Source organism: Mobula birostris, chromosome 2 (assembly GCF_030028105.1).
Source record: "Mobula birostris isolate sMobBir1 chromosome 2, sMobBir1.hap1, whole genome shotgun sequence".
Taxonomy (NCBI): Eukaryota; Metazoa; Chordata; class Chondrichthyes; order Myliobatiformes; family Myliobatidae; genus Mobula; species Mobula birostris.
In genome coordinates this window covers 84353453-84425541 of record NC_092371.1, presented here as the reverse complement: position 1 = coordinate 84425541, position 72089 = coordinate 84353453, and positions in this window count along the sequence as shown.

The following is a 72089-nucleotide window of genomic DNA, read 5'->3' as shown; positions in this document are numbered from 1 at the left end:
CTTTACATTCTTAAAATTCTTTTCTACGTATTTTCAATATTTGCCTTTTGGCTCTAAAGGCATCCGTTAGTCTTGCGAGACCATGGATCTGCGTCTGGAAATTCTTCACTCTCCAGGGCGCAGGCCTGGGCAAGGTTGTATGGAAGACCAGCAGTTGCCCATGCTGCAAGTCTCCCCTCTCCATGACACCAATGTTGTCCAAGGGAAGGGCATTAGGACCCATACAACTTGGCACTAGAGTCGTTGCAGAGCAATGTGTGATTAAGTGCCTTGCTCAGGGACACAACACGTTCCCTCGGCTGGGGCTCAAACTCATGACCTTCAGGTAGCTAGTCCAATGCCTTAACCACTTGGCCACGTGCCCACACACTTTGGCTGTAGCTGTTTTTAATTGAGATGCAAGCAGTTTATTATTTTTATCTCCAAACATATAAAATTGACTCTTTAACTTAAGCAAATAGCCTTCAATAGGATGAGTTAATAATAGGTTATATTGTGATTGAAATTCCACCCTTTGTTTGAATAAATCTATATTAGGGGAAACTGCATAAATATTACCTAAGTCTTTAATTTGTTTTGAAATTTTATCTAATTCTACCTTAGTCTGTTTTTTAAGTTTAGCTGAATAAGAAATTATCTGATCACGTACAAATGCTTTAAGTGTATCCCATATAATTAACTTAGATGTACCCCTTATTTCATTAAAAAGAAAAAATTCTTTTATCTGATTTTCAATAAAACTGAGAAAGTCAGAATTTTGCAATAATGTCTGAGACATGCGCCATGGTGGACGAGTCAGAATGACATTATCAAATTCAAAAGACAAACTCAAAGGTGCATGATCAGATATAGCAATAGCATCATATTCACAATTTTTAACACTAGGCAAGAAGTATTTTTTATAAACATGTGAAAAGAAAGCATATTCTCTGTTATCAGGCTGTAGGTACCTCCATAATTTATTCAATCCAAAATTGGTCAAAGAGGAGTTGATAAGTGACGCAACATGATTTGGAAGTCGCTGATTGGTTAAGCTCTTATCCATCAAAGGATTTAAACAACAGTTAAAATCCCCACCCACTATCAACATATATTCATTTAAATCAGGCAGTAAAGTAAACACCTTTCTAAAAAAAGAAGGATCATCTAAATTAGGACCATACAAATTAACCAAAACAACTTTTCTGTTACAGATCACTCCTTTAACAATTAAAAATCTACCATTAGAATCTGACTCAATATTCTCTTGAGTAAATATATTAGATTTAATAAAGATGGACATGCCTTTAGTCTTACTCTGAGAAGTGGAGTTGAACTGCAAACCTTTCCACCATCCAAAAATCTATTTTGATCTCCCGCCCTGATATGTGTCTCTTGAGCAAAAATTATATCAGGTTGGAATCGGTTAATAATTTTAAAAGTCTTTTTTCGTTTGATGGGATGATTCCAACCACGTACATTTCAAATTATTACATTAATCCATTTAGATACCATGTTATAATTTTATTCTACTTTACACATGCGCAGAGCACATACCAATACAGGATGATCAAAAATAGCGATGACGAATACAACCACATAAAAAACACGCATGATCCAGAACCACCCAATGGGAAAAAAATCCTCACTCTAACCCCTCCCCCTACCAAAAGCCTGAAAAGGCAAGCAGATTAGATAGAAAACAAAGCTAAGCCCGGTCCGGATGGGTTTACAGTGGAATTTTTAAAATTTTTTTCCTCCATTCTTTCTTCTAAGTTGTCTAGAATATTCAAGGAAGCAATCAGTTTAGGTAAATTACCACAATTGTTTTACGAAGCCTCTATTTCCTTAATTCTTAAAAAGAATAAAGATCCTACCGATTGTGCATCATACAGACCAATATCTCTTCTGAATGTAGACTCTAAAATTTTTTCAAAAATTCTAGCAACTAGATTGGAGAAGGTGTTACCTCAAATTATTTCTATAGATCAAACCGGATTTATTAAAAATCGCTATTCATCCTTTAATATTAGGAGGTTAATGAATATTGTTTATACCCCCTCATTTACTACCCCGGAATGTATTATCTCTTTAGATGCTGAGAAAGCCTTTGACAGAGTTGAATAGCCTTATTTATTTAATGTTCTTGAGAAATTTAATTTAATTTGACATTTATATCTTCGATTAAATTGTTATATTACTCCCCGGTAGCCTCGGTTTGTACAAATAATTATAGATCTCCTTTTTTTCGTCTTTTTCGTGGCACTAGGCAAGGTTGCCCTCTTAGTCCTTTACTATTCAATATTGCTCTTGAACCTTTAGCAATTGCTATTCGTGACTCGCCAAATATTGTTGGTATTACCCGTGGAAATGAAATACATAAATTATCATTATATGCAGATGATTTGTTGTTATACATCTCTAACCTGGAGAAGTCAATTCCTGCTATCTTAGATCTGTTAGCTCAATTTAGTAACTTCTCTGGTTACAAATTGAATCTTAATAAGAGTGAATTATTCCCTTTAAATAAGCAGGTACCTATTTATGGACGTTTACCATTTAAATTGGTTACTGATTCATTTATATATTTAGGGATAACAATTACGAAAAAATATAAAGATTTATTTAAAGCTAATTTTTACCTTTAATTGATCAGATTAAACTTTTATTTACCAAATGGTCACCAATCTCTTTGTCTTTGATTGGTCAGATTAATGCTATTAACATGATCACTTTGCCCAAATTTTTGTATATATTCCAATCAGTTCCAATTTTCATCCCAAAATCTTTTTTTGATAACGTAGATTCAAAAATTTCCTCATATATTTGGCAGAATAAAAATCCTAGGTTAGGTAAAAGGTATCTACAGAAATCTAAAAAGGAGGGGGGGCTCGCCCTCCCGAATTTTAGATTCTATTATTGGGCAATTAATATTCGATATTTAAAATTTTGGTTTCAAGATTTGGACGCACCTTTAAACCCTCATTGGGTAAATCTTGAATCTAATTCATTACAAGGGTTTTCCTTGCGTTCGGTTTTAGGAACTTCACTTCCTTTTACTTCTTTTAAATTATATAAACAAATGAATAACCCAATAGTTAAGCATACTTTACGTATATGGTTTCAATTCCGAAGATTTTTTGAGTTTAATCAATTTATTCTAGCAAGTTCCATTATATCAAATTTTCTTTTTCAACCTTCCATGATGGATCAAGCTTACTTTGATTGGAAAACCAAAGGTATAATATCTTTTCGCGATTTATTTTTGGATAATTGTTTTATGTCTTTTGATCAACTCTCTAATAAATAAAATTTACCCAGATCTCACTTTTTTAGATATTTACAGATTAGAAACTTTTTAATTACTGTTTCCCCTAATATTCCACACCCATATCCAATGGACATTTTGGAAAAAATCTTAGATTTAAATCTCTCTCAGAAAAGTGTAGTAGCAATTATATATAATATAATTATGAATTTATGTCCTGATGCTTCTAATAAAATTAAAGCTGACTGGGAAAGAGAACTTGAGATTAATATACCGACTGAGAAATGGGAAAAAATTCTTCAGTTGGTGAATTCATCCTCTGTATGTGCTAAGCATAGGTTGATACAGTTTAAAGTAGTGCACAGGGCTCATATGTCCAAACATAATCTATCTCGTTATTACTCTTATATTAATCCAATATGTGACAGGTGTCATTTCAAGATAGCTTCTTTAACTCACATGTTTTGGTCATGTCCCTTGTTGGAGAAATATTGGAAAGATATTTTTGATATTATTTCAACGGTCCTAAACATAGACTTACAACCTCATCCAATTACTGCTATCTTTGGACTACAAATGATAGACTTAAATAATTTAACCTTTTCATCACGAAGGATGATTGCATTTCTTACTTTAATGGCTAGAAGGTCCATTTTGTTGAATTGGAAAGAGATTAACCCTCCTAAGGTATTTCATTGGTTTTCACAAACTATGTTGTGTCTGAATTTGGAGAAAATTAGAAGTGCAGTTTATGACCCTTCCATTAAGTTTGAAAAAACTTGGAGGCCATTCATTCAGCATTTTCACTTGATGTAATTTGATCATTTCCAAACTTGTTTTATCTCTCTGTACTGTTGTTGGAGCGGAACGGAGTCGTCGACACTAAGGTTTTCTTCTTTTCCATTTTTAAGTTGTTAGTTTTGCCCAAGTCTTTTAGTTTAGTTGATTAACTCTGTATTTCTTTGGGGATGGGGTTTGTTTTTTTGGGGGGGGGGGTTCTTTTTCATGATTTTTTTTTCAGTTTTTTTTTATTTGTATTATCCCTTGTCAGTTCTACATGATTGGGAATTTGTTAACTTACACTATTTGATTTTATAATTACTTTTCCTAAGTGTAACAATATTTCTCCTACTATTTGTATTATTGCTCTGTTTTGTTTCTATACTTCGAAATTAATAAAAAGATTGAAAAAGAAAAAGAAAACAAAGCTAAGGACTGCTCTGTCTGTTCAGGAGAAACAATTTTAAAGGATTCTCTCTCAGTTTAAAAAAAACAACTGACCTTGTGAAAGGAACAATAAAGTCTCAGGAAAGGAAAGTGTTTACATTCCAGCATACTAAGGTTATCTCTTAAAGAGAGAAACCAATGCCCTTTTTTAGGTTTAACATTACATCTCTAAAAAGAACTTTAAATTCAATTATAAGACGTTATAATAAAGTAGAAAAAAAATAATAGCATGTTAAACCATACTAAATTTCCAAAAATACCAATTAATAATGACATAAGTAATTAAACCCTCCCCTAAATATATGAAAAAGCCCCATTGGTAAGAAAAACTGCTAATTAATTAATTAAGAAAGAAACAAAAAAAAGACATGAAACCAAATATTAGGTTAAAGGGACAAGCCCCTTTATCTTTTTCTCAGTCGAATGTCTGAGTAACCATTTAAACAGTCATACTTGAACCATAAATCTTCTTTCAAAAAAAAACAATTATATGAAATAACAAACGACTCTCCTTATCTTCTTTCATTAGTCTCTCAATAAAATACCTAAGTCACCTTCATAAATCTTCTTTCCGAAATGCCAAGGATATACAAATAACCAATTTCAGACAATTCATTCGGTAACGGCGGCAGGTATAGTTTGAACGAATTCCAATGCAGCTTTTGGATCAAAAAATGTACGAGGAGGAGAGTTAGAAGGAAAAACTTTAATTCTTGTTGGGTAGCACAAAGAAGGAAACAGTTTCTTATCATATGCCTGTTTCATTACCAGAGCAAATCTTGATCTTTGTTCCATTACCTCCCTCGGGTAATCATCATAAAAACGGAGCTCGGGTTCTATAAATCAAAAAACTCTCTGTTTTCTTGCCTGTCGCATTATTTGATCTTTAATTTTAAAATGATGAAAACGGACCAAAACAGACCTTGGTCTATTTAAATCTTTAAATTTCGACATAAAGGCTCTGTGTGCTCTTTCTACAGTAGGAGGCTTTGATAATATAGTAGGAAATAAAGTATGAAAAAGCTTACCAAAGTAAGCAGTTAAATCTCCATCTTCAACTCCTTCTTGGAGTCCAACGATTCGTATATTTCTCCAGCGAGATCTCGTTTCCAGGTCTATAACCTTATTTTGATATCTTCCCAAATGAGTTGTAGCTTCAGACAATTTTTGCTTAGTTATCTTGAATTCCTCTTCATGTGTAACAACTTGAGTTTCCAAGTCTTTAAGTTTTCCCAGAAATGACTTTATTTCATTACTATTCTTTTCCAGTTGATCCTTAATTGATCCATTCTGATCTTTAATTGAATTCAGTGTCTGGACCATATCTTCAGCCCATGGTGGCATTTCATCAGATCTTTCCTTCGGCATCTTTCCATTTCCGTTACGTTTATCACTAGGTTCAGACAAGTTCTTCCCACTCCTTGTAGACGTAGACATATTGTTCCCCCTCAAGAATCAGCAATTAAAAAATTTAAATTTGAAGCTTAAACTAGGGGGAGAGAAACAAAACTAAGAGCAGCATGAAATTGCAGTTACTCCATTAACAGACTGGCACAGTCTCCAAAATGAATGTTAGCATCACATTTGCCTTCCTCACTATCAACTCAACCTGCAGATTAACCCTTAGGAAATCCTGCATGAGGACTCCCAAGTCCCTTTGCACCTCAGTTTTTTGTATTTTCTCTCCATTTAGAAAATAGTCAACCCTTTCATTTCTTCTACCAAAGTGCATGACCGTACATTTCCTAACACGGTATTCCAGCTGCCATTTCTTTGCCTATTCTCCTAATCTGTATAAGTCCTTCTGTAGCCTCCCTATTTCCTCAAAACTACCTGCCCCTCCAACTATCTTTGTATCGTCTGTAAACTTTGCATCAAAGCCATCAATTCCATCATCCACATCACTGACATATGACATAAAAGAATCTGTCCCAACACAGAACTCTGTGAACACCACTAGTCACTGGTAGCAAGCCAGAAAAGGCTTCCTTTATTCCCACTCTTTGCCTCCTGCCAATGAGCAACAGCTTTATCCATGTTGGAATCTTTCCTGGAATACCATGGGCTCATTGCTTGTTAAGCTGCCTCATGTGTGGTACTTTGTCAAATGCCTTCTGAAAAACCAAGTACACAACATCAACATATTCTCCTTTGTCTATCCTGCTTGTAATTTCTTCAAAAAATTCCAACAGATTTGTCAGGCGAGATTCTCCCTGGAGGAAACCATGCTGACTACAGCCTACTTTATCATGTACCTCCGAGTAGCCTGAGACCTCATCCTTAATAATGGACTCCAACGTCTTCCCAACCACTGAGGTCAGACTAACTGGCCTATGGTTTCCTTTCTTCTGCCTCTCTCCCTTCTTCAAGAGTGGAGTGATATTTGCAATTTTCCAGTTTTCTGGAACCATTCCAGAATCTATTGGTTCTTGACAGATCATTACTAATGCCTCCACAGCCTCTTCAGCCACCTATTTCAGAACCATGAGGTGTACACCATCTGGGCCAGGTTACTTATCTACCTTCAGACTTTTCAGTTTCCCAAGAACCTTCTCTCTAATAATGGTAAATTCACACACTTCATGACCCCTGATACCTTGAACTTCCACCATACTGCTGGTGTCATCCACAGTGAAGACTGATGCAAAATGCTTAGTCAGTTCGACCGCCATTTCCTTGTCCCCCATTACTACCTCTCCAGTGTCATTTTCCAGTGGTCTGATATCCAGTCTTGCCTCTCTTTTACACTTTATATATCTGAAGAAACTTTTGGTATCTGTTTTAATATTATTGGCCAACTTACTTTCATATTCCATCTTTACCTTCCTATTTTTTTTTAGTTCCCTTCTGTTGGTATTTAAAAGCTTCCCAATCCCCTAACAGCACTAATTTTTGCTCTATTATACACCCCCTCTTTGGCTTTTATGTTGGCTTTCACTTCTCTTGTTGAGCATGGTTGTGTCATCTTACCTTTAGAATACTTCTACCTCTTTGGGATGAATATGTCCTGTGTCTTCTGAATTACTTCCAGAAATTCCAGCCATTGCTGCTCTGCTATCAACCCTGTCAGCGTTCTTTTCCAATCAATTCTGGCCAACTCCTCTCTCATGCCTCTGTAATTTCCTTTACTCCACTGTAATACTGACACATCTGACCTTAGCTTCTTCTCAAGTGCTAGGGTGAATTTGATGATATTATGATCACTTGCCTCTAAGTTTTTTTTTACCTTAAGCTCTCTAATCAATTCTGGTTCATTGCACAACACCCATTCCATAATAGCTGATCCCCTAGTTGGCTCAGCCACGAGCTGCTCTAAAAAAGCATTCTCATAAGCATTCTAGAAAGTCCCCTCTTGGAAACCCACACCCAATCTACCTGCATATTGAAGTTCCCCTATTGTATCATTGCCCTTTTGGCATGCATTTTCTATCTCCTGTTTTAATTTGTAGGCCACGTCCTTACTACTGTTTGGGGGGTCTGTATACAACTCCCATCATGGTCTTTTTACCCTTGTGGTTCTTTAGCTCTATCCACAATGATCCAACGCCTTCCAACCTCTTCCTAATGATTTAATTTCATTTCTTACCAATAGAGCCACACCACCCTCTCTGCCTTCTTGCATGTGTTGCGATACAATGTGTACCCTTGCACATTAAGCTCCCAGCTATAATCTTCTTTCTACAATATCATACCTGCCAATATGTAACTGTGCTACAAGTTCATCAACCTTATTCCACATACTGTATGCATTCAAATATAACACCTTCAGTCCTGTATTCACCCTTGTCAATTTTGTCCCACTTTTGTTGTATCTCATCCTGTTGACTGTAATTTTGCTCTATCATCAGCCTCTCCTCACTACACATTTCCTCTGTTTGTAAACCAACTACCTCATCTTCAGCACTATCACTCCAGTTCCCATCCTGCTTCCAAATTAGTTTAAACCCACCTGAACAATGCTAGCCAACCTGCCTGCAAGGATATTGGACCCCCTCGGATTCAGGTGTAGCCCATCCCTTTTGTAGCGGTCATACATTCCCCAGAAGAGTTCCCAATGATTCATAAATTTGAACCCCTGCGCCCTGCACCAGTTCCTCAGCCACGTATTCACCTGTCAAATTATCCTATTCTTACCCTCACTGACATGTGGCACAGGCAGCAATCCAGAGATTACCACCTTGAAGGTCCTGTTTCTCAGCTTTCAACCTAGCTCCCTAAAATCTCTCTTTAGGACCTCCTCACCTTATCTACCTATGTGAGTGGTGCCAATATGTACCAAGACTTCCGGTGGCTCACCCTCACCCTTGAGAATGCCATGGACACGATCCAAGACATCCTTGATCCTGGCCCCAAGGAGGCAACGTACCATCTATAAACTGTGAACATCAGGAACTGTTAACTGTAAACAAATTATCCAATTGCAGATATACATAAATAACAATAAATGAGCATGAAATATGCCATAAGACCATACGACACAGGAGCAGAATTAGGCCATCTGGCTCATCGAGTCTGCTCCGCCATTCAATCATGGTTGGTCTTTTATTTTTCTCCTCCTTAACCCCAGTTCTCGGCCTTCTTCCTGCAACCTTTGATGCCATGTCCAATCAAGGACCTATCAATCTCTGCATTAAATTCACCCAACGGCCTGGCTTCCACAGCTGCATGTGGCAACAAATTCCACAAATTCACTACCCTTTGGTTAAAGAAATTTCTCCGCATCTCTGTTTTGAAAGGGTACCTCTCTATCCTGAGGCTGTGCCCTCTTGTCCTAGATTCCCCCACCATGGGAAACATCCTTTCCACATCTACTCTGTCTAGGCCTTTCAACTTTCAAAAGGTTTCAATGAGATCCCCCTTCATCCTTCTGAATTCCAGCAAATACAAACCCAGAGCCATCAAACGTTCCTCGTATGTTAACCCATTCATTCCTGGAATCATCCTTGTGAATCTCCTCTGGACCCTCTCCAATGCCAGCACATCTTTTCTAAGATAAGGGGCCCAAAACTGTTCATAATACTCAAGTTGAGGCTGCACCAGTGCCTTATAAAGCCTCAGCATCACATCCCTGCTCTTGTATTCTAGACCTCTTGAAATAAATGCTAACATTGCATTTGCCTTCTTCACCACTGACTCGACCTGCAAGTTAACCTTTAGGGTGGCACCTTGTCAAAGGCCTTCTGAAAGTCCAAATATACAACATCCACTGCATCCCCTTTACCTATAAATCACCCAGTTACCTATTTTCTGCAAGCTAGGGGTAACTACCTCTCTGTAGCTCCAGTCTATCATCTCCTCGGTGTCCCGTAAGAATCATAGGCCATTGAGCTGAAGCTCCAGTTTCTTAATACGTCCTCTCGGGAACAGCAGCTCGGTGTACCTGGTGCAAACTTACCACATCCCACACACAGTACAAGACACTGTCCCTGGAGCCATTCTCTCCGTAATATGCACTAATAGATGAAGAATGAACAAATAAGAATGCAGAGAGAGCGACTTTCAAAACTATTTACCTCACCCAAACTTGATCTTGCCTAAGCCTGATGAGCCAAAACCATTCTAAAGAATGGCTCTCTCCAAAATAATGACTGCTCCAAGAATGTTCACTCCACTTGCACTTGACGTGTCCCTATCACCTTAAAATTATGCTCCCTTGTTATACTGGGGAGATGTTAATAGCTAACTGAGACAGAGGTACCCCTGTGTGTATGTTGTTGGGAGCTGATAGGGAAAATCATGAAGGAACTAAAAACAGGATGGTGATTTGTGTGGAATGAGAGCACCACCAAGATCAAGGACAGCTTCTATCCTACACTTTATTCCTCTCCATAGATGCTGCCTGACCTGCTGAGTTCCTCCAGCATCTTCTGTCTGTTACAGCTTTTGCCCAACTGTTATTACTCATTTTACTTACTTGCATAGAGATATAGTGTGGAATAGGCTCTTGTGGCCCTAGTTAACTCTAACCTAATCACAGGACAATTTACAATGACCAATTAGCCTACTAACCCAAATGGCTTTGGACTGTGGGAGGAAACCAGAGCTCACAGAGAAAACCCATGCAGTCATGGGGAGAATTGTTCCCTAGTACAATAAGATGGACTGTTGACCTCTCAATCTACCTTGTTATGATTTTGCTCGTTATTGTCTACCTGTACTGCACTTTCTCTGTAACTGTAACACTTCTTCTGCATTCTGGTATTATGACCCTCTAGTAAGTTGTGTAATTACTCAAGTCAAGTATGATGTTCTCCTCAGGGGAAGTTCCCTTCAAGGCGAATGCCTGTGGGTGATTTTGTTTAATGTAGGGAGGCAGATATACGGGCAGCCAACACATGGTCTCTGACAGATTGGAGTCAGGGCCCAGTGCCATGGAATGTGTCATCATCTTCTGCCAGCTCCACTGCTGAGGTCTTGGTTGGGTCGCTCTTTGTCTGAAACCTACCTGTGACCTTACTTCCCTGCAAGACCCTACCAGGAGCTAAGCTCCAGATGGCATTCTCTTGGGATCTCGGGAACTCACAAGCTTCTCCAACACAACTAGATGATGATCCTCCGACAGGCTCGTTAGAGGGAACAGAGGAGAATTACAAGGATGTTGCCTGGATTGGGAAGCATGCCTTATGAGAATAGGTTGAGTGAACTTGGCCTTTTCTCCTTGGAGCGACGGAAGATGAGAGGTGACTTGATAGAGATGTATAAGACGGCGAGAGGCATTGATCGTATGGATAGCCAGAAGCTTTTTCACAAGGCTGAAGTGACTAACATGAGGGAGCATAGTTTTAAGGTGCTTAGAAGTAGGTACAAGGGGGATATCTTTCACACAGAGAGTGATGGGTGCATGGAATGCACTGCCAGCGACTGTGGTAGAGGTGGATACAACAAGGTCTTTTAAGAGAGTCTTAGATAGGCACAAGGAGCTTAAAAAATCGAGGGCTATGTGGTAGAGAAATTCTAGGCAGTTTCTAGAGTAGGTTACATGGTTGGCACAACATCATGGGCTGGAGGCCTGTAAAGTGCTGTAGATTTCTATGTTCTTGTACTATTTCAATGCACTATGTAATGATTTGATCCGTATGAACAGCATGCAAGACAAGCTTTTCACTGTATTTTGTACAGGAGACAATACTAAACCAATACCAATACCAATTGAGGATCGTTTGGATGAGGAGATGCTAGGTGTGCCTTTAAACTAGAGGAAGGTATTTTAGAAGCAATGCAGTTCTCTTGTAAAAGTGGCATGATAGTGTAGCTGTTACAGGTTCAATTCCCACCACTGTCTGTAAGGAGGCTGTATCTTCTCCTTGTGACCACGTGGGTTTCCTCCAGTATCCCAAAGACTTACGAGTTAGGGTTAGTAGGTTCTGGGCGTGCTATGTTGGTGCCAGAAGCGTGGTAACACTTGCGAGCTGCTCCCACCACATCCTCGGACTGTGTTAGTCTTTGATATAGGCATTGCATTTCACTGTGTCTTTCAATGTTTCAGTTGTGACGAGAGTACACATAGATTAAGATGTTAGCTGTCCTGTGCTGGCACCAGTGGGATCAGCAGTTGGTCTGCCACCTGTCTTCAGGAGAAAGAGAGATAAGGAAAACAATGGAGCAGCATTTGGAGATGTTAATGAAGGGACGGAAGGAGAGCTGTCAAGACCGGCTCCCCTTTGAACCCTGAACTGTTTGAAGTGATGGACAGGCGATACCCCAGCAGGGGGATAAAAAGGGACAGGTTCGCTAAGGCAGGACACACACACGACACCACGAGGTAACGAGACCCTGGAAGCGGTGCGCCTCCCACAAGTCGGTGGGAGTTTTGGAGGGTTGGTTGCGGGACCAAGCCATAGATGCACAGGGTGGAAAGGTACGATCGGCGGGAACCTGGTGTGTGTCCGCCTTTGCCTGGGCGCCAGGTTCACCGCAGAGAAACGATCGTATCTGGAAACGGAGGGGTCACGGTCAGTGACCTCAGAAGACATCACAAAGGGCTCGCCCGAAAGCTGACTGCGAAGAATATTGAAGGTCTGTGTGGAAGCCGTTTGAATATTCTTTCGTTTTTGCTCTCTCTCTCCTTCCCCCCACTGTCCATCGCCACGGCAGCGATTACTGTGAACTGAACTGAACTCAGTTGAACTGAACTTTGCATCACTTTGAAACTGGTCATTTACCCCTAGACAACGATAGAGTTTGATTGATCCTGTTATCCTAATTCTGTGTACATGTGTGTTTATCATTGCTGAACTGTTGCATTTATTATCCTTTTGATTAGAGTACTGTGTTGCTTGTTTCTTTAATAAAACTTTCTTAGTTCCAGTAATCCAGACTCCAACTGAGTGATCCATTTCTGCTGGTTTGGCAACCCAGTTACGGGGTACATAACACAGTGTACATGTGACAAATAAAGCTAGTCTTTAAAAATCTCTTTAAACAGAAGTTGTTGCGGTGATCGCTGGCAGGACTGAACCCAGGTGTGGAGGAACAGCAGACTGTGTCACAGTGAGTGTTGGTAATGACAGAACCCAGGTGCAGAGGAAAGACAGATTTTGTCACGGTGAGCGCCGGTAATGACTGAACCCAGGTGTGGAGGAACAGCAGACTGTGTCACGGTGAGTGTTGGTAATGACTGAACCCAGGTGCAGAGGAAAGACAGATTCTGTCACGGTGAGTGTTGGTAATGACTGAACCCAGGTGTGGAGAAACGGCAGATTCTGTCACAGTGAGCACTGGTAATGACTGAACCCAGGTGTGGAGGAAAGGCAGACGCTGTCATGGTAGGCGCTGGCCATGACACAACCCAGGTGTGGAGGAAAGCCAGACTCCCAGTCTAGAGAAGGAAACGAGAGGTTATATATAGGAATACGAACAGAACGTCAGAGGCCCGACCAAGCGACAGCACGAGACAAACCATTCTCTACAAAAGGATGACTGTATGTACTGCGAGCATCGCTAAAGGAGAGTCTGCTTTAAACAATCATAGAATGCAGGAAATCCGTGCCAGTTGCAATTAACGACAAAATTATACAGAAAGCACCAGGGCTTAATGACTCTCGTTAAGACAACAATGAGTAAGTACGGGTGCTTGAGAAACCTAGAATCTCAATGCTCTATGGGTTTCCGCAGAGACTCACAGGTCTCATGACAGAGGGCCACAGGTCCCCCAGGGTTGTTCAAGGGGGAGACTGGGGACTGTGACAAACTTTAATCTTGGGTTTTTTGTTTTTGTACATTTTTCCTTTGCTGTTTACATTATTTTTGTGTCCATACTCTGACTGAAATTAAGAAGTACCATTGGTATTTTCTGACCCTGTCTTCTATAGCGCTTACTGTAGGTCACTGAGGCTAGTACATAAGAAGCCAAAGAGACTTTCTGCTAAGCTCCATCCCTGTATTCACCAGAGACCTGCATCATGACCGTTATGTATAGTGATATTATTTTTGGACAGGGTTTTATCATCCATCAGAAACATCCTTCAAAGACAATTGTGTAATTTGCCTTCCTGTCCTTTTGAAACACTGATCTCACTTTTATTCTACAAATATATTATTTTCGGAATCATTTCCTTTCTTGGAAACTGCTGCTTTCTGTATTTCCTTTGGCACACGCACTTGACAAATATTACAGATACATGAGAGATGCAATTTTTTCTTAGGAGTTCTGCATCCTGCTTGAATAGCTCGACTGATGAGTTTTATCTTGTCTAAAGCCAACAACCTTAATTCTTTCTTCAGTGTCAAAGTTCATTTAAGGCAGAGGCAATGATTTTCTCCTACTTGGCTCCCACCTTGTGGTAGCCAGGAATGAGCGATGGATGGGTGGGCATGGTTCCAGGACAACATCCCAAGCACCATCAAACCTCAGGACATGCTACTTGGGGATGAGTACTGATATTATTTTTGTGACTGCACTGTGAGTGTATGTGTGCCTGTGTGACCGTATGTACTGGGTTTTGTGCCTTGGCCCCGGAGGAACACTGTTCCATTTAGCTGTATGTATGTGTATTGTTGAATGACCATAAACTTGAACTTGAACTTGAAAGGAAGGCCAAACTAAATGACAACTCACAGTCGAAACCCGCCCACAGTTTCCATTCATCCATAGTGTTGATGCTGGCCGGCACTCAACAGGATAAAGTCCATTGAATCAACTGCTGTCTATATTTTCTTTCAACACCGAAGGAGGCCATTTGCCTCATTGAATCAACACACATCAAAGTTGCTGGTGAACGCAGCAGGCCAGGCAGCATCTGTAGGAAGAGGTGCAGTTGACGTTTCAGGCCGAGACCCTTCGTCAGGACTAACTGAAGGAAGAGTGAGTAAGGAATTTGAAAGTTGGAGGGGGAGGGGGAGGGGGAGATCCAAAATGATAGGAGAAGACAGGAGGGGGAGGGATGGAGCCAAGAGCTGGACAGGTGATTGGCAAAAGGGGATACGAGAGGATCATGGGACAGGAGGTCCGGGGAGAAAGACAAGGGGGGGGGGGACCCAGAGGATGGGCAAGAGGTATATTCAGAGGGACAAAGGGAGAAAAAAGAGAGTGAGAGAAAGAATGTGTGCATAAAAATGAGTAACAGATGGGATACGAGGGGGAGGTGGGGCCTAGCGGAAGTTAGAGAAGTCGATGTTCATGCCATCAGGTTGGAGGCTACCCAGACGGAATATAAGGTGTTGTTCCTCCAACCTGAGTGTGGCTTCATCTTTACAGTAGAGGAGGCCGTGGATGGACATGTCAGAATGGGAATGGGATGTGGAATTAAAATGTGTGGCCACTGGGAGATCCTGCTTTCTCTGGCGGACAGAGCGTAGGTGTTCAGCAAAGCGCTCTCCCAGTCTGCGTCGGGTCTCGCCAATATATAAAAGGCCACATCGGGAGCACCGGACGCAGTATATCACCCCAGTCGACTCACAGGTGAAGTGTTGCCTCACCTGGAAGGACTGTTTGGGGCCCTGAATGGTGGTAAGGGAGGAAGTGTAAGGGCATGTGTAGCACTTGTTCTGCTTACACGGATAAGTGCCAGGAGGGAGATCAGTGGGGAGGGATGGGGGGGACGAATGGACAAGGGAGTTGTGTAGGGAGCGATCCCTGTGGAATGCAGAGAGAGGGAGGGAGGGAAAGATGTGCTTAGTGGTGGGATCCCGTTGGAGGTGGCGGAAGTTACGGAGAATAATATGTTGGACCCGGAGGCTGGTGGGGTGGTAGGTGAGGACCAGGGGAACCCTGTTCCTAGTGGGGTGGCGAGAGGATGGAGTGAGAGCTGATGTACGTGAAATGGGGGAGATGCGTTTAAGAGCAGAGTTGATAGTGGAGGAAGGGAAGCCCCTTTCTTTAAAAAAGGAAGACACCTCCCTCGTCCTAGAATGAAAAGCCTCATCCTGAGAGCAGATGCGGCGGAGATGGAGGAATTGCGAGAAGGGGATAGCGTTTTTGCAAGAGACAGGGTGAGAAGAGGAATAGTCCAGATAGCTGTGAGAGTCAGTAGGCTTATAGTAGACATCAGTGGATAAGCTGTCTCCAGAGACAGAGACAGAAAGATCTAGAAAGGGGAGGGAGGTGTCGGAAATGGACCAGGTAAACTTGAGGGCAGGGTGAAAGTTGGAGGCAAAGTTAATAAAGTCAACGAGTTCTGCATGCATGCAGGAAGCAGTGCCAATGCAGTCATCGATGTAGCGAAGGAAAAGTGGGGGACAGATACCAGAATAGGTACGGAACATAGATTGTTCCACAAACCCAACAAAAAGGCAGGCATAGCTAGGACCCATACGGGTGCCCATAGCTACACCTTTAGTTTGGAGGAAGTGGGAGGATCCAAAGGAGAAATTATTAAGAGTAAGGACTAATTCCGCTAGACGGAGCAGAGTGGTGGTAGAGGGGAACTGATTAGGTCTGGAATCCAAAAAGAAGCGTAGAGCTTTAAGACCTTCCTGATGGGAGATGGAAGTATATAAGGACTGGACATCCATAGTGAAAATAAAGCGGTGGGGGCCAGGGAACTTAAAATCATCGAAAAGTTTAAGAGCGTGAGAAGTATCACAAACATAGGTCGGAAGGGATTGAACAAGGGGTGATAAAACAGTGTCGAGGTATGCAGAGATGAGTTCGGTGGGGCAGGAGCAAGCTGAGACAATAGGTCGGCCGGGACAGGTAGGTTTGTGGATCTTGGGTAGGAGGTAGAAACGGGGTGCGGGGTGTGGGAACTATAAGGTTGGTAGCAGTGGATGGGAGATCCCCTGAGCGGATAAAGTCGGTGATGGTGTGGGAGACAATGGCCTGGTGCTCCTTAGTGGGGTCACGATCGAGGGGTAAATAAGAGGAGGTATCCGCGAGTTGTCGCTGTGCCTCGGCAAGGTAGAGGTCAGTACGCCAGACTACAACAGCACCCCCCTTATCGGTGGGTTTAATAATAAGGTTAGGATTAGTGCGGAGGGAGTGGAGAGCAGAGCGTTCCGAAGGAGTGAGGTTGGAATGGGGACAAGGTGCGGTGAAGTCGAGGCAGTTGATGTCCCGTCGGCAATTAGCGATAAAGAGATACAGAGCAGGCAGAAGACCAGAGCGGGGTGTCCATGAAGAAGAGGAAGGTTGAAGACGGGAGAAGGGGTCATCGGTGGGGGTGGAAGAGTCCTTGCCGAAGAAGTAGGCTCGGAGACGGAGACGACGGAAGAAAAGTTCCGCATCATGGCGAACACGGAACTCGCTGAGGTGTGGACGAAGGGAGACAAAGGTGAGGCATTGAATCCCTGCTGGTCCTCAGATTCTTATTCATCCAATTCATACACTTATTTCCTTGAACACATTCTTTCTCACATGCCCATTAACTCCACCCTGATTATCCTACCATTCCCACCCGCCCACACAAGTTCAAGTTTAACTGTCATTCACCCTTCCACATGTATGGTGGTTGTCCATCATGTCGGACGATGACAGGGGACCTCTGCCGGAGAGTTTTTAAAGTGGAAAAGTCGTTGCATTGGGGCAGTTCCACTCTCTCAACCCCAGAAGTCCTGGTCTAGTGGTACAAACAGGTGTCACAAACTGGGGACTTCCCTGGTTACAATGAATAACCATGATGCCTTGTCATGCCCTTCGCTCTCCATGGAGTGTTCCAGAACTGACTTCCTGGCCGCTGGATTTCACTGCAGATCTCATCTGCCCAGTCTGCTGGAGCTGGCTTTGCGTGCTGGGACAGGCATCTCCTTACCTCACTGGGTATAAGGCCGTCGGCCACCCTCACCTGGCTTAGCCCGCTTATTGAAGGGGTGTACCGGGATGTGGCAGGAGATGCATGCTAACAGCTACCTGGAACCGCAGGTGAGAGCTGAGTGTCCAGTAGGGATCAGAGTTGAGACAGCTGCCCCAGAATGGACAGCATAAGCCTCTTCACTGGAGGTGCTGCCCCTCCCTGGATATCACATACACCCACGTGAATTCCACAACCTGTAGACTCACTTTCAAGGACTCTTTACATTAAAGTTCAGGAACAACTATGCTCTCACTATTATTTTTTTAGTTCCACATTTTGTCTTCTTTTGCACATTGTTTGTCAGTCTACCCTTATGTACAGTTTTTCCCCAATTCTATGGTAATTCTTTACTTTCCCGTAAATGCCTGCAACAAATAGAATCTCCAGGCTGGATTTGGTAACATATATGCGTGCTTTGATAATTAATTTATTTTGAACTTTGAATTGGTGTGTCTGCCAAGAAACTGTGCTGCTGTTTCTGAGGTACGGATGATAGATATAGCTTTCTTTTGAATTTTTTCTCTTCATGTGTTGCCCCATCCCTTCTTCCAACTGGAACCCACTTTACTTTGCAAAATAACAACGCTGTCAAACTGGGGTTAAAGTGTCTTTGTTACATTTCATGTGTGAGACCTCAATGGCCACTTCTGAAGAGTTTGTCACATCACTGGAAAAGAAGGAATTCAAATAAGGTTGAAGGGAGAAAGTCAAGAGTGGGGAAGCACAGTAATGCTTGTGCTGCATGGGAATAGGAAACAGAAATGTTGATCTTCTAATTCTTATTTTTGGGTGGTGGAGTGGAGGTACTGTACGTCTCTACCAAAAGAGGTGTAAGGCACTCCTTCACTCTGCAAGCTGGCAAAATGTTGAACCCACTTAACCTCCCAATCAGGGCCACGTAAAGCCACGGGAGCAGGTGACGGATAGTCGTTTGAGCAGCTGGTGCACATCACAAGTACTGTTATGTGACCACTGACACCTGGCAGGCCATCTCTGAAGGATATTATTAATAGCTGGGGGGATCACCCATCTTGTAAAGACACCACCCAGAAGAAGATAATGGCAAACTACTTCTGTAAAAAAATTTGCCAAGAACAATCGTGGTCATGGAAAGACCATGATCGCCCACGCCATACGACATGGCTTATAATGAACAAATTCTTATGGCTGGTCCTTTGCAACTCTTGTCGTTTATGCCATCAAAAGCATGTACCACTAGGCTCCAGGACAGCTTCTATTCCACTTTTATAAGACTATTGAACAGATCACAAGTACAATAAGATGGACTCTTGATCTCACAGTCTACATGGCTATGATCCTGCACCCCTTCATCTACTGCACTGCACTTTCTCTGCAGCTGCTCGTTATTCTGTTATTGTCTTATCTTGTTGTACCTCAGTGCACTGTGTAATGATCTGATCTGTGTGAACAGATTGGAAGACATGCTTTTCACTGTATCACAATACAGCTATAAGACCATAAGATATAGAACTAGAATTAGGCCACTTGGCCCATCGAGTCTGCTCCACCATTTCATCATGGCTGATCCATTTTCCCTCTCAGTCCAAATCTCCTGCCTTCTCCCCATATTCCTTCAAGCGCTGACCAATCAAGAATCAATCAACCTCTGCTTTAAATATACCCAATGGCTTGGCCTCCACAGCCACCAGTGGCAATGAATTCCACAGATTCACCACTTTCTAGCTAAATAAATTCCTCCTCATATCAGTTCTAAAAGGACATCTCTCTATTCTAAGGCTGTGTCCTCTGGTCTTAGACTGTCCCACCATAGTTCATAGGAAACAACCTCTGTATATACACTCTTTCAATGTTTAATAGCTTTCAATGAGGTCACCTCTCATTCTTCTGAATTCCAGTGGAAGAGGCCCAGAGCCATCAAATGCTCCTCAGATGACAAGCCTTTCAATCCCAGAATAATTCTTGTGAACCCTCTCCAATGAGAGCATATTTTTTATTAGATAAGGGGCATAGAACTGCTCACAATACTCCAAATGAGGACTCACCAGGGCTTTATTCATACCAATTTTTACTAATGCTTTGTAATATACCAGTTCCAGTTCAATTTTCTGTCAAGGCCAATTATTGTTCTTCCTTAATTGCCCTTGGGAAAGTAGTAGTCAGCTGGCTTCTTATGGACAGGACAGAGGAGCAGATTATAAGCACTTCATGAAAGAGTTCAGTCCTAATCTCAGGCGCTGTCTGTATGGAAGTTTGACATTTTTCTTCTGATAGTATGCGCTTAAAAGGATTCAAAGTACGTTTATTATCAAAGTACCCATAAAGTATATAACCTTGAGATATAACCTTGAGATTTGTCTGCTTACGGGCAGCCACAAAGCAAGAAACCCAAAAGAACTCAAGTAAAAAAAAGAAAAAACATAAATCATGCAAATAAAAGCAAGCAACAGCATTCCGAACCAAATTGAGGCCATAGATCCAAATCCCCGGAGGATTTGCTCCTGAAAGATTTGGAACACAGATGGATCTAGTTATCACCATTTATGGCAACAGCATGTCAATGAGTGGGCTGACATTCCAGAGAATCTGGAGTAGGCCCAAAACCTCAGTCTCAGTTCATCATATTAGTGGGACAGATTGCTGCAAAGCTCACAGACAGGAAACACAGCTGGTGGAGCAGTCTCACAGCCTCAGTACCACGGGAAGAGGAGTGAATATCGCAGGAGACCCTTGCCTCTGGTCCCGATGCCCTGTCTTTCTAGTCTTTCTGGGTCAGTGTTTAAATTGTCCAAATACTGGATCATGCCTCACATTAGGACCCGGGTTCTGGTGCAGCAGTATGCTGTGGGCCGAGACCTCACCTGGGTTTCCTCTTATATAAGACATGCTGGTTGTTTGATAGTTTATTGTGAATTACTGTGCTTTGGAGTCGCCTGTTGCAGCTGCCCAGCTGAGGAGATGCTGGAGGCTGTGTGGGAGACAGCAGAGGCGCAGCAGGGCACACCAGAGTCTGCTCTGGGTCAGGGGCTGGCCCCTCCAAGTCAATGCTGCCCTTCAGTGTTTGCTTGGTGGAAGATGAGCTGGACTGTGTTCGCTTGTGGCTGCACTAGCGAGCGATGAGGAACTGCTGCGTACTTATTCTTGCAGAAAAGTAGCTCCAGAACAACGTCCCATGCACCATCACGGGCACTAGCCTCTGTAGTATCCAGGACACCTTCAAGAAGCAAAGACGGCAAAACAATGGCATCCATCATTAAGGACCCCCATCACCCATGACATATCCTCTTCTCATTGCTACCCTCAGGAAGGAGGTACAAGAGCCTAAACGATACACGCTCAATGATTCAGTAACAGCTTCTTCCCCTCTGCCATCTGATTTCTGAATGGACACTGAACCCATGAACACTACCTCACTGCTTTTTTAGTTTTTATTTTTGCACAGCTTATTTCATTTAACTATTTTATGTATACATACTCACTGTAATTCACAGTTTTGTCTTTTCTTATTATTATGCATTGCATTGTACTGCTGCCACAAAGACAACAAATTTCATGATATATGCTGTTGATATTGGACCTGATTCTGATTCTCAAATAACCTGACTCTCTGTGAAGCTTCGATGTTCTGTTAGCCGCCTAAGCAGGAACATTACACAACTGCAAATGATGTTAGCCCACTCATTCACACGCAGTTGCCGTACGTGGTGATAACTAGAGCCATCTGTGTTCTAAATCTTTCATGAGCAAATGTTATTGGAGGAAGAGTTGAATAATAAACCTGATATATTTGTTGCCAGTTTTCTTTTTCCCTTGAGTGATGAAACCTGTGACCATTTTCAAATTGCTATTTTCATTTGTAACTTAGGCTAACTGCTGGATATCGTTATCACTGTCCATCAGTCTGCAGCTGGCTAAACCGAATTCTGGGTGGATTTTGCTAAGTCATGAATGCTAGTTTCTGTGGATTGTGAAAACCAAACAGAAACAAAAATGGCAGAGGAGGTACTTATTCTGGTTTTATTAACAGAGAGGCACAGGGAAAGGCCAGCAAGATCAGAGTACCACACTCAAAATGCCAGAGGAACTCAGCAGCTCAGGCAGCATCTATGGAAATGAATAAACAGTCGACAATTCGGGCTGAGACCCATCAGTAGTTAATGCTGCTTCTCTCTGCAAAGATGTTGTCTGACTTGCCAAGTATTTTCAGCATCGTCTGCTTTTATTTCAGATTTTCAGTGAATTGCGTCATATCAATTGGGCCTCCCACACATGAGGACTTCTTTATTTCATGGGCTTTCGAGCGCACGTAGGTTTTTGTAACGGTGTGCCTGGTTTGTTGCTCCTGGACTGTAGGTAGCACGGTGTGTACCATAGCCAACATAGTTCAGTAAAAAGGTTTAATCCAACTGCTCCATTGTCATTCTTGCCTCTGTGAAATGCACTCAGTAGCACTTCGTTAGTACATCTGCTCATTAATGCAGATATCTAATCAGTCAATCATGTGGCAGCAATTCAAAGCATTAAACTATGCAGACATGGTCAAGAGGTTCAGTTGTTGTTCAGAACAAACACCAAAATGGGGAAGAAATGTGATCTAAGTGACTTTGACCATGGAATGATTGTGGTGTCAGATGGGGTGGTTTGAGTATCTCAGAAACTGCTGATCTCCTGGGATTTTCACGCACAACAGTCTCTAGAGTTTACAGAGAATGGTTCAAGAAAGTGAAAACATCCAGTGACAGTAACTCAAATAACCATGCTTTACAGCAGTGGTGTCGAACCTTAAAGCGGATAGGCTACAGCAGCAGAGGACCACAAACATGCACTCGGTAGCCATATTATTGGATACAGGAAGTATCTAATAAAGTGGCCATTGCGTGCCTGTAACATTCAGCACCTACAGATTTTAGCTTCTGACCCAGCTTATCATGCTCCACTCAGCTGTTAGAAAGAATGAATAAATTATTTGCTCAGACTATATAGACTAGGGATTTCCAACCTGTGGTCCACAAATCCCTTGGGTAACAGTAGGGGCCCATGACATAAAACTGTTCAGGAATCTTTGGTATAAACAATCCTTCTCCTCATACTTATCCAATTACCTCTTTAGAGTTACTGCATCCATTACCCTTTTACAAATCATTTTCCAGATGGAAACAACGCAGAATCAGAATCAGGTTTATCATCACCAGCATGTGTTGTGAAATTTATTAACTTAGCAGCAGCAGCTCAGTACAATACATGGTAATATAGAAAGAAATAAAAGTAAATCAATTACAGTAAGTATAGATACATATGTATTTGAAATAGTTAAATTAAAAATAGTGTAGAAACAGATAATATAAAAGAATTGGTAGTTCTGTAGTGTTGATGGGTTCAATGTCCATTTAGGAATCGGATGGCAGAGGGGCAATGCCATGGTAGATGGTAGCAGATGGCAGTGTTTCTGAATCACTGAGCGTGTGCCTTCAGGCTTCTGTATCTCTTTTCTGGTGGTAGTAATGAGAACAGGGCATGCTCTCAATAATGTATGCTTCCTTTCTGGGGCATCCCTCCTTGACGATGTCTTGGATACTGCGGAGGCTAGTACCCATGATGGAGCTGACTAATTTTACAACCTTCTGAAGCTCCTTTCGACCCTGAGCAGTAGCAACCCCTTCCCCCCACCGCCCCATACCAGATAGTGATGCAGCCTGTCAGAATGCTCTCTACAGTACAACTGTAGAAGTTTTTCAGTGTTTAGGTGACAAACCAAATGTTTTCAATCTCCTAATAAAATATAGTTGCCTTGCCTTCCTTATAGTTACATCAGTATGTTGGGACCAGGTTAGATCCTAACAGATTTTGAAACCCAGGAAATTGAAATTGCTCACTCTCTCCACTTCTGATTCCTCTATGAGGATTGGTTCATGTTCACTCTTCTTACTCTTCCTGAAGTCCACAATGAGCTCTTTTGTCTCACTGACGCTGAGTGCAAGGTTGTGCTGTGACACCACTCAACTAGCTGGTACATCCACTCCTGTACGCCCTTTCATCTCATCTGAGATTCTGCCAAAAAACCATCTGTATGTGGAAATGCTATTCATCTCCTCTTTGAATTATGGCCAAATATCTTAAATCTATGCCTTCTGGTTCTGAACCAGCCACCAGTGGGAAACACATTTCCTCTTTCCTGCTTTATGAAAAACCCTCATAATTTTTTGAGTGTGTTTAAAAAACTGATTCATTGTCCATAAACTATCTTAACATTGTAAAAGTCGCTAAATAAACAGAAGTATATTCATTTATAAAGATATTTATAAGAACATTATAAGCCTTTTAAAAGGTAGCAGCATATTTGTTTTCAAACATGGTGATCATTGTCCTCTCTAAGCCGCACAGTAACTGAAATGCTCCTACGCACGTAGCCTTTGCGCCGCGCAGCTAGAATTTTCTTTTATATAATGTTAATATTCATCATCATGGCTCCGTCTGTCTACTTACAGGGCCTGTATTGTGCTGTAGGTTTTCTATGTTTCTACTCCAGATCCAATGCAGCATAAAAAACACAATAAGCGAAAAGAAGACAATAAATATAAATAAATAAGATTAGCTTATATATAGAGACTGGTTGAATACCCTAGTTGGGTGGCTGTTCATCGATTCTGTTATGGTTATTATTATATAGAATGATAATGCCAGAAGAAAAACATAGAAACATAGAAAATAGGTGCAGGAGTAGGCCATTCGGCCCTTCAAGCCTGCACCGCCATTCAGTATGATCATGGCTGATCATCCAACTCAGAACCCTGTACCAGCCTTCCCTCCATACCGCCTGATCCCTTTAGCCACAAGGGCCATATCTAACTCCCTCTTAAATATAGCCAAATGAACTGGCCTCAACTGTTTCCTGTGGCAGAGAATTCCACAGATTCACCACTCTCTGTGTAAAGAAGTTTTTTCTAATCTTGGTTCTAAAAGGCTTCCCCTTTATCCTCAAACTGTGACCCCTCGTTCTGGACTTCCCCATCATCAGAAACAATCTTCCTGCATCTAGCCTGTCCAATCCCTTTAGGATTGTATATGTTTCAATAAGATCCCCCCTCAATCTTCTAAATTCCAACGAGTATAAGCCTAGTCGATCCACTCTTTCATCATATGAAAGTCCTGCCATCCCAGGAATCAATCTGGTGAACCTTCCTTGTACTCCCTCGATGGCAAGAATGTCTTTCCTCAGATTAGGGGACCAAAACTGCACACAATACTGTGTGGGACCTTTTGAAAATCCAGATATACCACATCCACTGGTTCTCCCTTATCCACTCTACTAGTTACATCCTCAAAAAATTCTATGAGATTCGTCAGACATCATTTCCCTTTCACAAATCCATGCTGACTTTGTCCGATGATTTCACCGCTTTCCAACTGTGCTGTTATCACATCTTTGATAACTGACTCTAGCATTTTCCCCACTACCGATGTTAGGCTAACCGGTCTATAATTCCCCAGTTTCTCTCTCCCTCCTTTTTTAAAAAGCGGGGTTACATTAACCACCCTCCAATCCTCAGGAACTAGTCCAGAGTCTAAAAAGTTTCGAAAAATTATCACTAATGCATCCACTTTTTCTTGGGCTACTTCCTTAAGCAATCTGGGATGCAGACCATCTGGCCCTGGGGATTTATCTGCCTTTAATCCCTTCAATTTACCTAACACCACTTCCCTACTAACATGTATTTCCCTCAGTTCCTCCATTTCACTAGACCCTCTGTCCCCTACTATTTCCAGAAGATTATTTATGTCCTCCTTAGTGAAGACAGAACCAAAGTAGTTATTCAATTGGTCTGCCATGTCCTTGCTCCCCATAATCAATTCACCTGTTTCTGTCTGTAGGGGACCTACATTTGTCTTAACCAATCTTTTTCTTTTCACATATCTATAAAAGCTTTTACAGTCAGTTTTTATGTTCCCTGCCAGTTTTCTCTCATAATCTTTTTTCCCTTTCCTAATAAAGACCTTTGTCCTCCTCTGCTGGACTCTGAATTTCTCCTAGTCCTCAGGTGAGCTTCTTTTTCTCGCTAATTTGTATGCTTCTTCTTTGGAATTGATACTATCCCTAATTTCTCTTGTCAGCCACGAGTGCACTACCTTCCCTGATTTACTCTTTTGCCAAACTGGGATGAACAATTGTTGTAGTTCATCCATGCGATCTTTAAATGCTTGCCATTGCATATCCACTGTCAACCCTTTAAGTATCATTTGCCAGTCTATCTTAGCTAATTCACGTCTCATACCTTCAAAGTTACCCTTCTTTAAGTTCAGAACCTTTGTTTCTGAATTAACTATGTCACTCTCCATCTTAATAAAGAATTCCACCATATTATGGTCACTCTTACCCAAAGGGCCTCTCACGACAAGATTGCTAATTAGCCCTTCCTCATTGCTCAATACTCAGTCTAGAATGGCCTGCTCTCTAGTTGGTTCCTCAACATGTTGGTTCAAAAAACCATCCTGCATACATTCCAAGAAATTCTCTTCCTCAGCACCCTTACCAATTTGGTTCACCCAATCTATATGTAGATTGAAGTCACCCATTATAACTGCTGTTCCTTTATTGCACACATTTCTAATTTCCTGTTTAATGCCATCCCCAACCTCGCTACTACTGTTAGGTGGCCTGTACACAACTCCCACCAGCGTTTTCTGCCCCTTAGTGTTATGCAGCTCTACCCAGATCGACTCCACATCCTCCTGGCTAATGTCCTTCCTTTCTATTGCGTTAATCTCCTCTCTAACCAGCAATGCTACCCCACCTCCTTTTCTTTCATGTCTGTCCCTCCTGAATATTGAATATCCCTGAATGTTGAGCTCCCATCCCTGGTCACCCTGGAGCCATGTCTCTGTGATCCCAACTATATCATATTCATTAATAACAATCTGCACTTTTAATTCATCCACCCTGTTACGAATGCTCCTTGCATTGACACAAAAAGCCTTCAGGCTTGCTTTTACAACATTCTTAGCATTATGTTACAATTATGTTGAAAAATGGCCCTTTTTGATTTTTGCCCTGGATTTGCCGGCCTGCCACATTTACTTTTCACCTTACTACTTTTTGCTTCTACCCTCATTTTACATCCCTCTGTCTCTCTGCACTTGTTCCCATCCCCCTGTTGTGAACTAACCTCCTCTCTCCTAGTCTCTTTAATTTGATTCCCACCCCCCAACCATTCTAGTTTAAAGTCACCTCAGAAGCCCTCGCAAATCTCCCCGCCAGGATATTGGTCCCCCTAGGATTCAAGTGTAACCCGTCCCTTTTGTACAGATCACACCTGCGCCAAAAGCGGTCCCAATAATCCAAATACTTGAATCCCTGCCCCCTGCTCCAATCCCTCATCCACGCATTTATCCTCCACCTCGTTGCATTCCTACTATCACTGTCGGGTGGCACAAGCAGTAATCCCGAGATTACTACCTTTGCGGTCCTTTTTCTCAACTCCCTTCCTAACTGCTTATATTCTCCTTTCAGGACCTCTCACCTTTTCCTACCTATGTCATTGGTACCTATATGTACCACAACCTCTGGCTCCTCAAAATGGATCTCAGGGTTGTATATGGTGACATACATGTACTTTGATAATAAAATTTACTTTGATTACATGTACATAAAAGGACACTAGGTACAGGAGCATCAACCTGTCTCTGAATGTGAACAAAAGAGATGGTTGTTGACTTCAGGAGGACATGGAACAACCACTCTCCACTGAACATCGACGACTCCTCTGTTAAGATCGTTAAGAGCACCAAATTTCTTGGTGTTCACTTGGCGGAGAATCTCACCTGGTTCCTCAACACCAGCTCCATAGCAAAGAAAGCCCAGCAGCGTCTCTACTTCCTGCGAAGGCTGAGAAAAGTCCATCTCCCACCCCCCATCCTCACCACATTCTACAGAGGTTGTATTGAGAGCATCCTGAGCAGCTGCATCACCGCCTGGTTCGGAAATTGCACCATCTCGGATCGCAAGACCCTGCAGCGGATAGTGAGGTCAGCTGAGAAGTTCATCGGGGTCTCTCTTCCCGCCATTACAGACGTTTACACCATACACTGCATCCGTAAAGCAAACAGCATTATGAAGGACCCCACGCACCCCTCATACAAACTCTTCTCCCTCCTGCTATCTGGTAAAAGGCACCGAAGCATTCGGGCTCTCACGACCAGACTATGTAGCAGTTTCTTCCCCCAAGCCATCAGACTCCTCAATGCCCAGAGCCTGGACTGACACCAACCTACTGCCCTCTACTGTGCCTATTGTCTTGTTTATTATTTATCATAATGCCTGCACTGTTTTGTGCACTTTATGCAGTCCTGGGTAAGTCTGTAGTCTAGTGTAGTTTTTGTGTTGTTTTACGTAGTTCAGTGTAGTTTTTGTATTGTTTCATGTAGCACCATGGTCCTGAAAAATGTTGTCTCATTTTTACTGTGTACTGTATCAGCAGTTATGGTCGAAATGACAATAAACAGTGACTTGACTTGACTTGAAATATAACCGCTGGCATGCCTTCTTTGTACTTGCATTAACATGTTGAGCCCAAAATACACCTTCAGAGATGTTCATGTAAAGGAACTAGAAACTTGCTGTAGAAATTTGCTCGTGTCTTTGATGACATAGAGGTCATATGGGGTCAGAAGTCTTCAAGAGGACATAAAACACAGTTTAAGTGTTGATTCTTCAAATAACACTGCTTCAGGAGAACCAGGTTTGGTAAAATAAGGTTTGTTTCTTGAATAAATAAAAACCATAATTTTCCAGGCCAATGAGATTCTGACCAAATTTCACCCATTTCCCCCACCCATGAATTCATTGACACGGCTGTGTCAGGTACCCTGTGATACATTTTAAAATAAGCTGCTTGAACTGAAGACAGATTCAAAATTAACTTTGAAAGGATCAATGCTATTTGCTATATACAATTACAGTACATGTATGGGAATTTGCTGTGGTGTATTGGCACAACATGCAACAAAAAAACAACATTCAACAATATAAAGAATAAAGAATTATGTACAAATAAGCCCATCCCCAGCATTGCACACATCGTTAAGGAGTACTGGACATCACAAAAGCATCTGTCAGGAGCCCTTATTACCCAGGTCATGCTTTTTATTCTCTGCTGTCACATGGAAGAAGATACCGGATTCGGGAACAATTGTTACCCTCTCAAACAACAGGCTCTTGAACGTGCAGGGGATAACATCACTCGACTTTACTTGCTCCATCACTGAACTGTTTCCACAACCTATGGATTCTCTTTCAAGGACTCTGCTCTCATGTTCTCAATACTTATTGCTTATTCATTTATTTATTACTACTACACCATTTTAAAGTGCAGATGTGGAATAAAATGTAAATTAATACATAAATACCAGCACATATTTAAAATGAAATCGACTTTATAAAAAGTGGATTGAAGTGTTTAAAGTGCTGCGCAGTGACGGGGGTAATAGATAGAGGGGGTGGGGGAAGGCTAAGTAGAATGGTTGATCAGATTAACGGCCTGGAGGAAGAAACTTTTAAAATGGTGCAACACACAGAAAACACTGGAGCAACTCAGCAGGCCAGGCAGCATCTGTGGAAAAGAGTACAGTTGACGTTTCGGGTCGAGACCCTTCAGCAGTACCATGGCTGACAAGGGAAGTCAAAGCTAATGTAAAAGCAAAAGAGAGGGCATACAACAAAGCAAAAATTAGCAGGAAGACAAAGGATTAGGAAGCTTCTAAAAACCTGCAGAGAGCAACTAAAGTAATTATTTGGAGGGAAAAGATAAAATATGAAAGCAAGCTAGCAAACAATATCAAAGTAAAAGCTTCTTCAAGTACGTAAAAAGATAAAAGAGAGATGAGAGTGGATATAGGACTACTAGAAAATGATGCCAGAGAAATAATAATGGTGGATAAGAAGATAGCAGATGAACTAAATTGATGTCTTGCATCAGTCTTCACTGTGGAAGACACTAGCAGTGTGCCAGATGTTGAAGGGTGTGAGGGAAAAGAAGTGGGTGCAGTTACTATTACAAGAGAGAAGGTGCTCAAAAAGCTGAATGACCTAAAGTTACATAAGTCACCCAGACCAGATGAACTGCACCCCAAGGTTCTGAAAGAGGTAGCAGTAGAGATCGTAATCATTGGACTCTGGCATGTGGCATGGTGCCAGAGGAGTGGAAAATTGCAAATGTCACTCCACTCTTTAAGAAAGGAGGAAGGCAGCAGAAAGGAAATTATAGACCAGTTAGCCTGACCTCAGTGGTTGGGAAGATGTTCGAGTCAATTGTTAAGGATGAGTTGATGGAGTACTTGGTGACACAGGACAAGGTAGTACAAAGTCAGCATGGTTTCCTTCAGGGAAAATCCTGCCTGACGAACCTGTTGGAATTCTTTGAGGAGATTACAAGTAGGATAGATAAAGGGGGACAGTGGATCTTGTATATTTGGACTTTCAGAAGGCCTTTGACAAGGTGCCACACATGAGGCTGCTTACCAAGTTAAGAGCCCATGGTATTACAGGAAAGTTACTGACATGGTTAGACCACTGGCTGATTGGTAGGAGGCAGTGAGTGGGAATAAAAGGATCCTTTTCTGGTCGGCTGCCAGTGACTAGTGGTGTTCTGCAGAGGCTGGTGTTGGGACTGCTTCTTTTTATGATATATATCAATAATTTAGATGGTGAAATAGATGGCTTTGTTGACAAGTTTGCAAATGATACGAAGATTGGTGGAGGGGCAGGTCATGTTGAGGAAGCAGGTAGGCTACAGAAGAACTTGGGCAGATTAGGAGAATGGGCAAGAAAGTGGTAAATTAAATGCAATGTTGGAAAATACATGGTCATGGATTTTGGTAGTAGAAATAAATGTACAAACTATTTTCTAAATGGGGAGGAAATCCAAAACTCTGAGATGCAAGGGGACTTGGAAGTCCTTATGCAGGACACCTTAAAGGTGAACTTGCAGGTTGAGTCGGTGGTGAGGAAGGCAAATGCCATGTTAGCATTCATTTCAAGAGGTCTGGAATACAAGAGCAAGGATGTGATGCTGAGGCTTTATAAAGCACTGGTGAGGCCTCACCTTGAGTATTGTGAACAGTTTAGGGCTCCTCATCTGACACTGGAGAGGGTTCAGAAGGATGATTCCAGGAATGAAAGGGTTATCATGCGAGGAATGTTTGACGGCTCTGGGTCTGTAGTTGCTAGAATTTAGAAATATGGGGTGGGGGACCTCATTGAAACTACTTGAATATTGAAAGGCCTAGATAGAGTACATGTGGAGATGTGGAGAAATTTCTTAAGCCAAAAGGTGGTGAATTTGCGGAATTTGTTACCACAGGCAGCCGTGGAGGCCAAATCATTGGGTGTATTTAAAGCAGAGATTGATAGGTTCTTGATGGACACAGCATCAAAGGTTACGGGGAGCAGGCCGGGGAATGGGGCTGGTGGGGTGCGGGGGAGAAAGGATCGTCCATGGTTGAATGGTGGAGTAGACTTGATGGGCCAAGTGGCTGAATTCTGCTGCTATTTCTTATGGTGTTATGGTCTTAACCTATGATCTCCATTTCTAGTCTCACCCAACCTCAGTGGAAGAAATCTGCTTGCATTTACCCTGTCTATACCCCTCATAATTTTGTATACCTCTACCAAGTCTCCCTTGAGTCTTCTATGTTCCAGGGAATAAAGTCCGAACCTGTTCAGTCTTTCCCTATCAGTCAGATCCTCAAGTTCAGCAACATTCTTGTCAATTTTCCCTGCACTCTTTCAATCTTATTGATATCTCTCCTGTAGTTAGGTGACCAGAACTGCACACAGTACTCCAAATTAGGCCTCAGCAACGTCTTGCACAACTTCAACAGAACGTCCCATCTCCTGGACTCAATACTCTGATTTATGAAGGCCAATGTACCAAAAACTGTCTGGTTTCACTACTGACTTTTTAATGTGAATTTTAATTCCTCTTCAGCACAGAGAACACAGGGAAAAGAGCATACCCGGAAAATTTTTAAATAAGTGACTAAATTAGCATCCTTCTGACTTTACAAGAATGAAGGTTGTTCCTATTAATGATATCTGATCCTAGGAGAGGTTAACAGGATAGAGGTTGAGATGTTTTCACTAGTGAGGGAGTCTCATACAAGGAAATATAGCTACAAGGTATGTTGAGGTCATTTATTCATGAATATTACATTCAAAGGTTTCAAAGGTATATTTAATGTCAGAGAAATGTATACAATATACATCCTGAAATGCTTTTTCTTCGCAACCATTTATGAATACAGAGGAGTGCCCCAAAGAATGAACAACAGTTAAATGTTAGAACCCCAAAGCTCCCCCCCAGCTCCCCTCCCTCCTGCACGCAAATGGCAGAAAGCAACAATCCCCTGTCCCCTACCAGCAAAAAAAAAGCATTGACACCCACCACTGAGCACTCAAGCGTGAGCAAGGCAACAGCAAAGACACAGATTTGCAGTACTCCAAAGACTATGCGTTCACCCGGTATTCAACATACCACAGGTTCTCTCTCACCCTAATAAGGGAGAAAGAGATGTGTCTGTTTCACAGTGAGAGGAGAGACATAACAAACAACTCGCTGGTTTATGATGTTAAAAGTCCGTTGCGTCACTTTTTCCAAGCTGGGTGTCCAAAGATCTCAGGTCTCTGGGCACACAGCCAAAGATCTTCCAGCTCCCACGACACACCGGTCTGGGACACCAACCTTCAAACCACCCGTCTCCAGAGTCCCAAGATCCAAGGCCTCCAAAGGTGAGCCAAACTCTTAGGCCGTGCCCTTGGCATGTCGGATAACGGCCAGTCGTGACACCCCGAGAGCGGGTTCCATTCCCGCAAAGAACCAAAGTCCGCGTGTAACACCAGGTCAGGGTCTTCAAAAGAACCCTGAAAGGGAAAAATAGAGATATTAAAGATGGAAATAGAGCTGTTTCTAAAGACGCAAGCAAAGGAGTCATCGTTTAGCACCATCTTGACGAAGGTTCCCAAGATCATTCATGGATATGACAGAGAGATATTGAGACATTTCCACAAGTGGAGAATATCAAAATGAAGGAACATAGATATAATGTTGGGAGGTAATAATTCACAAACAGTAACTTCTCAGAGAGCCTGGTGGGTTTTGGAACTCTGTAACCCAGAAGGTTAAGAAGGCCGGATCATTAGGGAAGTACTTGCTCAGCAATGCAGAGGACCTTGGGCACCATGTTCATAGATCCCTCAAAGCAGCTGCACAAGTTGGTAGGGTTGTTGAGACAGTATGTGGTGTGTTGGCCTTCTGGGTATTGAGTTCAAAAACTGCAAAGAAATGTTGCAGCTCCATAAAACCCTGGTTCAACCACACTTGGATTATTGAATTCAGTTCTGGTCACTCATTTTAGGAGGGATGTGGAACCTTTAGGGAGAATGCAGAGGAATTTTTACCAGGATGCTGCCTGGATGAGAGAGCATTTCTTATGAGAAGTGGTTGAGTGAGTTGGGGCTTTTCTCTTTGGAGCAAAGGAGAATGAGAGGTGACCTGTCAGAGGTGCATAAGAGGCATAGATCAATTGGATACCAGAAACTTTCTCCAAGGGTGGAAATGACTAATATGAGAGGGCACAATTTTAAGGTATTTGGAGGAAAGAATAGTCAGATGTAGAATATTTACACAGAGAGTGGTAAGTGTGTGCAACAGACTTCTGGGGTGGTGGTAGAGGCAGATACGTTAGGGACATTTAACAGACTCTTAGATAGGCACATGGATGTTAGAAGAATACAGGGCTGTGTGGGAAGGATCTTATAGGATTGATCTTAAAAGGTTGACACAACATTGTGGGCCAGAGGGCTTGTACTGTGTTGTGCTGTTCTGTGGGGTGTATTCTATATACATCCTTTTGACAATACCTTCCAAATCTACCTTCAGAAAGGACCTGGGAATATCACTACCTTAAGGTTGCCCAACAATCACATTTGGAAATATATCGCTGGTCCTTTGTTGTCACTGGTTCTAAATCCTGGAACTCCCTCTCCGATGGCATAGTGGGGGCACCACCACCAGCTTGAGAAAGGTGGCATATCACCAGCTTCTCAGGCCAATGAGGGAAAGGGAGCCATTTCAGAGGCATCGAGAACAACGTTCCCTCTAATTTTTTTTTACACAGCTGTGCAGACCAATTATTGCTCTGAGCAGGAGATCATTATATGGACTGAAAACTATGCAGCACTTTAAATATATTTTATTTGTAATATACATACTATGAATATTTAGAAAGAAAATTGAAAAATCACATACTTTTGATTTTATTTATTAATTGAAGGCTATAATGAAATATAGTACAATAAAGAAAATCATTCACACTTTGTAAACATTTGCTGGTTGTGTCCAATTCTAGCGGTATGGCAACAAAGGCTATGTGCACAGGAGCATTTCAGCTACTCTGAGGCCATGCACTTCACAGCTGAAAGGGAAAAGTGACCCAGACCCTGAACAATTAATAAACTTTTAAAAATTACTTGTCTTCCTGGAGACAGGCCAAGACTAAATAAATGAAGAACAACACATTGGTTCATGTATGAAAAGGGAAAGGACCAGAAACATCATGAAGGATACCCCCCCAGCCCCCACCCTGCCCACGGACTGTTTGTCCCACTCCCATCAGGGAGGAGGCTACGTCGCATCCTCACCAGGACCGCCAGACTCAAAAACAGTTCCTTTCCCCAAGCAGAAAGGATGATCAACACCTCCACCCACTAACTCACCCCTCCATACCCCCAACCACCACTACTCCATCATTTCCTATCAGAGTCACCTTATGTACAGACACTGTTGTTCCTAGTGTCACTTTATGGACAAACAATTATTCTATATATAAGGCATCCGTTAGTCTTGCGAGACCATGGATCTGCGCCTGGAAAGTCTTCACTCTTCAGGGCACAGGCCTGAGCAAGGTTGTACGGAAGACCGGCAGTTGCCCATGCTGCAAGTCTCCCCTCCCCACGACACCGATGTTGTCCAAGGGAAGGGCACTAGGCCGATACAGCTTGGCACCGGTGTCGTCGCAGAGCCATGTGTGGTTACGTGCCTTACTCAAGGACACAACACACTGCCTCAGCCAAGGCTCTAACCAGCGACCTTCAAATCACTAGACGAACACCTTAACCACTTGGCCACGCGCCAACACTATTCTATATATACATATAAGCTATCTAATGTAATTACATTTATCGTGCTTTTTAATTATTCTGGTTGTTTAGCTTCTTGTGTTTTTTGAGCTGCACTGGATCCTTTATACTTCTGTACTGCAAATGAGATTAAACAATCTTGAATTGTAATGAATGGTAGGAAGCATAATAACTCAAGGCTTTGATTTAAATGGAATGTGGAAAGGCAAAATTACTCAAAATTATGGAATTGCTGATGTGAACTGAAGCCATACTTCCTCATCTAAAGTTGAACCGATAATGATTTTAATACAGCTGCCTTGTCAATGGGTTTATTCAGGTATAGGGGGAAAGGTGGACAAGAACTCCATGTGGTGTCTCAGAAGATGAAAACAGTGCAGGGCACCATGTAGTGGGTGGCACAATCCCTTTACAGTGCTGGCAATCACTGATCAGGGTTTGATGGTGGGGAATATACTGACTGGATGCATCATAGCCTGGTATACAAACACCAATGCCCTTGAACGAAAAAGCCTACAAAAAGTATTGCATACAGCCCAGTGCATCAGAGGTAAAACCCTCCCCACCACTCTACACATTTACAACGAGTGCCACCGCAGGAAAAGAGCATCCATCATCAAACACCTCACCACCCAGGACATGCTCTCTTCTCGCTGCCACCATCAGGAAGAAGGCACAGAATTCTCGGGTCCCACACCACCAGATGGGGCGGTGTGGACGTAGATTCACACCTGTGTGACTGTACCTCAACCATCAGGCTCTTGAACCAAAGAGGGTAACTTCTCTGCGGTTCTTTTTTCTTGATATTTATTGTTTATTTATTTACATATTGGTTGTTCATCTGTCTTTGCCGTATGTGTTTCTTCATATTTACTGTGAATGTCCACAGGAAAATGAATCTCATCATGAATATGGTATATTTAATAATAAATTTAATTTGACCTTTGATTCTTGCTGTTTGTAAGGAGTTTCTACGTTCTCTCTGTAACCGTAAGGGTTTCTTCTGGGGGTTCCAGTTTCCTCCCACGTACTAAAAAGATGTACGGGTTAGGATTAGTGAGTTGTGGGCATGCTATGTTGGCATTGGAAGCATGGTGACACTTCTGGGCTGCCCCCAGCATGCAAGTGTAACACATACAAAATGCTGGAAGAACTCAGCAGGTCAGGCAACATTGAATGAGAGGAATAGACAGTTGATGTTTCCGGCTGAGACCCCTCATCAGGACGACTGCTTATTTCTCTCCATTGATGCTGCCCGGCCTGCTGAGTTCCTCCAGCATTTTGTGTGTGTTGCTCTGGAATTCCAGCATCTGCAGAATCTCAAACAAGAGGAAATCTGCAGATGCTGGTGAACATAGCAGGCCAGGCAGCATCTACAGGAAGAGGTACAGTTGAAATTTCGGGCCGAGACCCTTCGTCAGGACTAACTGAAAGAAGAGATAGTAAGAGATTTGAAAGTGGGAAGGGAGGGGGAGATCTGAAATGATAGGAGAAGACGGGAGGGGGAGGGATTGAGCCAAGAGCTGGAAAGTTGATTGGCAAAAGGGATACGAGGCTGGGGAAGGGAGAGGATCATGGGATGGGAGGCCTACGGAGAAAGAAAGGGGCAGGGGAGCCTAGAGGATGGGCGAGGAGTTATAGTGAGAGGGACAGAGGGAGAAAAAAGAGAGAGAGAAAAAAAATAATAAATAAATAAGGGATGGGGTATGAAGGCGAGGTGGGGCACTAACGGAAGTCAGAGAAGTCAATGCCCATGCCATCAGGCTGGAGGCTACCCAGATGGAATATAAGGTGCTGTTCCTCCAACATGAGTATGGCCTCATCTTGACAGTAGAGGAGGCCGTGGATAGACATATCAGAATGGGAATGGGACGTGGAATTAAAACTTTCAAATCTCTTACTATCTCTTCCTTCAGTTAGTCCTGACGAAGGGTCTCGGCCCGAAACGTCGACTGTACCTCTTCCTATAGATGCTGCCTGCCCTGCTGTGTTCACCAGCATTTTTTATCTGCAGAATCCCTTGTGTTTACAATCCTTGCTGACTTGATTTGACACAAACGTTGCATTTCTCTTTATATTTTGATGTGCCGTACATATGATAAATAAAGCTTATCTCAAAGGTACATTTAATGTCAGAGAAGTGTATACAATATACATCCTGAAATGCCTTTTCTTCCCATCCATCCATGAAAACAGAGGAGTGCCCCAAAGAATTAATGACAGTTAAATGTTAGAACCCCAAAGTACAACCCCCCCCCACCGGGCGTAAGCAGCAGCAAGCAACGATCCCCCTCCCCCTACCTGCAAAGAAAAGCATCGGCACCCCCCACCGAACACTCAAGCACGAGCAAAGCAACAGCAAAGACACGGACAAAGACTAGTCGTTCACCTGGTAATTTGACATACCACAAACTCTCTCTCTCCCTAATAAGGGACAAAGAGGCGTCTCCGTTAAAAGCAAGAGGGGAGACATAACAAACAACTCACTGGTTTATGATATTAAAAGTCCATTGCATCGTTTTTTCCAAGCTCTGTGTCCAAAGATCTCAAGTCTCTGGGCACACAGACTTAGATCTTCCATCTCCCACAACACACCAGTCTCCTGCCCGGACACCGACCTCCGATCCGCCCGTCTCCAGAGGCATGAAATCTCGGCCCTCCGAAGGCGAGCTGAGCTCTCAGGCCGAGCCCTTGGCGTGCCGAGTAACAGCCAGTCGTGAAACGCCGAGAGTGGGTCCCATTCCCACAAAGAGCCAAAGTCAGCATGGAACTCCAGGTCAGGGTCTTCAAAAGAACCCTGAAAGGGAAAAATGGAGATATTAAAGATGGAAATAGAGCTGTTGCCGAAGATGCAAGCAAAAGAGTCGCTGTTCGGTGCCTTTAATCCTCCTAAGCTCCTCCTTTAACTTTAATCTTTATTAAAATTTACATCATTTCTGTTCATTTACAAGAAAAATAAAAGGAAGTAAAATTAAATCATGGCAGGAAGCTGTACAGATCGGAGTATCTGTGCGAAAGATGCAACAAATGTTCACGTGGATCCTTCCTACCTCCAGATGCGTCAGAGGTTCAACCTCCTTCTTTCAACTCAGTTACTGATTCAAGTTTGAGTCTAAGTTTAATTATTATTCAAATATACATGAATACCCATGATTACAGCCAAACAAGACAGCAAAACACAGTACTACCTGTCAAGCACAAGATGCGTATAGCACTTATAAGATAGCAAGGAGATAGAGGCTATCAATAAAATACAGTCACACAAAAAATATATTGTCCAAGATCCTGAGTCCATGCACGTTGTAGCAGTCCGTCGTCGAACACAATATGGCTGATCTTCAGCTGAGCAAACACTCGGGGGCAGCAGGACGCCAGCTTGGACACCATACCACACTGCTCCCTGGTGGAGTACACTCTGACTCTGAAACCTCTCTCCTGTGTGGCTGCGAACAGGCAACACCACAGCTTGAAGTCTAGTCCTCAATATGACTGAGGTCACACAGCTCCCACACCATCCGCCGAAAAATCCAACATTCCACATTAACAATGTCCAACAGGGACACCGCATTCGTTCACCGTCTCCTCTGACGCAGGCAGCAGCACGACCCACACCAAGTCCAGCTCCTTCATTTTCTCCTCCAACGAGCAACTCACTGATGGGCATACACCTGCAGTACTTGAAGTTCTTAATATCCAGCAGGGTCTTGTGATCATAAAAAATAGGCTTAAAAGAGCTTAAAAAAGCTTTGGTTGGCCGCTGCGACCAAGCACATCGCTGTCTTAACAGAAACTTGCATCTGCCTTTTCTTTTATTCCATGTCACTGAGTAGTAACTTTTTGCCTAACTGCACCATATGTCCTGGGAAAGATGGAATTTTACCAACTGTTGCAAGAAGTGGGTGAGTGAGGACACAGAATTCCCCTGAAGTTGAAATGCATCTCCACAGTTTTGAGGGCATTCAGCTCCAAGTTGTTGTGATTGCACCAAGACGCCAGCTTGTTTACTCATTCTGTTTTGATAGAATTCAGAGGCCCTCCATTTGTCAGGGTTGACCAAGAACGTTGAGTCCTAGCTGAACACAAGCAGGGGCAGTACAATATGGAGAGCAAGCTGTCGCTCATACAGCAGTCTCCCCATCCACGCAGCTGATGAACCCAAAGGAATGGCAGACAGATACAGTTTGGCACCAGCAGCATCGCAGAAGTTGCCAGTCAGTGTTGAACTCAACATAAGACCGCCTTAGAGATGCCAGCTCCGGATTTTTCCCTTGGGGTTTACTCCTGAAGCCTTCTCCTTGAGCGGGAATAACTATAAGGCTGCTGAGGTTTGAGATTTGGGTTTTCTTTCTCCAAGATGAGCTGTCAACCGCGGCTGATGAGCCCCATCTGCCTGAAGCGACTGGTTTTAAGGCGCCAGTAACCCGCCTTTGCCCCTTCTTTTGTCCGTGGAAATGGTTCCACTGGGGTTAGTAGCTAAGCCACACGTAAAGGTCAGGAGCTGGACTTGGTTGTCAGAGGCTTTTTGAGACGCCGGTCATTGGGAGCATTTAATAGGTTGTGTGAACTTATCACCACAGCCCCCCAGTGACAACTATGACAACCTTAAGGAACCTTTGGTAGAATTAGGGTCATTTGAATACTCTAACTGTCTGTTGAAATCCTTCATTCTCTCTCACACTCCCCTTACCAGACCACAGAGCAGTAATTTAATGCCTTCTGTCAGCTATTTAATAGCCCAGCCTGTAATGATTTTCTAATGGAGGCATCAGAAGGGCACATTAAAGAACACAGGCTCCAGGCATGCATCCTCCCAAGGGACGAGCTAGGCACTTCTGAGCCGGCAGTCATGTGGCCAACAGTTTGCTATTAATGAGATCCACGTGTGGCACTCAGGTCACCAGGCTGCACAGCTCAGGGGGAACTATTTGGGCCTCCCCCTTTGAAAGAGCCATCGAACTGGTTCATAGAAACATAGAAAACCTACAGCACAATACAGGCCCTTCGGCCGCACACTTCACTTCACAGGCATCAGCTGTTAGCTTTATTTGCCATATCGGAATGTGCTGTGGTGTGTTGGTCAGGCTGCAACAAAAAGCAGCAACACTCTGTAAAGAATTATAGAAAGAATAAATTTGCAGATTAAAGTCATTCCACAGTAGAGCACAGAAGAGGCCCTTCTGGGCCTTCGAACTGTTATTCTGCCTAGTCCGATCATCCTCCATATCCCTCCCATCCATGTACCTATCCAAACTTCTCCCTAGTCCCATCGACCCACACCCGGACCATAGTCCTCCATATCCTTCCCATCCATGTACCTATCCAAACCTCTCCCTAGTCCCATCAACCCACACCCTGACCATACCCCTCCATACCCCTCCCATCCATGTACCTATCCAAACTTCTCCCTAGTCCCATCGACCCACACCCGGACCATAACCCTCCATATCCCTCCCAACCACGTACCTATCTAAACTTCTCTTTGAATTTGAATTTGAACCCACATCCTCCTCCTCTTCTTCTGGCAGCTCATTCCACACTCTCACCACCTTCTGAATGAGGAAGTTGCCTCCATGTTGAGCTTTGAACATGCCCCTTGAACAATAGATTCAAACATTTTTATTTCATGCAATCTTCTTTAACCGTATGGCTCAACATGCACAAAACGGTGGAGGAACTCCGCAGATCAGGCAGCGTCTGTGGAGCCGAGACTCTTCATCAGGCTCTAATGAGGGGTCTCAGCCTGAAACAGTGATTGTAGTTTTCCCTCAGTAGATGCTGACTGTTCCACGGAGCTTGGTGTGTGCTGATCTGGTTTTCCAGTATTTGCAATCTCCCTTGTGTCTGTTATAGCTCCAGCATCCATTAATCAGCGCCTGTTAACCGGCGAAATATCCACTTATTCCCACCCATCATATTTTGTCCCTTCCTAAATACTGGGGTCATATTTGCTACTTTCTATTCTGCAGGAGGGGAAAAAAACATTCATTTATTTAGGGATATCATGTGGAAAAGGCCCTTCTGGCCCAACAAGCCACACTGCCTTGCAACCAACCAGTTGAACCCTAGCCTAATCACAGAACAATTTACCAATTAATCTACTGAATGGTGCTAATTTGAACCGTATAAAAAAGCTGGAGTGCCTGGAGGAAATCCACGCCATCACAGGGAAATGTACAAACTCCTTACAGATGGTGTCAGAAATGAACTCTGACCTCAAACTGTAATAGCCTCACACTAACTACAACACTACTATGGTGCCCAAATCAGAATCCATAACATTTTTGCAGATAACCAGATATTTCACTATCTCTGTAGCTTTCCATTTCAAAACTCTGGGATGTAGATGAATTAGTCCTTGGAATTTATCAAGTTTTACTTTCACTGGCTTTTCCTGAACTATTTTAGAGTTATATTCATGTTGTTCAGTATTAATTCTCACTGGATCCTTGGACTTGTGGTGCCTCTGGCATGTCCTGTATGTCCTGAAGACAGACACAAAGTATTACTTAATCCCTCTGACATTTCCTCATTTTCATTATAAATTCGATCTGTAAGAGACCCACATTGCACAGACCATATGTTTGTCCTGATCTACATTCGATTTCTGTATTCTGTGTCTTTCTCAATTACCTGGTTCTTCTAACTGAGTTCAGAATGCTCCCAATCCTCACAGCCTACTTCTATTTCAAGATTCAAAATGGTTTAACTTACAGTACACAAGTGTAAAGGAGAACAAAATAATTGCTATACCAGATCTGATGCAGCACAAAAAAACACAATAAAATAAAGAACACAATAATAACAGAAAAACACAATAAATATAAATAAGTAAGATAGCTTATATACATAGATTGGTTGTATGTCCATGAAAAGATGCTAAGCACAGGAGTGTCTGTACATAAGGTGACTGACAGGAAATGGTAGAGTAGTGGTGGTCGGGGGTGTGGAGGGGAGAGTGAGTGGCTGGAGGAGGTAATCAGTCTTTCTGCTTGGGGAAAGTAACTGTTTTTGGGTCTGGTGATTTTTAGTCTGAAAGTAACTGTTTACTATCACTCATTCTTTGGGGAACTCTTCTATTTTTGTGGATGTCTGCGAAGAACAAGAATTTCAGGTTCTATATTGTATACATTCTCTGATATTATTGGACTATTGGTGGCCCTGGTATGGATGCTATGTAGCCCTCTCCCTGCTGGGAGTGGGACAAACAGTCTACGAACAAGGTGGATGGGATCCTTCATGATGTTACTGGCCCTTTTCTTGCACCTTTCTGTATATATGTCCTTGATGATGGGTAGCATGCTGCGAGTGATGCATTGAGCAATTTTGACCACCCATTGTAGAGCCTTCCTGTCCTGTACTATGCAGTGAAAAAGCTTATTAGGATGCTTGCAACTGCACATCTGTAGAACTATGTTCAAAGCTCCAAGTAAATGTTATTATTAAACTGCATATATGTCACTATATACAACCCTGAGATTTATTTTCTTGTAAACATACTCAATAAATCTATAGAATAATAGCCATAACATCTCATCTTGACCATGGCCATGAACAATTTCACATGTTGGGTTTTTATGCCTTAAATGATCGTATCCTCTGCAGATCCTGTACCATTTCTTCAAATACGAACAGTTGTCTGTCCGTTGTCAAACTTTTTAACACGTTTTTCCAATAAACCAGTCAGTTTTCCTTCATACATTCATAGGCTCTTTCATTTGGATTTAAGACCCTCATTTTATATTGAACTACATCACTTTCAAACCCATGGTAAAAGTTGATTATATTATGATCACTCTTCTCCAAAGACTCCCTGATACTCAAAGTTGTCAATTTATCCTTTCTCCTTGCACAAGAATTCAATTTTACCATTTCTTACTCTGGTTCCTTAACATGATGTTCGACAAAAAGTTTCAACTCATCTATCTCAGAATCTGAATCAGGTTTCTTATCACCTGACAAACATTGTGAAATCTGTTGTTTTGCAGAAGCGGTACATTACAAATTGCTATCAATTACAATAAGAAATATTAAAAAATAAATAATTAGTGCGCAAAGAGAGCAAGGTATTGAGGTAGTGTTCATGGGTTCATGGACCGTTTGGAAATCTGATGGCGGAAGGGAAGAAGCTGCACATAAAATGTTGAGTGCATGTCTCCAGTCTTCTGTGCCTACTTCCTTCCTGTGATCGCAGCTACTAAAAACCCATGGCTAAGCTTTCCTGATTAAATTTTCATCAAAGCTTTAAAGCAAGTGGACAGTAGAGGTGTGAATGAGACTGGGCCAAATTAGAATTCCGATTCTGCAGGTGAGAAATCTTCATTCACCTTGACTCATTAGTTCATTCGCCAGCACATAGAGAAAAAGTCTTTGCTCAGGTATCCATGAATAGTTTCAGAACAGTCAATAGTCACTCAAGAAGGAAACATAAATCATCAAAGGACCCCTACACTCTGGGCCAAGTCATGTTCTCACAGCTACCATTAAGCAGGAGTTACAGAGACCTGAAGTCCACACCACCTGCTTCAAGAACAAAATCAGAATCAGATTCAGAATGGGAATCAGGTTTATGACCACTGACTTATATGACGTAAAATGAGTTATTTTGCGACAGTAGTACACAAAAATGACTACAGGCCCCTCTGTTCATCGGAGTCGAGCATGGATGTTGTGCCCTAGCTGATACGCAAACCAGTTTACAAGTCACAGCAGTACGATATGGAGAGCAAGCTGTTACCCATGCAGCAGGCTTCCTCTCTCCACACATCTGGTGAAGCCAAAGGAATGGCAGAGACTGATACAGTTTGGCACCAGTGGCCTTGAAGGAGTTGTCAGTCAACATTGAACTCAGCATAGGACTGCCTTAGGGACTCCAGCTCCTTATGTTACCTTGGGGTTTACTCCTGAAGCCTTCCCCATGAGTGGGTAGAGTTGCAAGGCAGCAGGGGATTGAGATCAGAGTTTTCCTTCTCCTAGATGAGCTGCCAATCATAGCTGAAGAGCCCCTCCTGTCCAAAGCAACTAGTTTTAAGGTGCCAGTAATGGTCTTTGCTTCTTCTCCTGTCAGTAGAAATGGTGCTGCTGGACTGAGTAGCTAAACCACATGTGAAGACCAGGAGCTGGACTTGGTTATCAGAGGGTATCTGAGATGCATGCCATTGGGAGCATTTTATAGATAGTGGGAGTTTATCCCCACTACCAGCCCTGGATATGAGAATCTTAAGGAACTGTAAAAAATTACTATAATTTACAAAATAAATAAATAATACAAGAAAGATGTCACAAGTGCGGAGCAAGGGTGGACCCAAATGCAAGACACAAACACATTTTGTAGGGTTAACTAAATTGAGTTTATTACTCGTTACAAGGAAAGAGCAAAGCAGAAGTGGGAATAAGTGTAATGGACAAGGACTCAGATCACGGACCTCGGAGCCGGGACCCGGGACACGGACCTTGGAGCCAGGACCGGGGACACGGACCTCGAAGCCAGGACCCGGGACACGAACCTTGGAACCAGGACTTTATTCTTGAAACCCCGGAGCCAGGACTTGATACTTGAACCTCTGAGCCAGGACTTGATACTTGGACCTCGGAACCCACACATGGACTTGGTACTTGGAACTCAAACACAGGACATAGAACACTGTGCCAGGACTCCTCCTTTGATACAGGATATGGAGCCGGGACTCTTCTTGACAGAGGGTCAGGACCCTTCTAGGGTACAGGGCCCGGACCCCTTCTAGACACAGGACATGGATACGGAGACCACAAAACGATAGACAGTACTATAACTGGGCACAAGTACGCTCCAAGCAGCGGCGAGCTCTTTGACTGACCAGCTCTGGCAAGGGAAGGCAGCTTGCTGACACTTGCTTTGGGAGGAGACTAGGCTTACTCCGGCGAGAAATCAGTTGGCTCCGGCAAGATGACATTGGCTTGCACTAGCTTCGGTGACTTTGATAACACCCTCACACCGAACGGCTGAAGCCGGAGACTTATAAACTGCTGGTTCAGTCGAGAGTAAATTGCCTTTAATCACCAAGCCCGAGGGACACAGGAAAACAGGGAATTAAAGGGAAACAGGGAGTCAGCGGTCCTGATCGTAACACTAAGTAAATTTAAAGCGAACCTGATCCGGACCATGACAAAAGAAGGAATAACGAGGTAGTGTTCATGAGTTAATGGACCATTCAGATATCTTATGGTGGAGGTGAAGAAGTTGTTTCTGAACTGCTGAGTATGGGTTTTCAGACTCCTGTTTGCTTCCCATTTGCTTATTGAAATAACCAACAGAACCCTCATCACTACAGGTTAATAACATTATCTCAACTTTGATCACTTTGCTCTAAAATGAACAATTTTGTTCTAATACTATTTTCTTGTAAAAATTGTGCATAATTGATGTTTAATTTTTGCTTTTATCTTATGTATGTGGCTTCCTCTGATGCAAAGTGCCTGTAATGCTGCTGCAAGTAAGGCGTTCATTGTGTTTGTGCAAATGGCAAACTCCACTTTGATCAGAGCAGGCTTGGCGAGAAAAGGGTTAGGAGCAAAAGAAAACAGGGAAATGTGCTGAGTGCCGTAACTGAGAATCAGAGGAATTTGCAAAGCTGAGGGTTGATCAAGGAAGAGGAGTAGTAGAACAAAGAGTGAAATGGATATTATGGACAGGATAGTACATGTAGCTGTAGAAAATTGTAAGCTCAGCCAACTCCATCGTGGGCACGAGCCTCTCCGGCCCAGCATCCAGGATATCTTCAAGGAGCAAGGCCACAAAGAGGCTGCATGCATCACTAAGGACCCCCCATCACCAGGGACATTCCCTCTTCTCATTGCTACCGTCAAGGAAGAGGTATATATAGCTAGGGTGTCTAAGACTTCTGCACAGTACAGTAGTAATTTTATGTCCTGCTGCCACAAAAAAAAACAAATTTCATAACATATATGAGCAAAGATAAACCTAATTCTGATACGGGTCTCTGTTGTGGACTGAGAGTGGGAAAGGGATAGGGAGAGGGGAGGGAGCGGGAGCAGCTGAGAGAGTCTGCAATGATCAATAAACCTATTGTTTGGAATCAAATGACCTTGCTTGGTTTCTTAGTTCTGGGTGTTTTTGCACCCATGCCACACCCCACCCCAGCAGTCCTTCTCTGCCACCTGTCCCATACCCCTCCCACAGTGCTCCACCCTCGCAATTCTGAACATCCTTTGCTCCCACCGGACTTACAAATTTGCTCTCTGCTCCACGTTGACAAATACAGTACTGTGCAAAAGTCTTAGGTACCCTAGCTATATAGCTATACTTTTGCACAGGACTATATATATATGTATAGTCTGTGATCCCAGGGAAATTGGTTTTCTTTACAGTTGTACCATGAATAATAAATAGTAATAGAACCATAAATAGTAATATGTAAATTATGCCAGTAAATTATGAAATAAGTCTAGGACCAGCCTATTGGCTCAGGGTGTCTGACCCTCCAAGGGAGGAGTTGTAAAGTTTGATAGCCACAGGCAGGAATGACTTCCTATGACGTTATGTGCTGCATCTCAGTGGAATGAGTCTCTGGCTGAATGTACTCCTGTGCCCACCCAGTACATTATTTAGTGGATGGGAGACATTGACCAAGATGGCATGCAACTTAGACAGCATCCTCTTTTCAGACACCACCGTGAGAGAGTCCAGTTCCATCCCTACAACATCACTGGCCTTACGAATGAGTTTGTTGATTCTGTTGGTGTCTGCTACCCTCAGCTGCTGCCCCAGCACACAACAGCAAACATGATAGCACTGGCCACCACAGACTCGTAGAACATCCTCAGCATCGTCCAGCAGATGTTAAAGGACCTCAGTCTCCTCAGGAAATAGAGGCGGCTCTGACCCTTCTTGTAGACAGCCTCAGTGTTCTTTGACCAGTCCAGTTTATTGTCAATTTGTATCCCCAGGTATTTGTAATCCTCCACCATGTCCACACTGACCCCCTGGATGGAAACAGGGGTCACCGGTACCTTAGCTCTCCTCAGGTCTACTACCAGCTCCTTAGTCTTTTTCACATTAAGCTGCAGATAATTCTGCTCATACCATGTGACAAAGTTTCCTACCGTAGCCCTGTACTCAGCCTCATCTCCCTTGCTGATGCATCCAACTATGGCAGAGTCATCGGAAAATTTCTGAAGATGACAAGACTCTGTGCAGTAGTTGAAGTCCGAGGTGTAAATGGTGAAGAGAAAAGGAGACAAGACAGTCCCCTGTGGAGCCCCAGTGCTGCTGATCACTCTGTCGGACACACAGTGTTGCAAGCACACGTACTGTGGTCTGCCAGTCAGGTAATCAAGAATTCATGATACCAGGGAAGCATCCATCTGCATCGCTGTCAGCTTCTCCCCCAGCAGAGCAGGGCGGATGGTGTTGAACGCACTGGAGAAGTCAAAAAACATGACCCTCACAGAGCTCGCTGGCTTGTCCAGGTGGGTGTAGACACGGTTCAGCAGGTAGACGATGGCATCCTCAACTCCTAGTTGGGGCTGGTAGGTGAACTGGAGGGGATCTAAGTGTGGCCTGACCATAGGCCGGAGCAGCTCCAGAACAAGTCTCTCCAGGGTCTTCATGATGTGGGAGGTCAATGCCACCGGTCTGTAGTCATTGAGGCCAAAAAGATATATATATATATATATATATATCTTTTTGAAATTTATAATTTCATTGCAATGTACTGCTGCCACAAAACAACAAATTTCATGACATACAGTATGCCAGTGATGCTAAGCCCAATTCTGATTCTGGTTCTAATGTAGTATCTAAGAATGATTGTGGATTGCTGAAGGAAAACGAAGAACTACTTTGCTCCAAATCCAAGTCTGCTGGAGGCAGGAGTCTCAGTGTATATGTGTGGGTGGGAGAAAGGAATGGGGGCTTGCTTTGTTGTTGTTTGTTGCATTCTGTGTTATTCTGCCAAGCATGGTGGGCAAATTATGCTGGCGCTAAAATGTATGACGAACTCCTCCCCCCCAACACACCCTTGACTATTAATGCAAATAGTATATTTCACTGCAGGTTGCTGGTTCTGTAAAGCGTTTCACTAACAAACACACTACTGGACTTTATGATTCTTTCGACCTTGAGGATGCCAGAAACTGCTGAAGTAAATCTTTTGATCTGAAAATCGTACGTGTCAGACACATCAAAAATAGCCATAAAGTCTCCAAATAAAGTATTCTCAAAAGTGAATGGTAAAGAAAAATAATAACATCTGCTACTAATTACCTTCTCACTTGTTATAAGAGAAGGCACCAAGGTAGCATAGCCGTTAGCGTGACACTATTACAGCTTGGGGCATCGGAGTTCAGAGTTCAGTCCCAGCGTCCCCTAAGGAGTCTCTGTTTGCCTTCCCCATGGACTGTGTGGGTTTCCTCCGGGTGCTCCAGTTTCCTCCCGGAGTCCGGAGACATATTGGTTAATAGGTTAATTGGCCATTGTAAATTGTCCTGTGACTAGGCTAGGGTTAAACTGGAGATTGCTGGGCAGCACAGCTCGAAGGGCCTATTCCGCACTGTATCTCAATAAATAAAATTAAATTTTAAAAAGGCATTAGTGGACAGATAGTGTCTGTTATAATCTAATGTACAGTGTCATATGCAATAAAACCTTCTAGTCTGGACGTGCAACATGCTTCTAACCAAGTAACAAACTGCATGAATCCCTTGACTATGTGTTCTTTGCTTAATTGGTATGGTCTTACCAAGGTACTATACAACTGCAAGAAGACTTCCATTCTCCAGTACTTAACTCCTCTTGTAATAAAGACCATCTACCATCTGCCATCTGCCTTTCTAATTGTTTAACCTGTCCAGCCTGTGGAATGGAATTGTTTCACTTAGAAACATAGAGAACATACAGCACAATACAGGCCCTTCAGCCCACAAAGCTGTGCTGAACATGTCCTTACCTTAGAACTATCTAGGCTACCCTATTTTTCTAAGCTCCATGTATCCATCCAGGAGTCTCTTAAAAGACCCTATCGTTTCCACCTCCACCATCGCCGCCGGCAACCCATTCCACGCACTCACCTCTCTCTGCGTAAAAAACTTACCTTTGACATCTCCTCTGTACCTACTTCCAAGCACCTTAAAACAATGCCCTCTGGTGCTAGCCATTTCAGCCCCGGGAAAAAGCCTCTGATTATCCACATGATCAATGCCTCTCATTGTCTTATACACCTCTGTCAGGTCACCTCTCATCCTCTGTCGCTCCAAGGAGAAAAGACCAAGTTCACTTAACCTATTCTCATAAGGCATGCTCCCCAATCCAGGCTAACTGCTTTGCTATTGTGGCTCTCCAGGGTGTGGTCTGATTTGGAGAGCATTAGCTACAGGAAACTGGATAAACTTGGAGTATCAGCGGCTGAGGGGACGACCTGTTAGAAGTTTGCAAAATGATGAGATGCAAGAGTAGGTAGGGTAGAGTCAGAGACTTTTCTCCCAGAGTTAAATGTCAGAAGCTAGGAGTTTAAAAGAAATTTATGACCATAAGACATAAGAGCAGTAATAACCCATTCAGCCCATCTAATATGCTCTACTAGTCTATCATGGCTAAGTTATTTTCCCTCTCAGTCCTGTGTGGTGTTATAACACAGACAGGTGACAGTGAAAGAGGGATAGTGAATTAAATAAGATTGAAAGAGTACAGCAAAAATTTACAAAGGTGTTGTCAGGACTTGTTAACCTGAGTTATAGGGAAAGACTCATACGGCCAGATTGGGAACAGCTTCTTTCCAACTGTGATAAGACTGCTGAACGGATCCTGACCCAGATCTGGGACGTACCCTCCAAATATCTGGATCTGCCTCTCGTTTTTTTTGCACTACCTTACTTTCCATTTTTCTATTTTCTATTTATGATTTATAATTTAAATTTTTAATATTTACTATCGATTTGTAATCCAGGGAGCGGGAAGCGCAGAATCAAATATCGCTAAGATGATTGTACATTCTAGTATCAATTGTTTGGTGACAATAAAGTATAAAGTTTAAAAGTATAAAGCATAAAGATTGAATAGGTTAGGACCAAGAACGCAGAAGAGATTTGAGAGATCACAAGATCACAAGACAAAGGAGCAGAAGTAGGCCATTTGGCCCATTGAGTCTGCTCTGCAGCTCCACCATGAGCTAAACTATTCACCCATCTAGTTCCAATTTCTGGCTTTTTCCCCATATCCCTTGATACCCTGATTAATTAGATACCTGTCAATCTCCTCCTTAAACACCCTCAATGATCGGGCCTCCACAGCTGTATGTGGCAACGAATTCCACAAATCCACAACCCTCTGGCTAAAAAAATTTCTCCTCATCTCTGTTTTAACTGGGTACCCTCCAATTCTAAGACTATGGCCTCTTGTCCTGGACTCACCCACCAAGGGAAACAACCTTTCCACATCTACTCTGTCCAACCCTTTCAACATTTGAAATATTTCTATGAGATCCCCTCTCATTCTTCGTACTCTAATGAATACAGTCCAAGAACCGACAAATGCTCCTCATATGTTAGCCCCTGCATTCCAGGAATCATCCTCGTAACTCTTCTCTGAACTCTCTCCAACATCAGTACATCCTTTCTAAGATAGGGGCCCCAAAACTGCACACAGTATTCCAAACACACAGTATTCCAAATGAGGTCTCACTAATGTCCCATAAAGCCTCATCAACACCTCCTTACTCTTATACACTATTCCTCTTGAAATGAATGCCAACATAGCATTCGCTTTCCTTACCGCCAATCCAACTTGGTGGTTAACCGTTAGGGTATCCTGCACGAGGACCCCCAAATTCCTTTGCACTTCCAATTTTTGAATTTTCTCCCCATCTAAATAATAATCTGCCCGATTAATTCTTCTTCCAAAATGTACAACCGTACATTTGTCAACGTTGTATCTCATCTGCAATTTCTTTGCCCACTCTCCTAAACTGACTAAGTCTCTCTGCAACCTTTCCATTTCTTCAACATTTCCTGCTCCTCCACCTATCTTGGTGTCATCCACAAACTTAGCCACAAAACCATTTAATCCCTAATCCAAATAATCGATATACATCGTAAAAAGAAACGGCCCCAACACTGACCCCTGCGGAACACCACTAGAAACCGGCAACCAATCAGAATAGGATCCCTTTATTCCCATCCTTTGCTTTCTGCCTATCAGCCAATGCTCCACCCATTTCAATATCTTTCCTGTAATTCCATGGGCTCTCATCTTATTAAGCAGCCTCATATGCCACACCTTATCGAAGGCCTTTTGAAAATCCAAATACACAACATCCACAGCCTCTCCCTTGTCAATCTTAATCGAGATTACCTCAAAAAATTCCAATAGGTTGGTAAGGCAGGATCTTCCCTTCATGAAACCATGCTGGCTTCGGCCTATCTTGTCATGCACCTCGAGGTATTTCATAACCTCGTCCTTGAGGATTGACTCCAATATCTTTCCAACTACCGATGTCAGACTAATAGGTCTCTGATTTTCTTTTTGCTGCCTCCTTTCTTTCTTAAATAGCGGAACTACATTTGCGACCTTCCAGTCCTCCGGAACCATGTCAGAGTCTATTGATTCCTGGAAGATCATTTCCAATGCTTCCACAATCTCCAAAGCCACTTCCTTCAGAACCCTTGGGTGCACCTCATCCGGACCGGGAGACTTATCTATTCTTAGTCCACGTAGCTTTCCAAGCACTTTCTCTCTAGTAATCTTGACTGTACCTAATTCTATTCCCTGATACCTCTGGCTATCAGGTGTGTTGCTTATGTCTTCCACTGTGAAGACTGATGCAAAATACTCATTCAGTTCCTCCGCCACCTCTTTGTTATCCATTATAATTTCTCCAGCATCATTTTCAATCGGTCCCATACCTACCCTTGTCACTCTTTTACTCTTCATATATTTAAAAAAACTCTTAGTATCCTTTTTTATGTTAATCGCCAACTTCCTTTCATAATTCATCTTTTCTTTCCTAATGACTTTCTTAGTTTCCTTCTGTAAGTTTTTAAAAGTCTTCCAGTCCTCATTTTCCCCACTAATTTTTGCTTCCTTGTACACTGACTCTTCTGCTTTTATTTTAGCCTTAACCTCTCTCGTTAGCTACATTTGTGCCATTTTTCCATTCATGATTTTTTTTCTTGGAATATATTTTTCCTGTATTTTCCTTATTTCTTGTAGGAATTTCATCCAATTCTGCTCTGCCGTCCCTCCATTTAGCTTACTTTTCCAATCGACTTGGGCCAGTTCCTCTCTCATACCACTGTAATTTCCCCTGTTCCACTGAAATATCGATACACCTGATACCAGCTTCTCCTTTTCAAATTTGAAACTGAACTCAATCATATTATGATCACTACTTCCAAGGGGTTCCTTTACCTCCAGCTCCCTAATCGCCTCAGGTTTGTTACACAGCACCCAATCCAAAACAGCCAGTCCCCTGGTGGGCTTCTGGACAAGCTGCTCCAAAAAGCCATACTGTAGGCATTCTACAAACTCCCTTTCCTGATATCCATTACCTTCCTGACTTTCCCAATCCACTTTCGTATTAAAATACCCCATAATTATCTCGACATTTTCCTTCTGACATGCTTTTTCTGTTTCCACCTGCAACTTGTAGTCCACATCCCGGCTGCTGTTTGGAGGCCTGTATATAACTGCTATTAGTGTCTTTTTACCCTTGCCATTTCTTAATTCTACCCATAAGGATTCTACCTCTTCTGATCCTATGTCCCTTCTTTCTATTGATTTGATATCGTTACTTACCATCAGGTCCACGCCACCACCTTTACCCACCTTCCTATCTTTCCGAAACACTGTGTATCCTTGGATATTCAGCTCCCAGTCACATCCATCATTTAGCCATGACTCGGTGATGGCCACAATGTCATATCTTTTAACCTGCAGCTGTGCAGCAAGGTCATCCACTTTATTTCTAATGCTGCGTGCATTTAAGTACAGTACATTTAGATCAGTAGCTGTTGCCAATTTTGCTATATTTCTATTTTGCAGCAAATTATCCTTTATATTCACCAGCCTGTCCTTCTTGCCATCTTTGCTGCACAGTATTTTTGACTTATTTCTATTTTCCTCTTCCTCGACCCTAACACCTTGGTTTCCTTCCCCTTGCCAACTTAGTTTAAACCCTCCTTAACAGGTATATTAAACAATCCTGCCAGGATATTAGCACCTTTTGAGTTCAGGTGTAATCCATCTTTTATGTATAAGTCATACCTTCCCCAAAATAGATCCCAATGTTTCAAGAATTTGAAGCCCTGCCCCCTGCACCAGTTACTTAGCCACACATTCATCTGCTTAATTCTACTATTCTTACCATCATTAGCATGCAGCTCAGGCAGCAATCCTGATATTATTACTCTGGAGGTCCGGCTTTTCAATTTTCTTCCTAACTCCCAGTAATCGTTCTTCAGGACCTCCTCTCTTTTCCTGTCTATGTCATCGGTACCAACATGTACCAAGACTTCCAGCTGCTCGCCCTCTCTCCTCAGAATACCCTGGACTCGATCTGAGACATCCCGTACCTTGGCATCAGGGAGGCAACACACCATCCGGATATCCTTGTCGGGCTCGCAGAATCTCTTGTCCATCCCCCTTACGATGGAATCCCCTATAACTACCGCATTTCTTCTTGCTCTCTTGATTTCGGCACTGGGCAGAATGCCAGAGTCTTGTTCACTGTGGTCCTCCTCTGTCAGGTCTGCCTCTTCAACAGAATCCAAAACGATATATCGATTTCTGAGGGGTACTGTCACAGGGGTGCTATCCACTACCTCTCTATAGGTAGTATCTATCACCTCCTCACTTTCCCTAATTGGCCGAAGGTCATCAATTTCCATCTCCAGCTCCTTAACATTTGATAGAGTTATACAAAATTATGAGGGATATAGATAGAGTAAATGCAAGCAGGCTTTTAACAATGACATTGGGTGAGACTAGAACTAGAGGTCATAGGTTAATGGTGAAAGGTGAAATGTTTAAGGGGAATCTGCGGGGTACTTCACTCAGAGTGTGTGTGTCGAACGAGCTGCCAGCGCAAGTGGTGGATTCAGGTTTGACTTCAACTAATTAGAGAGGTTTGGATAGGTACATGGATGGGAGGGTATGGAGGACTATGATCCGGGTGTGGGTCGATGGGACCAGGGAGAAGTTTGGATGGGTACATGGATGGGAGGGGATGGAGGACTATGATCCGGGTGTGGGTCGATGGGACCAGGGAGAAGTTTGGATGGGTACATGGATGGGAGGGGTATGGAGGTCTATGGTCCGGGTATGGGTTGATGGGACCAGGGAAAAGTTTGGATAGGTACATGGATGGGAGGGATATGGAGGGTTATGGTCTGGGTCTGGGTCGATGGGACTAGGGAGAAGTTTGGATAAGTACATGGATGTGAGGGATATGGAGGCTATGGTCCGGGTGTGGGTCGATGGGACTAGGGAGAAGTTTGGATAGGTACATGGATGGGAGGGGTATGGAGGCTATGGTCCAGGTGTGGGTCCATGGGACTAGGGAAAAATTTGGATAGATACATGGATGGGAGGATATGCAGGCTATGTTCCGGGTGTGTGTCAATGGGACCAGGGAGATTAATGGTTCGGTATGGACTAGGTGGGACAAAGGACTTGTTTCTGTGCTGTAGTGTTCTATGTCTCTATGAAAACCAGTAGCTCAGGGGCAGTCATGTGGATTGAACATAGGTGCCTCTCAAAGTGATTAGATTTGCTTTGTTTATCATATGTATATCAAAACATCAAAACACACAATGAAATGCATTTTCTGCATCAACAAACAATACAGTCCGAGAATATGCTGAGGTAGCCCATAGGTGTCGCCCTGCGTCTGGCGCATGCCCACAATTTACTAATCCTAACCCGTACCTATCTCCCTATCTCTCCCTATCTCTCTCTCTCTCTCTCTCTCTCTCTATCCATCCCATAGGATGATGACAGTTCCTTTCAGTCAGTTAGTGGGGTTTGATATGTGCGTCCTGGAGTGGCTGTACAGGCCGATCCTTGATGGGCACTGCTTGCCACATACTTGGCAGGTGAGGCCTGGAGGGGCAGCAGGGGCAGAAGCTCTGTTGTGGCGCTTCCTGTGCCTTTCCTCTGTTGCCTTGTTGAGCTTGTTCTCAGCAGCGTCCACACCTTTTCTGATGGCGTCCCTCCACTGTGAGCGGTCTTGAGCCAGATCCTCCCATGTTGATGGGGCAATGTCAGCTTTCTCGAGGCTCCTGTGCAGAACGTCCTTGTACCGTAGTCGCTGGCCTCCTCATTTTCGGGTACCACTGGACAGTTGGCCGTACAAGATGTCCTTGGGCGGTCTTCCGTCAGGCATTCTGACAACATGTCCTGCCCAGCGCAGTTGGGCTGACATCACCAAGGTTGAAACTGCTGGCATTCCGGCTCGAGAGAGGACCTCGGTATCGGAGACCTTGTCTCGCCAGGTGATCTTCATCAGAGAACGTGGCTGACGTTGCTGCAGTTGGTCAAGCTGGCTTAAGTGTCTCTGATATGGACACCACGTCTCACATCCGTATAACAAGGTTGATATGACAATGGCCCTGTATACCTTGCACTTGGTGGCCAACCTGATGTTCTGTGGCCAAATTCGATCTTTCAGCTGACCAAAGGCAAAGCAGGCTTTTCTGGTTCTTGACTCAATCTGTACATCCAGAGAAGCTGAGGATGTTATTATGCTGCCCAGGTAGCAAAACTTGTTGACAGCATTGAGACGAGTGTTATCAATGAGGACAGTTGGTTCTTTGTAGCTTGAGCCAGGAGCCGATTGGTACAAAACTTCCATCTTTTTCAGGCTGATTGTCAGTCCGAGGCTTTTGGCTGCACTGGCAAAGCGACTGGTGATCTCCTGTAAGTCTTTGAGAGAGTGGGCAACCAGTGCACAGTCATCAGCAAACTGTAGCTCATGCGCCATAATGTCTCTGACTTTTGTTTTTGCTCTCAGTCTTGCGAGGTTGAGGAGCCCGCCATCAGCCCTCGCTTGTAGGAAGACCCCTGACTTCAGGTCTGATGTGGCATCCTGAAGAACAGCAGTGAAGAATAGTCCAAACAGAGTAGGAGCCAGAACACAGCCCTGTTTTACACTGTTGCTGATGGAAAATGGGTCTGACAACTCACCATACATGTTGATACGGCCTTCTATGCCTTTGTAGAACTGACAGATGATGTCGGTTAGGCTTGGGGGGGGCCACCGAATTTTGGTAGGAGCTTCCACAGGCCATCTCTACCAACAGTGTCAAACGCTTTGGTTAGACCAACAAATGTGACATAGAGACTTCTCTGCTGCTCAACACATTTCTCTTGGAGCTGCCTCAGTGAAAAGATCATGTCCACTGTACTACGGCCTGTTTGAAAACCACACTGGCTTTCTGGAAGGATGTTGTCACTGATGTTGGACACCAAGCATCTAAGGATGATCTTCGCGAGGCACTTTCCCGCAACTGACAGAAGAGAGATGCCACGGTAATTGTTGCAGTCTCCCTTGTCTCCCTTGTTCTTGTAGATGGTCACGACTGATGCGTCTTTGGAGTCTTGTGGTAGTTCTGCAGCTCCTCACAACTTTGTGAACAGCTGGTGCAGGCATAATGTCAGCTGCAATACCGTCAGGCCCTGATGCTTTGTTGGGTTTTAGCTGTTTAATGGCTTTTAATGACCTCGTGAAGAGTAGGGGGAGCATCTAGCTCGAACAGTATGGGTCGAGGGTGTACTCTGCCCCATGCTTCGTCAGTGATGGTTCCTGGTCTGTTCAACAGCTCGTGGAAGTATTCTTGCCATCTTTTCATGTGCTCTGACTTCTCAGTAAAGATGGATGTACTGTCCTTGCTCAGCAGTTGTGAGGTGCCTTGTTTTGATGGACCATACACAACCTTGATTGCTTCATAGAAGCTTCTTGAGTCATTACAGTCAGTGAAGGCTTGTAACTCCTTGGCCTTGTTCACCCACCACTGGTCTTTCATAGCTCAGAGCCGCCTCTGCAAAGTTGATTTTGCACTCAGAAAGGCACGTTGTTTGGAACTTGAGTTTGAGTGTCGAAGAAGAGCCTGGTGTGCAGCTGCCTTAGCTCTCAGAAGCTCTTGCTCAGATTGGTTCTCTCATCAAACCAGTCCTGATGCTCGCGCTTGACTTTCCCCAAGGTGTCCTGGGCAGCGCTGTAGACCGTTTCCCAAGGTGTCCTGGGCAGTGCTGTACACCGTTTCCCAAGGTGTCCTGGGCAGCGCTGTAGACCGTTTCCCAAGGTGTCCTGGGCAGTGCTGTAGACTGTTTCCGAAGGTGTCCTGGGCAGTGCTGTACACCGTTTCCCAAGGTGTCCTGGGCAGCGCTGTAGACCGTTTCCCAAGGTGTCCTGGGCAGTGCTGTAGACTGTTTCCGAAGGTGTCCTGGGCAGTGCTGTACACCGTTTCCCAAGGTGTCCTGGGCAGTGCTGTAGACCATTTCCCAAGGTGTCCTGGGCAGTGCTGTAGACCATTTCCCCAAAGTGCCCTGGGCAGTGCTGTAGACCATTTCCCCAAGGTGTCCTAGGCAGCACTGTAGACCGCTTCTTTGAAGACATTCCAGCGCTCAGTAATACTGTCTGGTGGATTCTCAACCAGCCTGCTTGGATCAGTTTCCATAGAGGATTTCAGGGCATCAGCGCACTCGCGATGTTTCAATTTGATGGTGTTCAGCTTTTTGGGTGGTTTGGCACCATTCAGTCTGCGTGGAGGTTTGATCGATAGACATAGATCCGACCACACCATTTGATAATCAGTTGAGCACTCAGCTCCATGCTAAACTCTGGTGATACGAACGTCAGAGATTGTTGTCGGGTGATGACATAGTCAATGAGATGCCAGCATTCAGATCATGGATGCATCCACGTGCATTTGAGCTTGTCTGGCAATCTGAACAGTGTGTTAGTAATGCACAGTTTGAATTCTGTGCACATCGAGAGCAGCAGTAGACCGTTACCGTTACTGTTGCCAAACCCTTGGCGTCCAATCACACCAGGCCACACAGTGGACTCCTTGCCAGCCCGAGCATTAAAGTCTCCCAGCAACAGCAGCTTATCGGAAGTTGCCACGCTACTGATGGTGATTTTCAGCTCACTGTAGAATGTCTCCTTGACTTCACTGGGATTAGTCAGAGTTGGGGCATAAATGTTGACTATGGTGAGGTGGCGTTTTCCTTGCAAAGGTGTATGTAAGGTCTGGATTCGATCATTTATAGCAACAGGCTTTGCTGCGAGGCAGTTCTTGATAGCCAAGCACACACCAGATTCTCTTCGTTCTTCTTCGGGCCTGCCAGACCAGAAGAATGTGTACCCTCCTTTCTCTTTACAAAGCACGCCTCTCCAGCGAGTTGGGACTCCTGCAGAGCTGCAATATCCACTCTGTAGTCCTCTGTTGTCTTATGCTAGCCCTTACATTACTGTCATGTGTTGTTTATGGTTATCCTATACTCATTGCATTATTTTCTCCCCACATTCCCATCAGTTCCTATACACTAGGGACAACTTTCAATGACCAATTCACCTAACAATTCATGTTGGGATGTGGGAGGAAACTGGAGCACCTGGAGGAACCCACCCTGACCCAGGAAGAGTGTGTAAACTCCATACAGATAGTACTGGAAGTCAGGATAGTACCTGGATAGTACCTGCTGAGACAGCAGCTGTTGTGCCAATGTGCCACCCTCTTTCTGTTTACACTTCTAGCACAGGTAATCTTGCATTATGTGGATACCTTGCAGCCAATTAAAAATTTCAAACCAATGCATTTGAATTCATTTCTTGGGCCACAACTAGTTTTCTGTTTTAACCTGAACTGACGACATATGTTTGTCGTTATGTAGGGAAAGGGCCTAAACCACACAACTTACTACAAGCTGTTCTACCCGCAGTCGACTATGACTGGTGGGGCACTAAAGTGATGGACACCATGATTTGTGTTGGAGGTTACTCCAAGAATGCATGTGAAGTATGTCATTAAGTCTATACCTTTCAGTCAAATTGTATTTGTATATGCATTCGTCAGACCTTTTTTTCTCTGAACTCCATGATTAAGCTTTTACTAGCAGGTCATAGAAACAGAGCAGTCAAAATCTAGTCCCTTAGATTGTTATTGAATCTTACTTCATTGTAACACTAAGTTCAAATCCAAAGATTAAAAGGGAATATCATTTGGTTGTACTTCTGTGAAATTGAACGCTGCAGTGATTCAGAGTATTTGTATTGCAAACTTTGGCAGTAGTGATGTACAAAAGTTTTACTGGGATCTTGTCCATATTCTTGTTCCTGGAATATGGAAGGAGTTAATCTGGCAAGAAGTCTTATTTTCCTAGCAACATCCTCCAGAAGGAAGTTAATTTCCTGGCAGAACATCACACTCATGGAAATTGGAATAATTTTGTTGTCAGTAGTTGGATATCTTAAATACCCCACTGAAAGGGAAAGACATGACTTAGACAATAGATCTGTTTTGTTATCAGTATGTTTTAAGTACACAGGGGAGAGTGCAGAAGAATTGAATGATGGAATGTTGTAAAAGTAGATGAGCAAAGGTATAATAATCTATGAAGAAGAAGCAGGAGTAGTTTATTTGGCCATTCATGTATGATACCCCATTCACTGCTCTTCTACCACAGTAACAGGCATTTTAGACCATGATGTTGTGCAGAACTAATTCAGCTAATGCCACCTAATCTATTTCTCCTGCACATAATCCATCTCCTTACATTCTCTACGTCCAAGAACCTCTTAACACCACTATTCTATCTGACTCCACCACCACACCTGGCAGTGCATTCCGGGTACCCACAACTCCAAAGGATATTGCCTTGCACACCTTCTTTGAGCCTCCATCATCTCAACTGAAATGCATGCTCTCTCATACAGTATCAGAAATACAACAGCTAAAAATAGCAGCTGTCTACTCCTTCATAATCTTATGACCTTATGTCAAGCCTCTCCACTATGTCTACTGCTACAGAAAATAAAACAAGTTTGTCCAAACTCTCCTTATAGTGTCTGGTAAACCATTTCTGCACCGTCTCCAAAGCCTCCATTTCCTTTCTATTGTGACCCAATAGAAAATGATACTCCAGATGTGGCCTACCCAGAGTTTTATAAATCTGCCACATATCTTCCTGACTCTTGACTCAATGCCCAACAAATGAAGGCAAGCATGTCGTACACCTTCTTTACCACTTTATTGTCTTGTGTGGCCACTGTCAGGGAGCATTGGACTTAAGACTCCAAGCTCCCATAAATATCAAATGCTGTTAAGGGTCCTGACATTAACTGTGTACCTTCACATTAAGTTTGACCTCCCAAAGTGTGATACATCACACTAGGCTGGATTAAACTCTATCTGCCATTCTCTGCCCATATTTGCAGCAGGTCTATATCCCACTATAACCTTTGCCGATCTTCTACACTCCCCACAATGTGGCAACTTTTGTGTCCTCTGCAAACTTACCAACCACCCCCCCATCCAAAACATCTATATGGGCTCAGCGGCCACTTTATTAGGTATACTGTGACACCTGCTCATTAATGCGGCAGCAATTTAGTGCATAGGAGCAGGCAACCATGGTCAAGAGTTTCAGACCAAACATCAAAATGGGGAAGAAATGTGATCTAAGTGACTTTGGTGATTGTTGGGGCTAGATGGGGTCATTTGAGTATCAAAGAAACTGCTGATCTTCTGGGATTTTCATGCACAACAGTCTCTAGAGTCTACAGAGACAGAGTTAGAAACAAAAAAATAATCCAGTAAGTGACCGTTCTGTGGGAAAAATACACCTTGTTAGTGAGAGAGGTCAGAGGCCAGAAATCAGACTGCTGCAAGCTGATAGGAAGGTGACTGTAACTCAAGTAAGTACACATTACGACATTGGTGTGCAGAAGAGCATCCCTGAACACTCAGCACAAAGAAAGTTGATGTGGCTGGTCTACAGTAGCAGAAGACCATGTAAGCTTGAGATGAAATGCAAGGGGTAGTAAACTCAACACTAAAGCTTTTGCAATGATTTGTGAGCAGTGAATTGGTGTACCAAGTAGAGCTGCCGATTCACAGCTCCATTTCCGTCCTGACACTGAAAGCTGTTTGCGTGGAGTTTGCAAGTTCACCATGTAACTCCATGGGCTTCTCTAGAGTGCTTCAGTTCCCCCCTAACCTCAAAGATATGCTGGTACGTTAACTGGCTCCTATAGATTACTCTTGGTGTGGCCAGTGCAGGGAAATCAAAGATCCTTGAAATCATAAATCCTGGCTGTCATCCGCCCTGCAACTGGTCCAAAATAGAGGACCAGCCCTTCACGTTATCATAATGTGTTGTCTTCATCAGTCATCATTCCTGGATCTAGCATAAAATTGTGCAACCAACTAGCTAGCAACAAAACCAACTCATTCTTAACCCTTTCCAGCCCACAAATGCCCACAAGGTTTTACATTTCCTGTATTAGTGCAGCAGAGCAGTTCTGGAATCTGCAGCTGACAAGGAGATGGAAATGTAGTGGATGTGATTGTGTCAGAGAGATTGCAGATTAAGGTTTGCCAGAATGTTATCTAAATTGAAGGAGTTCAGTTATTGGGAAAGACTGGATGAGCTGGGCTTGTTTTCCTGGAGTGAAGGAGGCTGAGCAGTGACTGGATAGTCACATTTTTCCCAGACAGTGGTGAATCTGTGGAATTCTCTGCCTAGCGAAGCAGCTGAGGCTTCTTCACTAAGTATATTTAAAATACAGTTAGATAGATTTTTACATATTAGAGGAATTAAGGGTTATGAGGAAAAGGCAGGTAGATGGAGCTGAGTTTACAGACAGATCAGCCATGATCTTATCGAATGGCAGGGCAGGCTCGATGGGCCGGATGGCCTACTCCTGCTCCTATTTCTTATATTCTTATGTTCTTACGTAACTGTTGTAAGTGAGACCGGTGAATTAAAATGGCAGACAACCAGCGGCCCAGAGTCGCTAAAGTGCACTGAACATAGATACCCATCAAAGTGATCAATCAGCCTGTCTTCTTGTTTCACACCTCTATAAATTCCCCTGCCTCTAGGGGCCCAACTTGTCCTTGACAATCCTTTCCTTTTTATGTACCTGTAAGCAATCCAACAGTCTATTTATAAACTTCTTGCTTGTTGCAACATGAGCCTAGTCATCCGGGCTTTCAGAGAATATCGAACATAGAACATTACAGCACAGTACAGGCCCTTCAGCCCACAAGGTTGTGCTGACCTTTTAACCCACTCCAAGATCAATTTCACCTTTCCCTCCCACACAGCTCTCTATTTTTTCTATCATTCATGTGCCATACATAAGGCTCTCCTAAATCTCCCTGATGCATCTTTTGTTTTGAAGTAAAAATACAGACTATTGTGGTAACCCAGTGTCACTTAACCCTTCTGTACACTCTACTGGTTTCCAGAACTTCACCCTACCCTGACCCGTGGATACCAATGAATTGATTGCTTCATGCCATCTTTGATTAGGATCACACGGGGATCTCTGTCAGATGGATTGCTTGGGGTTTTCATGTGGATTTAGCTGCTCCCTCGTCAGAGGTTGTAACAATGAAGCCCTTTATGCCACCGCCTCTCGTACAATCCCAGTGGACTTCAACCCTTGGGCTGCTATAGACTCCTCGAATCAATTTAACGCGGCTCATAGCGAAGGTGGAAAAGGAACTTCTTAGAATAAACTAAACGCAAAACAGGTTTCTGGCTCAGCTAAGAATAAATTCAAGCCCTTTGAAGAATTCAGGATCCTACTAATTATATTAGGTAATAACGCTGATACCAGCCTCTCAACGGTTCAATATCATGTCAACGCACAAAGACGAGAAGCCCAGAATTCAACTTTCATGATTAAACGTGGCTACCTTGATTGGAAATTTAACACCTCTAAAGCTTGAACTCACCTTAAATCAGCTTTGAAGCAAAGCCCTACTCTCTGCTATTAATTGTCGTCCGCATTTGCTTTAAATTTCTGTTGATATTTTCAAGCTTCTTTGATGAGCTGCCCGGATCACCTTCAGATCTGCCTGACAATTTTTTTGACGTGGGGAGGGGAGATTTTGAAGAAAAACAGGGATGCAAGCTGGTGGAAAATGTCTTGGCAAAGTTAAAATGGGAATATTGTTTAGATCAAAGATGACGTCAGTACGCAGATCTCTATAATTCAGCACCATTACAGCTGTGGAAGTGACAGAACAGAGCTGGAAATAGACTCCTTTTGCAATAGAAGAACATTTGGCAATTAATTAGATTGTGCTGTTGTCTGAAGAACAGTACACAAGTAAAATCTTCAGATTCAGAATCAGTTTAATATCACTGGTATATATCGTGAAACTTGTTGGTTTGCGGCAGAAGTACATTACAATACAAAACAATAAGAAACTATAAATTACAATAAATTATTTAGTGCAAAAAGAGCAGAAAAAGGGAAAACTATCATGAGGTAGTGTGCATGGGTTCATTGTCCATTCAGATATCTGATGGTGGAGGGGAAGAAGCTGTTCCTGAATTGTTGAGTGTGTCTTCAGACTCCTGTACCTCCTCCTAGAGAAGAGGGTATATCTGGGGTGATGGAAGTCCTTAATGATGGATTGCCTTTTGAAGATGTCCTCGATGCTGGGGAAGCTAGTGCCCATGATGGAACTGGCTCCATTTCTCTGTTCAGGGAGAGACTAGTGCCCATGAAGGAGATGTCTCTGTTTCTCTGATCAGGGAGAGACTAGAGTCCCTGATGGAGTTGGCTCTGTCTCTCTGATGTGGGAGAGACTAGTGCCCAGGATAGGAATAGAATGCAATGGCAGATAAATGTATGGCTGCAGAATTGGAGCAAGGGGAAGGGATTCAGATTTCTGGATAATTGCCACCTCTTCTGGGGCAGGTGAGATCTGTAGAAAAGGGACGGGTTGCTCTTGAATCCGAAGGGGACCAATATTCTTGTGGGCATGTTTACTAGAGCAGCTGAGAGTGGTTTAAACTAATATAGCAGGGGAATGGGAACCAGGACGATAGAGCTGAAGATGAGCCAGCAGGTTTACAAGTAGATGATGGGTGTAACAAGAATGTAAGGAAGGACAAGCCAGTGATTGGGTACTAATGCAGACAGAGCAAAGAGTTAAGTTGTATCACAGAGGCAAAAGTCATAAGGGCGAAGAAAGCAGGACTGAAGGTTCTGTATTTACATGTGTATAACATTTGGAATAAGGTAGACGAACTGGTGGCTCAATTAGAGATTGGTCAGTATGACATTATGGGTGTCGCTGAGTCATGGCTGAAAGAAGGTCAAAGTTGGGAGCTTAACATCAAAGGATATACAGTACTTTGTATCAAACGGACAGGCAGGAAGGCAGAGGCAGTGGTGTAGCTCTGTTGGTAAAAATGGAATTACATCTTTAGAAAGAGGTGACATGGGATCAGAGAATGTTGAATCTTTGTGGTGGAGTTGAGAAACTGCAAGGGATAAAATAACATTATGGGAATCATATATAGGCCTCCAAATAGTAGCCAAGATGTGGGGTTGAGATTGCAAGGGGAGCTAAAAGACATGTAATAAAGGTAATGACACAATTATAATGGGGAACTTCAATATTCAAGGGAATTAGGAAAATTAGGTTGGTGTCAGATGGCAAGAGAGGGAATTTGATGAATGTCTACGAGATGGCTTTTTAGAGCAGCTTGTGCTTCAGCCTGCTTGGGGAAAGGCTACATTAGATTAGGTGTTTTGTAATAACCTAGATCTTATTTTGGAGCTCAACATAAAGGAATGCTTAAGGGGCAGTGATCATAATATGATTGAATTCATACTGCAATTTGAGAGGGAGAAGCATAAGTCATGCGTATCAGTATCGCAATGGAATAAAGGGAATTACAGAGGCACGAGAGAGGAACTTGGCCAGATGGATTGGAGGAAGATACTAGTGGGAATGATGGCAGAACAAAGATGGTTGAAATTTCTGGGAATAGTTCCCAAGGCGTAAGATAGATATGTCCCACAGAGAAAGACGGGGGAGGCAACTGGCTGACTAGGGAAATTAAGGACTGCATAAAAATCAAGGAAAGGGCATATAAGGTAGCAAAAGAGAGTGGGAAGTTGGATGATTGGGAAGCTTTTAAAATCCAACAAAAGGTAACTAAAATAGCTATAAGAAGGGAAAAGATGCCAATATTATAAAACAGGATACTAAGAGTTTTTTTCAGTTATGTAAAGAGTAAAAGGGAGGTGAGAGTTGATATTGGACCACTGGAAAATGATGCTGGTGAGGGGGACAATGAAATGGCAGATGAACTTAATAAGTACTTGGCATATCACTCTTCACCGTGGAAGACGCTAACAGTATGCCAGAGTGCCATTGCTATTACAAAGGAAAAAGTGTGACACAAACTCAAAAGTCTTAAGGTGGATAAGTCATCTGGGCCAGATGAGCTACATCCCAGAATCCTGAGAGAGGTTGCTAAAGAGATAACGGATGCATTAGTCATGATCCTGATTCTGGCATGGTCCCGGAGGACTGGAAAATTGAAAGTGTCACTCCACTCTTTAAGAAGGGAGGAAGGCAGAAGAAAGAAGGCCCGTTGACCTAACCGCAGTGGTTGGGAAAGTGTTGGAGTCCATCATTAAGGACAAGGTTTCAGGGTACTTGGAGACTAATGACAAAATAAGTCAAAGTCAGCATGGTTTCTGTGAAGGGAAATCTTGCCTGACAAATCTATTAGAATTCCTCAAGGAACTAACAAGCAGGGTGGACAAAGGAGAGGCAGTGAATGTCATTTACTTGGATTTTCAGAAGGCATTTGATAGGGTGCCACACATGAGGCTGCTCAACAAGATAAAATCCTTTGGTGTTACAAGAAAGATACCGGCATGGATAAAGGAATGGCTGACAGGCAGGAATCAGTGAGTGGGAATAAAGGGGGCCTTTTCTGGCTGGCTGCTAGTGACTAGTGGTGTTCCTCAGAGTTCAGTATTGGGACTGCTATTTTTCACATTGTTTGTCAATGATTTACGTAATGAAATTGATGGCTTTGTGGCAAAGTTTGTGGATGATATGCAGATAGGTGGAGGAGTAAGTAGTGCTGGGGAAGAAGTGCAATTGCAGTAGGACTTAGACAAATTGGAAGAATGGGCAAGAAAGTCACAGATGGAAATACAGTGTTGGGAAATGTATGATAATGCATTTTTGTAAAAGGAAATGCAGACTATTATCTAAGTGGGGAGAAAATTCAAATATCAGAGGTGCAGAGGGATTTAGGAGTTCTTGTGCAAGACCCCCATAAGGTTAATTTACAAGTTGAGTCTGTGGTAAAGAAGGGAAATGCAATGCTGGCATTTATTTCAAGGGGAATAGAATATAAAAGCAAGGAGATAAGGCTGAGCCTTTATAAGACACAAGTCAGGCCACACTTGGGAGTATTGTCAACAGTTTGTTACCCCTTATCTCAGAAAGGCTGTGTTGTCATTGGAAAGAGTCCGGAGAAGGTTCACGAGGATGATTCCGAGGATGAAGGGGTTAACATATGAGGAGCGTTTGGCAGCTTTGGGCCTATACTCACTGGAATTTAGAAGAATGCAGGGCATCTCATTGAAAGCTACCGAATGTTGAAAGGACTAGATAGGGTAGATGTGGAGAGGATGTTTCCTATGGTGGGGGTATCCAGAATTAGAGGGCATAGCTTCAAAGCTGTGGGTGACCTTTTAGAACAGAGGTAAGGAGGAATTTTTTTAGACAGAAAGTAGTGTATCTGTGGAATGCTCTGCCACAAACTGCGATGGAGGCCAAGACTGTGGGTATATTTAAGGCGGAAGTTGACAGTTTCCTGATCAGTCACGGGCATCAAAGCATATGGCGAGAAGGCAGGTGTATAGGGTCGAGTGGGATCCGGGATCAGCCATGAAGGAATGGCGGAGCAGACTCGATGGGCTGAATGGCCTGATTCTGCTCCAATGTCTCATGGTCTTATGACAGAAATGGCCCTGTTTCTCTCAACTGGGAGAGGCTAGCACCCATGATACAGCTGCCTGAGTTCACAACTTTTAATGTAATACCTCACAGTTTAGCATGGTGGTGAATATTGGTAGCTCAGGGTGACGCATTTAATGTTGCAGTGTTTGCTGAACTTGGCTGTTCTCGGTACATGAAGACCGAGAAGGGCAACACTTTGACTAGGACACGACGGAGGTTCTGGCGCAGCCAAACACAAAGCAGGCATGAGAGCTTTTAGAAGAGTGGTTCTCCTCTGATAACTCCGTTAAGCAAACATATCGAAATAAACATCACCTACAAACCTCCAAGAGCCAAACGAAAATGCGAGCCAGTAGAATTCAGAGGTGAACTGAAAAGGAATCCAATCAGGACCAGAGCAAGTGAGTGGGGTCCTATGAAAAGTTAAGCACTCCCAGGGAGGAGCAGAAACACCTGCCCTCTGAGGATGTCTGATCTACCAGGATGCTGCCTGGTTTAGAGAGTATGCATTGTGATCAGAGATTGAGGGAGCTAGGGCTTTACTCTTTGGCGAGAAGGAGGATGAGAGGAGACATGATAGAGGTGTACAAGATAATACGAGGAATAGATAGAGTGGATAGCCAGCGCCTCTTCCCCAGGGCACCACTGCTCAATACAAGAGAACATGGCTTTAAGGTAAGGGGTGGGAAGTTCAAGGGGGATATTAGAGGAAGGTTTTTTACTCAGAGAGTGGTTGGTACATGGAATGCACTACCTGAGTCAGTGGTGGAGGCAGATACACTGGTGAAATTTAAGAGGCTACTAGACAGGTATATGGAGGAATTTAAGCTGGGGGGGGGTTATATGGGAGGCACAGTATTGTGAGCCAAATGGCCTGTAATGTGCTGTACTATTCTATGTTCTATGTTCTATGTCACCTCAACTGTCTGCAAGCTTACACCACAACATCAACCTCCTCAAAGTTTTGCAAAAGCTCTTTTTCAGATCCTATGGAATAGTGTCTTGCCAATAAAGACCTTTTGTTCTGTAAACTAGATGAGACCCAGATGATTTCCTGTGGAAGGCATGACAATTGACATACACAAACCCAGGATATAATAATATTTGTATGGGATGCTTTCCACCCTTCCTACAGCACCCCCTGCAGTTGTGGGATTACTGACTTCCTGGACTGGCTGCCTTGACAAGCTTAAGGGCCTCAAGAAAACAAAGACAAAGAGTTGGTCAGGCATCAGTCTGAAAATTTATCTGGAGATCAAATTTGCAAGAACATCCAGCACCCCTCAAGAAGCAATCTTTTTACAATTCTGTCTTTTTCATCATTGAAGTTATAATGATGTTATTACAGCTCAGGCGGTCAAAGGGTTTATTTCTGGTGCTGTCTGTAAGGAATTCAGACGTTCCCGTGACCACTTGAGTTTCCTCTGGGTGCTCCAGTTTCCTCCCACAGTCCAAAGACGTAATGGTTAGTAGGTTAAATGGGCGCTGCAGATTGTTTTGTGATTAGGCTGGGGTTAAATAGGTCAGCACAGGCATTGGGCACAGTATCTCTGATTAAATAAATAAATTCTGAAAATATTTATAGTAAGGGTTTCTGCCAGAAACATCAACTGTTTGTCTCCCATCCATAGTTGTCCCCTGACTTGCTGAGTTCCTCCAGCATTTTGTGTGTGCATGTGTGTCTCATAATAAAAACTTGTTTTGAACATACAGTAAATATTAAATTTGATTTTCAATCAAACCTTCCCAAGAAATAAACATAAAAATGTACTAATTTACCTATTTGTCAAAAATTTTTTAAGATTTTGTGAAATTTTGTCCGATAGTTTGTTTTTTTTTGATAATTGTAATGATATTTTAAAAGTACATTAAATAGAAAAATACTGTCAATAAATAAGGGAGAGATCTAATTGGAATGCACTTCCCAACAGATTTCTAGCGAGTAGACTTGACCCTTGGCTAGTAAATAATGTTTCCAATTCCCTTTGGCAAATTGCGGCTTCTTATGAAATGATATGCCTTTGCAAAGTTTGGAGAACCGGCTAATTATCTGACGGGCATCAGAAATGAAGTGTTATTGCCATTAAGTGAACCCCTACTGGCAAACAACTAAAGTATTGAGTTCATGCGGCAGACACTGAGGATCTGAACTTACAGAAAGGGGGTTCGGAAACACGCAGTAAAGATGAACGGTGTTTGCAATGAGAGAGAAGAAAACAGATTATTGTAACTGCGTCATTAAGGTCGGGGACGGTGGCCGCAAGATCCCGAGAAACCTGCTAAATTTTATTTGCAAGTGTTGGCATAATTCACAGTATTTTTCTATGTAATGCATTTTTAAAATATTATTACGATTATCGAAAAAAGAAACAAACTATTGGACAAGATTTCACAAAATCTTAAATAAATTTTTGACAAATAGGTAAATTAGTACATTTTTATGTTTATTCACATTTCCGCCTTGCATTGTTGGGCCCACATTTTAATAGAAAAAATTAATATTCAAGGCGAAGCAATTGTCTGTTAGTAAATTCGTCGTCAGAAGAATTCCGTAAATATTCTAATATTAGTACCCAATTCAAGATTTAAGATTGTTTAATGTCATTTCCAGTACACAAATGTAAACGTGTCTGGTTTTATTCGTGTGATGAAAGCTCTAACCATGTTGGCTGTTGGATTATATTGGATTATATTTGCGTCCTGGGTGACCCACAACAAATCAACGAAATCTGAAAACTCCGCAGATCCTTCCACCGATGGTGATTTGATTTACTTTAATTACACTATAAATTCGAGGACAGCACCAAAAGTCTGTGACTTGCTGTAATAACTGCTAATGCTTTCTGAAGGAACGAACAATCCACAATATTAAACTCCGTTAGACAGAGAGTCTGATTATAACACGCTTCGTATTATTTATTTATTTATTTATTTATTTTTGGATTTGCACCATTTATGTCTTTTGCACACAACTTTGCAAATCTTTGCTTTCACGCCCGACTTCTGATTTAAACCGCGGACAAAGTGGATTAACCTTAATAATAAGAAAATGAGCAGGACTCTAACACATTTTCTTTTATAATTTATTTATCTATTCCTGGATTTGCACCATTTATGTCTTTTGCAGAGGTGTTGCTTGTTAGTCTTTGCGTGCAGTTTTGCATCGACTCTCCTGTTTCCCTGCCCGCTCTACTGCGAATGTCCGCAGGAATATAAATTTCAGCTGTAGCGACATATTCGCACATCGATAATAAATTTATTTTGAACTTTGAAGCTTATCAATTTAAAATATCGATTTGTTTAAGAATATAAGGACGTGATACACCCTTAAACGGTTGTTTCAAGGAACGAATTAACGGTTTTATTTTTTTCTCTGCCTCGTGCCTCTATAATTTTTAAAAATGATGTTTTGGAGACAGGACGACAAAAGGAAATTGTTGTGCAAGGGTTTAGAAATTTGAAATTGCGAGGCCGAGCTTTCAGTGTAATTCAACAAAGAAGCGAAAGGCAGTTGCGATGTTCGCAATTTTTAAAACTTTTTTTAAAGGAGTAACTGTCTATTGGCAAGATTTGTTTGTTAAGGAGATTGGAATAACTAAGTTGACCATATATCAAATCGGATCCTCAATTCTCAAACACAAGAGATTCCACGGATGCTGGACATTCAGAGCATTCTCAAAGTTCCGTCGAAAGGAAAATATATTTGTCGGGACAGTTTCAAAGTTTGCTTCTCATTTATGATCAGCGCATTGCTCGCGGCGGCAGTCAAACGTACACCAATTCTCAACGTTACTTCGATCTAATTATTCAAAAGTTTTAGAACTTCACTCCTCTAGCGAGTACATTTATCAGTGTACTGTAAATCATCCTTCACTTCAATTCAGTGGTAAGACGCAAGTAAGACGCTTTTTGCACGGTGTATTGCGGGTAGATAATTCGCCGTGCCGTTTTATTTGAATTATTTAACGATCTGCGTGCGTTCGTTGCTATGCCCTTTCAATGTGCAAGAGTCAGCATAAATAATAAAAAACCCAAAGTTATAAATTTATTATCAAATTACATCTATGTCACGATTTTCTACCCTGAAATTCATTTTCTTATGGGCGTTCACAGTAAGTACAGAGAAACACAAAAGAATCGATGAAAAACCGCACACAACGGAGACGGACAAATGTGCAAAAGACGACTGACTTTGCAAGTACGATCGGTTATTACAGATAGGACAATCCATAATAACGGTCCGGATATAATAATACAGGATAAACAAACAAGAACAACATATTTAATGGATATAGCCATTAGAGCATGCCTTATGAGAATAGGTTGAGTGAACTCGGCCTTTCTCTCCTTGGAGCGACGGAGGATGAGAGGTGACCTGATAGAGGTGTATAAGATGATGAGAGGCATTGATTGTGTGGATAGTCAGAGGCTTTTTCCAGGGGCTGAAATGGCTAGCACAAGAGGGCACAGTATTAAGGTGCTTGGAAGTAGGTACAGAGGAGATGTCAGGGGTAAATATTTTATGCAGAGAGTGGTGAGTGCGTGGAATGGGCTGCCGGTGACGGTGCTGGAGGCGGACACGATAGGGGCTTTTACGGGACAGGCACATAGAGTTTAGAAGAATAGAGGGCTATGGGTAACCCTAGGTAATTTCAAAGTAAGGGCATGTTAGGTGCAACATTGTGGGCCGAAGGGCCTGTGTGGTTTCCTATGTTTCTATGTAAGTGAAAAATACAGAAAAATGCTGAATTAAAAGAAGAAATTGAATGACTTTGGAACATGAACATGCATTGTCCGAATAGTAATATCTACAACTGGCACCACACAATAGCATTAAACAATTAGGGCTACACTGTAATATCTATGTAAATCTTCAGAAAGCCACAACACTAAACACCACTAGAATAGTCTGAAAGTTCCTAGGAATTGACAAATGAGCATGCGTGGCTGTGCTTGTACCTTAGGTTTTACCAGCTTGAGCTGAGAAAAAATAAATAATAAAAATAAATGAATAAACAAATAAATAAATAAGCAATAAGTATTGAGACAACACATATAAAATGCTAGAGGAACTCAACAGGCCAGGCAGCATGTATGGAAAGTGTACAGTCTACGTTTTGGGGATTTCCTGCATCTGCAAATTTTCTCTTGTTTGTGAATAAATATCGAGAACACGATTTGTATTGTTCGTAAAAGGGAATTCATAGGC